Consider the following 53,673-nt stretch of genomic DNA (forward strand, 5'->3'; position numbering starts at 1 on the left):
TTTTTTTTCTGGAAAAAGTGCCAGAGTTTGTTCACGCTTGAAATTATTTTTTCGAGGATGAAATTTTTTTTAAGGTTACTTGAATTTCAGTTGCCACGTAAAAAATCCAACCTTGAAAGTAATTGATAAAACAAAATAGTTGGAAATTTGTTGCAGCTTTACAGCTTATTGATAACATTTGCTTTGACATCGAATAGTTATAAGTTAACACATTTTATTTCATCAAGTGAACCGAAAAAAGCTACTTGTTTCAAACAACATAAGAATCATAATATTTTGATTTCAGAGTTTTTCTAACTCAATATATCACGTAATTTTTTGAAATGCATAATTTGTACAAATTGTGTCTTAATGATATGCGTTTTTTGTACATGCAAAATTGTATCTTTTTGTATTTGGTGCTACTTATGCTGCATCAAATTGGTAATTCCTTAGCATATGTAGCTGCGTTATTGGTGGCTAGTTTTTGAGGATTTTAAGCATCCGTGGCGGAATGGTTAGTGCGTGAGACTCAAATTTGCTAGCTCGCAGATTTTTGCTACGCCTCGAGTTTTAGCAAATTTGAGGCTTATTTCTTCTTATGTCATTTGATAGCGCTGCTTTTTGGTCGTGTTCTCGCAAGTGTTTGCAAAGCTCAGCTTCGCGTTTGTGTATATTTTTGTTTGTTTCGGTTTCTTTTCAAAAAAAAATTGTTTCTTTCCGTTTGTTTGAACTCATATGTTCAACCGTGATTGTTTTGCGAATGGAGAATCGTTGATAAAAATTCATGATATCCGAGATTAAATTTCGTCAGATACTGTGCCTTAGAATCAGATAAATGATTGGAATGTTTTTAAGAGCAAGGAACGTAGTGAAAACCCTTATATAAGTCGTGCTGATTTTTTTGTTTTTTTTTCGGGAAAAAATCTTAAAATGTGCATAAAAGTATCTAATAACTACAGATGTGCATTCATACATTTATGAATGCACTTAGGTATATATGCAATTTTTGAGTTCATTTGAAATTGATCTGCTGAAAGCGACACAAATAGCACTCTCCAAATACGAACGTGGAAATGGGGCAAAAAAAAAAACGAACATTTTCTAGTTTTGAAAGTGGAATTCAGTTTTTAGTTTTCTAGCGGAATAAAAACTTTGCCTGTTGATGCAGTTTTCTCAAGTTGGGATACTTATCAAGAAAGCGCCAATCATAAATCGTTCTACAAACTCAAACAGCTTAAAGGGCATCTATTTTTTTCTTTGAAATTCGAAAGTTGATATTTTTCAAGAAAGTCAGTGTTTTTTATGTTAACCTGCTTTCTTTTTTCTTTTTCAACCTTGGATTGGCTATGATGGTCAATATGTGAATTATGAAGCGTCGTGGGCAGCCCCCGTCATTTTTAATAGCATGTGTTTTATTTTTATAGGATGTATTTTATCGGCTTATTAGAGAGAGATAGAGCCTGGTATTAGATGAAGTGTAAAGGGAGTTAGTTGGCTCCGTCAGAAAGACAAAGGGTTCATAATCACAAGGTTTCGAATCATGTAGTCTAACTTTATTTTTGCTGCTTCAAACCTCCCTTTTGCCATTTTGTAGCTTATTTTTTGAAGTGCTGCATTCTCGCTGTATTTTTGGTTTTCTTCTATTTGCGGAAAAGTTGAGCATATTTGTTCACCCCATTGAGCGCGGATTAAGTTTTTGTATTTGTGTTATGTAACTTAAATAATTTCTGTTGAATTTCCAATCTGGTGAATTTTAAACTCTCATAACCTTCGTAAATTGTTATCGCATTATATTTTTGATCTGAGCTCTGGGCAAGGCAATCTTCGTTTTGAAGATTTGTCGTGATGAATTTCCTCGTTGAGAGCAATCTGGCCCTTGGCGAGTCTATTTTTATTCTTTTTAGTCGCTTTGGAGGAAATACTTTGGGGATAATTAAATCTTCTGATCAGTCCGTTTCCTTGAAAACAAAAATTTTTTGAAAGAACATTTTTTCGCATTGAGGGTCATTATGTGTTTAATTGAAGATCCTTAGGATGTTATTTAATCACTTTATTCACTCTGAATGTGCGATTGTTTTCCTGCATTAAAGGTTGTTTTAACGACGAGATTAAAAAGAGAAAGTTGTTTGTTTTTAGGCAGAGTCGATGTACAAGAAAGCATACATTTGCGACCCACATAACTCTCACGCAGTCTCTCTAATCAAGAGAACTGACCCACAAGTGCAGGAAATATACTCTGCAATCTACCAGAGAATAGATAGAAAACGAGACATCATAGCCCAAGTTCCACATAGGTACCCCATCACTAAATCGAACTGTCACTTAATTATCTGATCAGAAAACCGAATTGTATAACAATCAAGTATCAAGTATTTGGAGGTTTAAAAAAATTTGAATAATAATTACTATTTTACTCTGTAAGATTCTGCGAAAGAACCATATATTCTTATTTTTGTTCCAAAATCAAGTTATAAGTCTGAGTCTTGAACACATGTAATGATATCATCGGGTTATGCAACAATTTCGCGTTTTCGGTTTACTGAACTAACAAGCCCGTTTTTGGATTGTGAAATATGGATTTACCGACCGAACACTGCTTTTTAGTGACCCAAAACTGCGACGCGCAATGCGAGAGACCTACTATCTTCACATTTACCACACGAATGCAATCGAAGGAAACAGCATGTCTTTACTGCAGACAAGGTCGATCATAGAAACCGGTTATGTAGTTCCTGGAAAAACTGTAAAAGAACACACAGAAGTGCTCGGTTTACATGATGCTCTGGGCTTTATTAACTCTACACTAGTTAATAAACATGGTCCAATAACTATGGAAGATTTACTTAGTATTCATAAACGTGTAATGGGTTACACCGACCCACATATTGCAGGAGCGTTTCGAAATCATCAAGTATATATAGCTAATCACATACCACCTGCGCCTGGACTTATAGAACAAGAAATGGACAATTTTTTCCTCTGGCTCAAATCGGAAAGTATTTTGAAATTGCATCCAATAGAGCTAGCTGGTTTGGCTCATTACTGGCTTGTACATATCCATCCTTTTGTAGACGGAAATGGAAGAACGGCGAGGTTGCTGATGAATTTGATTTTAATGCAATCGGGATTCCCGCCTGTAACGATCAGCTTTTCGGATAGATTAGCATACTATGAATTTCTTCAGCTCGGAAATGAGGGTGATATTCGACCTTTCCTGAGGTTCGTGGCAAGTTGCACGGAGAGATCCCTAGATGCGTATTTAGAAGTAACAGGAAAGCATATTTTACCTGTTGACGAAAATGATCGAGATGATCATGAAAGTCGAAAAATGAGAATTGAATCGCTGTTTGAAAACGCTATTCCATTGTCGTATGAAATTGACAGAGTCGATGGCTCAAACGAAGAGAATTTGACGGTAAATATTGATTCAGCTGGCGAGATTAAACACGATAATAGCGTCGATAATGTCAAATTTGGACCATCAGAAATGAGGTCAAATAACCCGCTAGAGAGCGAACCCAAATGTCCTTTTGAGGATGAGTTCTGCAAATAAATCAAACCGCTAGGCTGTGCTTTGAAATATATGTGAAGTTGTACCAAGTTAACAAATTATATCTCGTTTGGACGGTCATTTGTCCTCGGTGGATAGTTAGAAATAGTTTTGATAGATTAGAAATTCATGAATTGATCAATGGAAGGGTGTTTTAAAAAAGCCAAATTTAAAATTTATGTGATGTCTGTCTATCTTATCTTGATCTTTTGAGATAGTTTTAAAACGAAGAGGTCAGTCATAAAAGGTAGAGGTTAGTTTTAGTGTAGAGATGAGTTACAATTTTGTTTAACGTTTTTATGTTGCAACTGAAGGCATGATGAAATTGCATCTCTGAGCTATTGTTTCATATTGCAGCAAAAAGATCTTAAACGAAGTTTTTTAGCGCGGCTCAAATGTTCGGTAAATAGCGTTGTATCCATCTATAAAAAATGTAAAATTTAAAAAATAATTTGATTTGTCGGTCTTACGTTTGCTTGATTTCATAATTCCGTTTTGTGATAGAGTTAAGTACTAACTTACGAACTATTTTGACACGAGAGCAGCTTGTGGTGTATTACGAGACGGTCTTTTTTCCAACGCAAGTCCGCTATTTTTCCGTTAAGCTTTTGTACAAATTATACGTTCTTTAACTCAATATCTGCTCCATTGAAGCTCAATCATTTCTGTCTGTCTTTATTATCCAAGCATGTGAGCATCGAATTTAAACAGTTGTAGTAACGAGTGCATGTGCTGCAGCAGACTTGGGTTGAAAAATCCTAGTATCAGCTGTTATTTTGTTTTCTTGAGTGAAGTTAATTTGCTTAAATTTTGATCCTGGTGTTTTGTGCTATTTTGAAATATTTCAATTTTTTGAGAGTTAGCTTTTGAATTCTGCTCGTTAATTTCGAGTTTTTTCGCTAAATGAACTAGTAATAACCAACAGCAAAAACACAATTGATTGAAACCATAATTTTGGTTCAATTTTCTTAAAGTGGGTTAGCTTTATCAAAAAGTGTCAAGCGTAGTGCTGATTTAAGTTGAAACGAACAACATTGAAATTTCAAACGCGTTTTTCTCAAATTGGGTTTAAATAGACAAAAAAACGAAAAGAACAAAAGTTGCTTGGAATTTCATCAGCATTATTATGGTGCAATTTTTTCTCCGAAATTCCGAACCAAAATTATATCCCAAAAATGGGTCATTTTGGCAGTTTTTTAATTAATCAAGAATTACTCTGAGATTTTTTGTTAATAGATGAGAGAATAATATCACAACAAGCCTCTTAAACAGCCCAACAAAGTCCTAGAAGCGTTAAATATCAAAAAACCTGTAAAAGAGAATATTTTGCTTGATAGTCAAATATGATTTTATAAAACTCAAAATCTTTGCTTAAAAAACAAACTTTAAACAATTTGCGCAAAACTTTTGAGATGTAATCCTTCTAGAACTTTGTGATGTGTAAGTGGCTTGTTGTGATTTAATTTTCTCATCTAGTAATAAATTAGTTTCAGCGTAATTCTTGATGATTTAGAAAAAAGCCGAAATGACCAATTTTTGGGTACAGTTTTGGTTGAGAATTTCGTAGAAAAAATTGCACCATATTAATTCAGATGAAATTTTAAGCAACTCTTATTCCATTCTATTTTTGTCTAATCTTAAAAACAAGTCTGAGAAAAACGCGTTTGAAAATTCAATTTTTTTTCGTTTTGTAAGGATAATTTTAATCAGCACTGTAAAAGGTTTTTGAAATGTAATAATCACTTAGGCGATAAATTGCTTCTCTGAGAAATCAAATTGAAAGGTGTTAAACAAAGTCATTCAAATTTAAAATGTCTTAAAATTTGTTCATGCTCAATTTTGATTGTTGGCTGTTTGATTTGTGATTTATTTATAAGTTCAGTGCATTTCTATTGTTAAAAGGAAGGCAAACTCCACTATCGGACAGCAAAGTAGTAAAGGTCGCGAAAAACGTGATCGACTTCTAATTTTAAAAACGGAATTTAATTATCAGATTTCCCAGCGAAATAAAAGTTTCACCTATTGATCCAGTTTTCTCAAATTTGGTAAATTTTCACAAAAAAGTGTCCATCATAAATTGTTTTACAAATTCAAAGAGCTTAAAGGCTATGTAAGTTTTTAATTCGAAATTCAAAATTTGAAGGTTTTTGAAAAAACAAGTGCATTCATTGCTCTCTTCCAACTCAGTTGGCTATGTTTTTTTGGGTTACCCAGTGTAATTACACTTGCGAAGCGAAATGTATTAGTACGAACTTTCTTTTTTTTGCAACCTAAGTCGCAAATAAAAGGGCTACTTTTGGTTGCACTTTTGAATCGGTCGCCTCGGTAGCAGGATGTTATCATATGTTATTGGACATTTGATTTGTGAAAAGTTATAGCAGCTGAGTTATAAAGTTATTTGTTTCAAACAGCAGAACAATGATAAAAAGCTCAATTTCACAAAACGCAATGTATCTCGCATTTTTTTTTAAATGCATAATTTATACAAAATTTAGCTATATGCTTTCCAATTTATTACATGATGGCAATTTATTAGCATATGTAGCTGCGTTATTGGTGGCTGAGTGGTTACTACGTGAGACTCAAATTAGCTAGATCGCAGATTGGTATCCGACACGTAGCCGAATTTTCGCTACTTTGAGTCCTATTTTTACTTTTTCTTATTTCACTTGATAGAGCTGCATTTTGGTCATGTTCTCGCAAATGTTTGCGAAGCGCAGCTTCTCTTCTGTGTAAAAACGTCTCTGCTAACCCATGTTTTTATAATTGGGTTAGTTTTATCTATAAAATATTAGTCGTACAAGATTTTTTGTTTAATTATTTTTTTATACTCTTTCGACCATCTGTTGGCTATGTTTTAAACTCTCTGGGCTAAGTTTTAGCTTTTTTTAATCACCACAATTCGGCGAGGGTTGGACAATGTCATCCGCCTCCTCAAGGTGGGCCCGGCTGCGGCAAAATTGATGACACCAACCTCCCCCTCGTTTGGTCCTGCATTGAGCAGGACCAGGGGTTAGATCAAAATGATTCTCTGGGCTAAGTTTTAGCTTTTTTTAAATCAAACCCATCTTTTGTTGTAATCTGATGGGATTTTTCCACCGCTCACATCCCCTTATTTTTTCCAACTCTCACTCGGTTTTTTAAGAAAATTGTGTACTGAGTTTTTTAACGCAGTGCCATTGGCCAGTGTTAGCAAATTGTTAATAATGATTTTTTTCGGGATAACAACTAGTTGAACAAAATCACTAGTTGAATCATTTTTGCGGTTATTATTTGTGAAGAATTAAACTCTGCAGCTGACATGCTCAATTTCATTAAAATTCAAATGTAGCTACTGGATACAAAATTAAAAGACAGCTAAGGGCCTATATTCAAATCCGGCCAGGATCTGTTTTCTAAACTGAAAAAATTGAGTATCTAAAAACTTATTGGCCTATAGATTGACTGCTTATGTTTTGTTTGCCTACTTTCTACATTTCCTTTTCGTGTGCTGTAAGCTATTTTTGTTGTAATTAGAAGCGTTATTTATACCTTTGTTTTATTTGTAAGTTAAATGACTTTGTATAATTTTTTGTTTAAAGGTTTTATTCGACCTAAATGGTTTTCGGCTTGGTTGTTAAATTTTCCGTCTTCTGAAGATAAAAACTTTTCATCAAATTGTTTGTTTCCGGAAGGAGAAGGCCGTAAAATTTTAATGCACTAAATTTTTCATGTTTAACCTGTGTTTTAGACGCAACGGGCTTTTACCCAAGTGTTGTCGGCTTAGTTCCTGCTCGATATTTGTTTGAATACTTACCTCATGCCGGCAGTCTTCATTCTATTTACGCCCTGGGTCCTTGTAAGTTGGAGTTTCTGTTGCAACATTTTTTGTGTCGTGCCTTGTTATTGCTCGTGATCTCTTTTTATTTGAAATCGAAATTCTTTTCTCGCGCTCTTTTCAATGTATCTATTCGCTTCGGTCGCTATTTTCTCATTTTTGGATTACTTGTTGCATGCTCTGGAATGATTCGTCATATTGAGACTCTTTCAAACTGATCTCGCAGCTGAGGCATTTGAAATGGTCGCTTGTTTTTGATGCTTTCTTCGGTGTTCTTACCTACAACGGAATGGACGACCTTTTTCTCTTTTTGCTTATGTCCTTTGGAGAGGGATTTCTGTCCTTTCGCCATTGACCATTGAACACACCCACTCTTCCATTAGATACTTCCTTTTGTGTAGCCAGCTTTTTCTTCCTTCCAGTGAAGCCCCGCTTCATTGATTAGTTTTTGCAAGTAGGCAATTATGCTGTTCAATGACTTTGCCTCGTCTTCTTTTTCTTGAGGCCATCATGGAAGAAGTTTCAACATCGCTATCGAACAAAAAACTAACTGTTCAGAATACGTTTTTAGACCTCACAAAGGCTTTTGACACAGTTGATCACTCTAATCTGTTAATAAAATTGAAACGAATGGGATTCTGAGGGCCTGTCTTAAATCTATTGGAATCTTACCTTGACAATCGCTATCAGTACATTGAAACTAACTCTTTTAAGACCGAACTTAAACTGGTATCTTTTGGTGTACCTCAAGGATCTATCCTTGGCCCACTTTTGTTCATATTATACATAAACGATCTACAAATAGCCACAAAAAACACAGGGGTACTTTTGTATGCTGATGCCACTGTTCTGAAACACAAACAACAAAGACTATATCGCTTTTGCACATAGATCAGCTTTGCTTGAAGTAAATGATTGGTTAGACAAGAACAAATTGACACTGTCAAGACCATGAGATACTGTCGGAGCACGAAAACTGAAGAACGACCAGTAAATTGTTTTTTAATGACACCCAAATAGAAGATGTTGAATGTTTTAAATATCGTGGAATTCTCCTTGACTGTAAACTGAATTTTCATCAGCAAATTGATAAGGTAAAGAACAAAATTTTGCAATTCTGTGGAGTTTTTTTTCAATTGAGAAAATTTCTAACTGGACAGCAATTAATATTTGCGTATAAAAGTTACGTGCCACCAATCATCCAATATGGAGTTTTAGTTTATGCAACTACCGACAAAACCAAACTGTTAGAACTGGAAATGAAAATCAGAAGGCTAATCAGAATAATTTTTTTATAAACACAGGATGGATTCAATCACTGAAATAATGCATGATAATAAAATATATACCCTAAGAGAATTTTTTGCTTACAAATTTCTGAAATTAACCGGAAAAATTATTCGAAAAGAGTGCCAAGTTGAAACCTTGAGATATTCTATTACTGAACAAGAATTGAACGTGATATTTTCAAAGCGAAAAACAAATCAACAAAAGTTAGCTATAAACATAAATAAACTCAACAGAGGGTCGATTACACCTAAAATTAGGAAAATGTTCAACTTCGTAATAAATTTTTTTCCCACCTGGGTCAATTTCTTCAAAGGGGCTTCTCGGTTTCAATTAAATAGTTTTAATCATAAACTTTTGGATAATTACGTTCTAGGAAATACGATTTTACTGGGCATGCTTTGAGATTTTTTATTGATCAATAAGTAGAACTTGTTTCTGTTGGTTTCTAAGTTATGGGTAGAAAAGACTACCTGAGAAAACTAAATTAATTTTTTTTATAGAGAATGGTTTAAAGGTGCGAATAAAGAGGTTTTACGTTTAAAAAATGGTTACCGGTAGAAAATCCATTGCATTGGATCAAAGAATTTAAGTACTTTTTTTGTTCTCCGCTTAATGAGACACCTGAAAACGGGCCTTGTTGGTTTAATGGTGTTCTCCCAAACGATTCTAATTTGTATTTATAAATTTTTATAAATAACTTTGTAACTAGATATTGTTTGGAAACAATTTATTATTATCTACGAACCTTGATTTCATTTTTTTCCCTTTTTTTCGGTTGAAAAGTTTTTTCGACCTAATACTTTGCATCTCAAATTTTGTTCGTATGCTGCTAATGCCTAACTGTCTCGTTAATTCAAATCCTTTAACGCCTTGTTCTTGCATTCTGAAAAGAAGGAGTCCTTTTATGTTGTTCCAAATAAGGCGCAAGCTGCGATCGACTATGCTCTATATTGCGTGCAAAGTAGTTGTTGTCCATGCTCCCGCACTATCGAACAGCCTCGTGGACTAGGACTAGGTCACCATTTTCACTTTTTTGCCTGCAATTAGCAAGCGTTATCAAATCGGATAAAGATCGGGTTAACAACAAACAGAATCACGTTAAATCGTGGCTCTTAATGAAATCAATTTTCTAAGCCTCTCCGGGACACTAAGCCTGGAGGTAATTAATACGACTAGGGCGGCAAAGTTCATATGTTTTTTCAAAAGGTAAATATTCACTTTCAAAGAAATTGTCGGCTTATGATTTGTGTGCTTATGTTTTGCCGGCTTAGTTACCATATCTTGGAGTTTTTGTCGTATGCAGTTTCATTAAAGTTGCTTTCTATGTTTTCCTTGCTCGTGCAATTTGTAATTCTACCAACCTTGACTTCGTTTCTTTTCCTTTTTTTTCGCTTGAAAAATTGTTTCGACCTAAATAATTTCGGCTTATTATTTATCGGCTTACCAACCTGATATTGTGTCGTTCGAGGAAACCATAATTTGTACGTTGAAACGTTGAAAAGTACACAAAACGTTGAAAAGTTTCAGAATAGAACTTAAAGTTGAAAGTTTTTCTTGACAACAAATTTGTTTTCGCTTGATAATTATTTTTTAATATTCAAAAGCCGTCAAACGTGTTTCTGGACGTGTTTTCCGCGAATAAAACATCATTTCACACGACATTTTGAAGTGTTAAAATGTGGCTTCTTCGAAAATTTTGTCATTTTCTTTGGGATTAGTGGCTCGTGCTGAGTGAGGATTTCAATAACTATCTTTTTACTTTGGCCGACAACATTTTTCTTTTTTTAAGTCTGGCAATTAGGTCTTCTTTTCTTCGATCATGAGGTATAGCATTTTTGTTCGGCCTGCTTCAGCGCTACTGAAACCTGATACTTCGAAAATTTTGTCGGCCTTTTTTAGGTGACCAAATTGAACCTTGAAAAAACAGACCAAAAAAGGCATTCATGGTATGGGATCGTTTAGCTCTGAGAAGAGAACAACCTCTGCATCCGATTCTGCCATGGTCTTAAGGATTTCTAAAAATCAGTTTCTTCTGGGGAAAGAACACACTTATTCTCTAGATGTTCCGTGTCGAAATGGTTGTGGTTCTCTTTTCTCTTATGGTCCCAGCTCTGTTCATTCGTTGTTCGTTTTTTTTAAATCGTATTTTTTGACTTGCGTTCTTTTTTCCTTCAAGGGGACCACACACCAATCGCATCTTCCATATACGAAATCAGAATTGTGCTCTTTTGCGCTTTTACGGATGTTTAACTTCAAATGCACTCACTGCCTCTCTGACAGCATACGCTGGTTTGGATTTTGTCATTTATCAATTTTTTGCATACTTGGCATTATACTTTCGGCGGTGGTCCGGGGTTACTTCCTATGATACCCGCCTGTAAGAGCAGGTGGTTAGGTTTACCCGGACCAGTATTCAAAAATCCGGCACCATAACCATAACACCTTGTGTTTCCATCGGAGTCGACTTTTCCCATGTCGAGTTCCTCGGGTTGCTGCCGTGGCAGTCCTCCTTCGCCTTCCATCCTCCTTTGTGTGGCTTTTCTTCCGGCAATGAAAACGCTCATGCCGGTGGTTGTGTTGTTGGACGTGCTCTCCTCAATTTGAACATCATTAGAGACTAAAACTTGGAAATTTGTGCAGATGTGATAAATCGTGACTTTAAAAATATTTTATTTCTTTCCCCGATTTAATGGCAGTGACTTTTTCGGCTAGCTTGCAATGCTTTGCTTTGTATCCTAAATGATACGAAGCTCCACTTCGCCTGTGTTATAATATATTCAGCCCTTTTAATTAGCGATTCTTGAAGAAGCCCCCTGTGAACGTCTGGCGTTTCTGTTATATTAAGCCTTGATTTTCAAAATTGAGCAGGCCAATTTAACAAAGATTACAAGTATTTTTTTGTTTACTCTGAAGTATGATTAAACAAAATGAATGCGTCGGAAGTTCGTTTGCTTAGCGCTTAATCCATCGAAGCGAATCAAAAGGCAACGTTTGCACTCAATAGTACGGAGTTCGGGGATCAGGGGTGAATATAGTACGGAGTTCGGGGATCAGGGGTGAATATATCATTGTAAATTTGACAAATATTTGTTCGGTTTTTAGATTCTTGTCCACGAAGCAATGGATGAGTGAAATCTTGTTTCTTAATATAGCCAAGTTTTTTAGTTGTGTCAAGTTCATTTTCTCGGTAGAAAAAGTTATCAAGGTTGCTGTGAATCATTGTTTTAGCGCTGGGCGTGTGTGTTGAAAAATGAAGGTCATTCAATTTATCCGTGGTTCAATTTAACCGATGATGATGTTTTCTCATAAAAGCTATGTATGAAGTGAAATCGGGTAATACGGATCTGAAATGTGATCTCTAGATATGTGTCCTCTCGAAAAATGGTATAAGTAGGAGCATTGAATGAGGAAATGCTTTGCGTGCGTTCAATCATATACAATCCTATTTCAGGAATCGATAAAACTCTCTAATAATGACCCTTATTTTTTCAAGTGAATCATTGGTAACTTCCCAAATGGCATAATTCCCAAATGGCATAAAAATGAAACTTGTCCCAAATGGCATAAATTTCAAGTTTTCTTTGCAATTCAAACTGGCTATCAATTTCAAATTCTAACATTTTGTCAGGAACGAAAACATGTGAACAAGATTTGGAATTAATTGCTTCTAAATTAATGTTGAGCGACAATTGACCACAAGAAGCTTATCAATAACCGCAAGCTTATGCTTTTCACTTTTGTTAAAAATTTCTACAATTTTTTCAAGATAAAAAGTCAATCAGCATTTAAATTGACAACTTGGCCACATTGTTCACGAAAGAGTTATTTCGATTTTCTAAATGCAACTGTTGCATGAAATTTATTCCATATGGGAAACTTTTCATTTTAATGCCATTTGGGAATTATGCCATTTGAGACGTAATCGAATCATTTCGGGCTCTTATCTCCTACCATCTGCGAAATTTTATAGGTAGCCTTTTTTTTCTTTTTTTTCGATTGTTGCAAAATTTCGGAAGCTGATTAATTAGGCCATGGCAAACATATTTGGTCCTCATACTTAACCTTGTATAACTAACCGTTAGACGAGAAAATTGATGCTTATGTGAGGTACGGGAAAAGGAAAAAGAGCCTATTTGAGTATCACCTAATTAATCAATCAGAAATTTAAATTTAGTAAAGTGGCTTCAAGACAAGGTTGGAAGGTATGAACAATCTATTTAACTATCACACCACCCCCCCCCCCCGCCATTTCATTATAGTGTATCGTTACTAGGTACCAAAGGGGGATAGTTCAAGAGATCCATTATGTAATATTACCATTATGGGCAGTCATGCTCAAAAAATTTAAGCTCGAATTTCAATTGACGATTTTATTTAGTGTTTACAATCCAAAACATTGATTGGGATACAGAAAAATTTGAGCTTGGAAGTACCATTTTACTTGGAAATTTTTGGCTGATAACGAGTGTTAAATTAAAATGGAAATTTGCCCAAAATATGAATTGAAAGACAATTTAAGACTCATTTGGGCTTTTATTTCTGAAAATTTTGTAGAGAAAACAGCAAAAAATTAGAGAAACGAGACGGTTTGAAGCTTAATTAATCAAACTGCTTCGTTTTGGCTTTAGTCTAGTACTGTTTTCCCTTTCGTAGTAACATTTATTCAATTTTTTCGTGAAAAAAAATAATCCTTTTCTTTTTTCACCATATATGGGGGTATAAACGAAAAGACCCAAATTCAGTCTGCACTGTTTGAAGTTCCCGGCAGCCATTTAAAATTCAATGATTTTTTTGCCTCTAGAGCTTTTTTTGGGTTTTTGGACAAAAGTGTTCCGGTCATTGCGTTATAAATTCCAATTTCAAAATCGGGAAAATGCGTTGAATTCAAAGTCAAGAGAAATGTAAGTCTGAAGTTGGATACTTTGTAAAATGCTATCAAACGGGGTCTGGTCTGGACGGTGAAGAAAAATCCACTTTTTTCTTGCTTTTTTGAAATGCACTAGTGATAGTTTTTTAAAATCTTGTAGGTCCAGAATCTTTTTAGCTCGAAAAATCTAGGTAACATGATAGTGAAAGACGAAATCCATACTGTTTGAGTTTTCTATAGGAGATTCAAGTCTTATGGCAAATAAGCTTCCTTCAGCTCGAAAAATCTAGGTAACATGATAGTGAAAGACGAAATCCATACTGTTTGAGTTTTCTATAGGAGATTCAAGTCTTTAATCTTTCACAACTCCTCTCGGTTTTTTAGATTTGACATTTTTGGACCAAGTTATTATCCTCACAGCCCAATCCCCCCAAGCCGTTAGAGAGAGGATGTAACTTGGTTCTGAGATCGAATTTTCAGCCTATCAGAATCCAGCATTTTACACGCTGCGCTCAGCAAAATTAAATTAAATTGAACGGCGCTGGGTGGAGGATCTTAACTTGGTCGATAATGGGGTGAGGGAGGGAGGATGTTAACTTGATCCAATTTTTTCATATAAAGGTTAACTTATATCACAACAGCTTGTTTACGGCTAATTTGAATCCTTTTTGTCACATCCGACAAAAGGTACCCCGAGAAGTTTCGTGATTTTTTAGAGTAATAAACGTAGTGAAAACTTATAAAGGTATTGCTGATTTTTTTTGTTTTTTTTTTCAGGAAAAGTCTCTAATAACTACAGATGTGCATTCATACACATTGATGCATTTATGAATGCACTTAGGTATATATGCACTTTTTGAGTTCAATTGAAAATCATCTGCTGAAAGTTGTAACTAGCACTCTCCAAATACGAACGTGAAAATGGTGCAAAAAACGTGAACGATATCTAGTTTCGAAAGTGGAATTTAATTTTTAGATTTCCAGCGGAATAAAAACTTTACCTATTGATCCAGTTTTCTCTAGCTGGTCTCATGTTATCAAAAAAGCGCCATAGAGAAATTGTACTGAAAATTCAAAGTTTGAAGGGCTTTCATTTTATTCTTTGAAATTCAAAAGTTGAAATTGTTTTTTTTGTTTAATTGCGTGCATTACTCTTTTCCAATCTTCGATTGGCTATGTTTACTCAAGCAATGCTTGTGTTATAGTCTGAACTATCTTTTTTTCCAACCTAAGTCGCAAATATTGTCGTGACGCAAATATTGTTGCGATAAAATGTGTTCATTTTGAAAGTGTTCAGTTCGATCAATAACCAGCTATTAAGTACAGCCAATGCTAAGGATATTAACACAGACTATTATTGTTCCGAGTTTCGTAACGAAAACAGAGGATTATTTGTGCTAGAGGTGGTTTTTTTTTCAGACAAATTTTGGCTTTTTAACAAGCCATTTTTGACGCGATTTTTTATATCATTCAAGAAGTATTGTTGTCCTGAGCCTAAATTTGGAAAGATATTTCACCTGTGATCAATTTTTGTAAAGTTATGGAGGTCAAAAGATTGCCATTTCGGTGAATTTGGGACAATTAACGCGCGATATATTTAGCGCTATTAACGCGTAAGCGGATATTTAATCCGTCATTGAAATCGTTCCAAATTGGTTGAAGGAAGCTTATTTGCCATAATTGATTTGTTACTAGGAGCGAAATGTATCACTTTGTACTTAATATTGTGTGGGGTGATGATTTTCACAAAAATCTCAAATTAAAAAATTCTTTTCTTTTTATTTCATTTTTTTTTCGTGTTATTACTGCACCATAGGCTGCTCTATATTAGTTTTGACTATTTGTTTTAATTTGCCGTAGTTTTATGTGGAACTGGGATTTCAGAGAAGCATGATGTTTTCAAAATGTGCTCTTTTTCTTTTTAATTCAAATTGCCTCGTTTTCTGATTGCTGAATTCTTCTTTCAGAACTAGCGGCTAAGTAACATAATTATCATATTATTATAACGAGCTTTTTCTGCGGCTCGAAATTGCTATGAAGCACCGCTTCAATTCTGTAAAGATTTTTGCTGTCTCGTTTTTATTATTTGGCACGATATGATTCAATTATGTTTTTCAGTTTTCGGAGTGAATGAAGTTTGTTGTTTGTATGAATAAACTTACTTGCAGCGAGTAAGTGTGGATCTTGTTTGGAGGTCCAATATGGTGTGTTTGTGAAGAAATTAATTTACATATGAGGTTATATTTCATTCAAGCTCTCACTTGTTTCTTGTTTTCATTTCTGAAATGCTCAATTGGCCGAAAAAATGTGCCATTTAAAACATGAGTACGGAAACAAAGAGTTACGGCAATCTATTTTTGGAACTTCTAATAGTATAGTTTTTTCGTTCTTAATTAGTTTATGCTTACTTTTATTTTTTGTTTCACCGGTCGCTTTTGTTGGTAGACTCTGAGAGATATGATCGAGTTTCTGGTTTGATCGTCGATACAAAACGTGGTCTAATTTTGATCTAGCTCATGATGCCTGACCAAGTTTGCTGTGATGCAATTGGCTAAAATGTAGTCACACCGGCTAATTCGTCTCAATTCTTTGCTCTATTGGTATACTACAGCACAGCATAAGAGTATTAAAGTAAATCAACCTCTTAATCTTACTTGAGTGGTACCTAAACCGTACCATGATGAAAAGCGACGCTGAAGGATGCGGAATAGTTTTGTATTCTTACTTGAGTTAGAAAAGAAGACTCGGCGGTGAACGAAGTACAAATACTTTTCTCTCTCTCTTTTTTTACTATTTCCCAAGCGACCAATTGTATGCTCTAGCTTACACTGATACAAACTCCCTTCCTGTTGTCACGTTTACACCAGGGGAATAGACTGAACCTTTCTATACCCGTGGAAAAATTTTGAAACCTCAAGGTTGTTATTGTGCTCCACAATACTGCTTCAATTTCTATTTCAACGCTTTGATTATTTTAAACAAAAGTGCTTTTCTCTTCCTGACGCTTTGTTGCGTCTTTTAATTATTCATTAACAACTGTTTTATGCCATCTTTTCTGGGGGTGGGTTTTTGAATTACTTAATTTGGCGAACGGCTATTGGGGGAGTTTATTATTTTTATTCCCTTTGGTCTGCGAATGTACAGAAGGTATAATTTTCCGCTCGTTTGGTTAAAATCCAATTAGACGACGGTTGGTGACACGGCTCTGTTGTTTTTGATTGTACTTTTCTTCATAAAGACTTCTCGGAAGTTCCTCTTGATGAAAATGTGTATTGATCTAACTGACCCAAGGATCGCCCTCATTAATGATGGAATTGAAGCAACTTGACTCTCTAATTGGTAACTTAAACTAAACTTGCGCGTCTACTGAGGAATTACATCTCAAATTTACCCTCAATGACAGTTACATGTCTCTCGTTATTTTATTTTTCAAGTATTATCACGCTTTCTATTTTTTGAAGCGGACCTTGTTTACCTTAACTAGAGATTTAATGAGATTCATAAATTTCCTGGACCCTAACAGCACATTATGCTAATGTCTGATCAATTTTATTTCGCCTGAATTGTAAATGGAAATCGTATTTTACCTGTGCGATGATTTTAGAAAAATATGACATGTTTAAACGAACTTGTGAACAGAAGTTGTTGGAAAACCAATCTATCGTACCCCCGAGTAATTCACGGCCCGAAACCGTGAGCAACATAAACAACAATAACAACAACAACAACAACAATGTTGCTTCGGAGGCGTTAGGGAACAGTTTGGCGAAATTTTTCGGGGAACAAAATTTCGCAGGCAACCACGGGACCCTGGTGAATAAATTCAACAGCACGGAGTTTGTACCGAATGGGAACCCGTTGAGAAACTCATTGACCCAAGAACAGTCTGGGCAAATCATGAGTCCCTTAGCATCTAATTATCCCCCGATTCAGATGGAATCCATGAGCAACATGGGAAAACCAATGACGTCATCTTACAACGTACCAGTTAATAGTTCTCAGATTGCAACACAACTGCCAGATGACGATTACCACAATCACTTGCCATTGACGAAACGGATCTCAAGGCAAGTAAACCAAATGAACAATGGTTTGAACTCAATTCAGAATCCCATGATGTCAAATCAACCCAATCTTTCTGGGGGTGTGTCGATGTCAAATATTAGAACGCACAACGCAAGCACACGAAATCCCGCTAATGAAATTCATCATCAAATTTCTTTGGATTCGAATCGAAATTCAGGTTCTATAAATGGATTACAAGAGAAAAGTGTTTCGAATGAATCTACGAATGAATTGTCAATGGAAAAATTACAACAGTCTAGGAGAGACCTGGAACTTTTGACATCGGCAGCAAATCATTTGCTGAAGTCGAGTGGCAATGACGATACCAATGGACCTGATGCCGATAGCATAACAAGAGCTGCACAGGAGCTGCAAAAGTCAATTGTGCAGTTTCTACATTCAAGGCAATCGCAAGGTCAACCAAGTCAAAGCCCGCAACCACAACCTCCTCCGCCTAGGTTGTTCGCGCCGACATCAGACTCAAATTCGGTGATAGTCGGGAACGAAACGCAATCGGTGCTAAACCAGAATGTACAACCTATCGGAGTTTCTCAAATGGGAAGCGTGGGCGGTGTTTTGCGGGGCCCGCCTCCCAGGGTGTTTGACCCCCGCAAGGTGCTTTCAAGGAAAGATCCGAACCTCACCTTTGTCACAAATCCGAACCTGCCAGAACTTCCAGCTTTGGAAAAAGTACAGGTAGCTTCCAAGTTTCTTGTTGTCGAAATAGAAATAAATCAGTATTTGTCGAGCTAAATAAAAAAAGAAATGGAAATATGAAATTTTTTACTAGAAAGAGAACCTAATGTTTGTTGGAATCCAGTACTTTTGATGGACTATTGAAACATTTTTGGTATGGCGTCAACTCGAGGTTTTTTCTTAGAACACTGGATACTTACAAGGGGTTGCTTCACCAGTCTCTATGCGAGCGGCGTCAGTGAAACCAAACCAACCATTGCCCCACGCCCACCAACCGTCATCATCAACAACAACAACTAGCAGGACCAGGACGATATCTCTTCCGGCCTCGGACTGCATCGAGATCAAAGACCTCTTAGCTTCTGCGACCCTGTCATCTCACTTGAGTTCAAACCCGGCTTCTTCAGTCGACAGAAGTGACCTTTTAATACCATCACTCAGTGCGAACAAGCGAATGGTCACTCCAACAGCTTTATCAAACGCTCCTCTAGGTAACGTGATCCCGATAGTTTTTGAATAGAAAACAATTAGCTCATGACTGTTTTCGGGCATGTTTGACGCAGTTGAGTTTTTCTAAAAATGAAATTATTTCTGAAAGAAAAATAATGATTTTTCGGTTGTTATCAAGTTTTTTCAAACCAAGGTAACTTTTGATAAGTGGACGTTTTTGAGGCAAATTAAAATTTGCTATTAAAATTATGTAAACCTATAGAGCTTTCGAACAAAAATGACATTTATCAAGTAACGTGTGTGTGTAGTCTTGACTTGTCAAATAATGCTCTAACTGCTGAATCTTCTAACTCGAGTTTGATTGAGTTGCTGTTAGGAAGTTTGGGCATGTTTAGGAGTACCGTGCCCCTCAGTGACACAACCAAGTGTCAATATACTGGACAAAAAGTACAGCCAGAAGCGCCCAGTTCCAGCTTTAACCTCAAAGGTCAACTCAGAAACAACCGGCATGAAAAACTCATCGCCCAAAAAATCAGCTTTAAAGGCCGATAAAACCAGTTCGGCTAAAAGACGCAAACAAGCTTCCAACTCGTCAAATGCATCGGGTTCTGGATCCGTGTTTCAGACATCGTCAATAGCTATCACTGCAACTGCTACTAGTACGATTGTGTCAAGTGATGTTTGCACGACAGCAAGTACTATCGCTCTTAGAACCAAATCATCGACCACAAGTTGTAGTAGCGACACGTTCTCGGCAATAAGCTCGGACGAACTGGCTTGGGATGACAGTGTAATTCGGAGTCAGTGTAGTAATTCAAATCTACAGGGAAAGATCAAACGGAACCATTCTGCATCTTGTGTAAAAGAAGCAGGGAAGGAAAAAGGTTCGTTATTCTATAGATAACATCAGTGAGACCACATATTCAGGGTGGCCACGGTATCAGTGCGAAGCGTGATCTATCAGTGCCAACACATTCATATCAGTGCCAAAAAAAAATTTCCCTTTTTGTTTCATTAAAAATGGAAATTATTAAAAATGGAAGCAGGTTTACACAGTGGGATTTTTGCAGATAATATAAGTAGATCCTCTGAAAAAAAGCAACGCGGAAAATTTTTTAAAACATTTAAGATCATTCATCCACGAGGGATGGGACCAACATACGAGCTGTACAGCTCATCACGGCGAACCGCTGTTGTGCCCCTGCTTAAGAACTACATGCAATTTTTTTTGGTTATTTTTCTGGGCTGGGTAATGTTGCCTCACCCTCAAGCAACGAGCACGGATCATGGTGGGCCTCGAACATCCGACCTTTCGATTGAGAGGCGGAGACGTAACCACTTCACCATTGTGCTGGGAATATAATTTTCGAATGTTAACTGTTTTTGTTTTGGCTAGGCGAAAAATTGTCAAAAAGAGAGAAAAAAAGCTGATATAAGATCTAGCCTTCGTGTTTTTACTGGATCACGCGAAACAATTTCACTATTATCAGAATGAATTTTTTTTAGTTTGTTCAAAGTGCAACTTTTTTATTTAGTTTTTAAATGTTTCAAAGTGATCCCCCTTCACTTTGAGCAGTTTCACGCCAATTTTTTTTCTCAGAAACTCAATTTACTGAAACATAACAACGTTTTTGAACATCTGCGGGAAAATTAGTAGCAATGATGCGTACTTTTTTTGAGGAAAATGTCATGAAGAGTAACTCAATTTGAGATGAAAAAATATATATTTACATCCTGTGGGAACCCCCTGCCTACATAAAGGCAGTTCAATTTGTTTTGTTCCCCGTCAAAATGACAGTGAAAGAACTTCTTTTGTTTGCTTATTTCAATGGAGGTTGTGTGGGTTTGGGTTTGATTGCTTCAGGATCGGCTAGACGGGAGGAGAGGATGAAGCGACTGAGCATGTTGTTCCCGGACACTGATGTGGACAAGCGGAGAAATGAGGAGCGACTGCAGATGTTGAAGGTCAGATTTGTGGAGGAAGTGACTGAACAGACCTCTGTGGACACGCAAAAGACAAATATCATTCACAGGTCATTCACATTTCATTCACTAGTAATGTTATAGTTTGCTGGAGTTCGTGAACACTTTTCCGACTGTGTTGACTGTTTTTTTTTCGAGTTGGTTTCGTTCGGCTGAATAATTTGGTACTCATTAGCATCGGTTTATCTCATTGTTGCAAGAATTTGATTGCCCCAGGTTCATCCGGACGTGCGTGTGGGCGATAAGAAAATGTCAAGTTTGTTATAATAAATAATGATTTTTGCTCAGCCTTATCTACCGTAATTTCCTGTGTATATTTCCGACTAAATAATATTTTTGTTCAGCCTTGTCTTCCGTAACTTTTGCTCAGCCTTATCTACCGTGTATTTTTCCGACAAGTTAGCATAAGTTCAAATTCTAAACCAGATTGAACTTTCTGTTCGATTCAATTTTTTTTTTTTGGAAAAGTAGAAAGTATGTGTGAGCTAATTTTGAGATAAATGAGAAAACTGCTTATAAGACTGCGGCTTAGTGGAGAAAAAAAATGGTTTTCTAATTTAATTGAAAGTATGTACCGACTTAAATTCATTGTATTCAAATATGGGCTGTCATTTTTTTCAAATTTCTTCTCTCAAAAAGATGATGTGTCTTTTCAGTGGGCAGTTCATGTCCAGTCGAGTGTGGAGCAACAGAGGGAAGACGGGGGAGCAACAGAACCAGCTGAAGATACTGAAGGAACTCAAGAGCAACTTCTTTCCCTCCCTCAAGAACTTATTCACACACATCATCAACAAAGCCTACCAGTCAGTTCTACAAAATATAACAGATTAATCGATTGTTTTGCAAGTAGCTCGAATTAATCCGACCCTAGAGATGCGACTTCTGCGGATAGTTTTTGGATTTTGTTTCATTAATGTTTTCAATTTTTGGGGCTTGCTGTCAAATTTAGCTTCTCTAGGTCATTTCACATATGTAGCTTTAGTATTACAAAATTAAATATATTTTTCAGTCGCGTCACTGATTGATTTTGCTCATTGTATCTTTTTTAGCCTAAAAAGAAAATTCAAGTAGTTTTTTTTACTCTGGGAGATTTTTTGGGGGACATTTTTAATTGCGACTCGAATCACGACTGAGGGAGCTTAATTATGATATATAACTAGATATCATTTGATGTTTTTTGGTAGCTGGATTTGCGGAAAGAATGCACACGATTTATAATAAATACACAGCTCTGGTATCGTTTGCATTCTTGTTGTGATGAAAAATTTTAAGACCCCTAAAGAAAACTTCCGTTTTACACAAGCAGAGTTTTGTTATATGTGAGTTGAATTAGTATGTTAAAAACTAACCAGGCTAAAGTTTTCACAGTTTGTGGATGTTAAGTTTTGTTTTGTAGTGTGCGCCAACTGATCTCGCCAAAATGGAAGCAGTTCCGCGGCATAGACCTGGACGTGCCTTGCAAAGTCAGACTGAACAATCTTATCTGGAGGTGTTGGCATCTCCAGTGTAAGTATAACTTAGCAAAATGTTAAGGTATTCCCTTTGATGTAGTCAGATTGTATATTCGATCCTATGAAATGTATGTGTGCCAGGATGAGCTATCACTTGGCCTCCTTCTTCAAGTGTATCTCATATTGACTGGATTTGGCTTTAATAGTGGTTCAACGTGAAAGTTCTAGGAGCAAAAAAAAACGGAAAACGGCCTGACACACAAAAAGCTTCGCTCGTCAAAATATCCGCCTGCAATGCAGAAAATATTACAAACGGACTATCCGTGTAGGTCAGCGAAATTGTTGCCTTTAAATATATCCTCTTCGAATAGCAGAAGCGAAATAATTATTGATATTACTCAATTTTTCTCCCTTTTCCGAATTTTATTCAATAGTCGCTTCAAATTTTCTGCTGATTTTCCGTGTAAATGGATTAAGTTCTTCCTATTTAATTAAGGATAAAATAGCTTTGCGGTTGTTGTATGATGTTTAAAGTGCTTAAGTCTGCTTGTTCATTTTGAGTCTGCTTAAGTCTGCTTTGAATCATTTTTGAGGAGAAACCGTGCAAATACCTCCCCCCCCCCCCCCCCCATCGATTTATTTAGGGGGAAGAAAACACGAATTTTGGTCAAGATAACATTTGAAGAGAATGTTATATCAAATACAAAACAGATTTTACTCAGAGGCGAAGCTGCGCTTCGCAAACACTAGCGAAAACATGACAAAAAGCAGCTTGATAAAGTGAAATAAGAAAAAATAGAAATAAGCTTCGAATTAGTTAAACTTTGCTATGTATCGGATTGGACATGCGGCCTCGAGATTTGGATTCTCACGCCCTGCCCACGTGCGCTTAGCAATCGTGGAACACTAGTCACAAATAAAGCAGCTACAAAATGCTAATAATTTTCCAATGCGATGCAGCAAAATTTGCACCAAATATGAATAGACACAATTTTGCTTGAAATAATTTTAAATTTAACAAATTTAAGGCATCCACGCTACCTTAACATGTAATAAATTGGAAGGCATAAAACCGCATTTTGTATAAATTATGCATTTCAAAATTGCTAGATATATTGAGTTAGAAAATTTCTGAAATTGAGTTTTATGATTACTATTTTGTTTGAAACAAATAAAGCTTTTTTTGGTTCATTTGATGATTTAAAAATGCATCAACTGTGTTAACTCATTACTAATCGAATGTCAAAGTACATGCTATCAAAAAGCTGTTTAGGTGCCAATGTTTGCGACTGAAGTTGGAAAAAAAAGAATCGTCATATTATTACATTACGCTCAATGAAGCTCGATAGTGTAAAAGAAAAGTTGTATTATTATACTACGCTCACTGAAGCTCGCTAGTGTAAATATCGAAACATTATTAATATTATGATTTAACTAATTTTGTAGCCCATGACATAACAAATTGTGCGAAAAGTTTTAAAAAATATTTTGTATTTTGCGTTTGTATGAATTGCATTTTATACACAATCAGTAGCGGATTTAGAGGGGGGGGGGCCTCAGTGATTTGACCCCCTGTCGACCCAAAGGGTCCCTCTTTGTACTATTTTGAGACATCCATTTTTGGTGACGGACCCTAAAAATGTTCTAAAGGCTCCTTCGGCGCCAATATATACTAATTTAGAGGGGGGAGCGCGCACCAAAAAAACGCGATTTTTTGGTCAAAATTTTCCAAAAAGTGCCGGAATTTTTTGAAAATCTGCCCCCTCCCCCTCGAGAAATTCCTAGATCCGCCCCTGTACACAATTAATTATAGAATTAATGCATAATTGGGGAGGAAATTATTGGTAGGTCACAAGAGGGAAGGGAGATTGTACATTTGATCCATTTTTGATAAAGATAAAATAGAACATATGAACCACCCCACAATGGGTTCAAATTACCGGTCCGGTTATTATAAGAAATTTGTCGCTGTTTCAGTTTCTAAAAGGAGCAAACATCCAATGTGCAGGTTCATAGTGCCCAACGAGAAAGATCACAACCATTTAGATGCGCAGGTAAACACCTTATTCAATTAATCCCTCAATATCTCAGATGTATTCATGAGTAGATAGATATATAGACAGTAATGTATGTTAGCATCTCGTTCAGGCGCATGTTCTGGAAGGCAAGTACTGGCGCAGACAAGACTCCGCTGTCATCTCGGAGTACATGAGCTGGAGGTGGTACTACAAAATCAGAGTTAGTCTCACTCACTCGGACAGACAGAGGATAATGTCAATTGGTTCATTTCATGGTCAATTTGACTGATTTGTCTCATTCTGAAAATCATCCTGATTCTGAGTTCTCAAAATAAGCTGCCTGTAAACCGCCAGTGTCCAATTTCATCGGCAATTCTCTCGTTTTATATCATTGCTTTGCTTCTATGCAATTCAATCATCATGAAATCATGTATTCTTGATATTACTTTTGGGACCAATTTCTTTCTGCAATCAAAATCAGACAAAAGTTATCAAAAGGTTGTATTTAAAAAGCCTGCAATCGATCAACCGACTGATATTTTTTATCGAGAAAAAGTTTGAAAAAAGAAAACATCAATTTTCATTGTTTTAATTTTTTGAGCGATCTATTTTCCCACGCGGGAACAAGGAGATTGCTCAATTGATCTTTTTTCTGTACTTCTGGCATCATTTTTTTCATGGTCGCCCTTAAATGCGTTTCAATCAGAGGCTTTCATCAGCATTTAGCTGGAAATGTATTCGTTTTTGTTTTTATTTCCAACGTTACTCAGCTTTCGTTTAGAATGAGAAATGTCCTCGCAGACACGACTTCGACACGAAGCGCTTCGCTGGTCTGCAATTTCCGAAGCAGCATCACAACCTGCCCGAGACATTTGTGGGAGGGAGGAACGCCGACTTCATCCAAAACAGCCTCTCTCAGTTTCATCTGGTGTTACCGGTCGACCTTATGGATATAGAACCTTTTCAACCGAGTAAGTTGAAAGGAAGAATTACCTTTTGGTTTTGCTCATTCCGTGAATCAGATTTTTTCTTCAAACTTGTAAGTTTTTATTGAAGTAAGTAATAGACTGGCTCTTAGCAGAGTTTTGAGATTCCTTGTCTTCGCTTTGTTTTGCCCCTGAGTGAAAGCTGTTCCAGTGTATTAATTCTTTCAATTACAATTTTAACTATTTTCATTTTAATTGGAGCCGTGATTATGAACCTTATCCGAAATTTGTTTACTGCATCTTCAGACTTGGAACTAATTTAGGAAATTTCCAGCAAAATTGTAGACAAACGCTTGCATAATTTTAGCAGAAACGTGGGAAAGTTTCTTGTTGAACAAATTCTCCAATAGTCTTTGAATTTCTTTATTTGGTATGAAATTTCTGTTTGTTCATTCTAGGTTGCCACTTGTGTTCGGAAGTTAATTCTGAATTATTGAAAAAACCTCTTAGGTAAAATTGAGCTGTGAAAATATTTTTATTTCAGTGACTCCCCTCAACTTCGACTTATTGGTGAGTCATTTCAGATCTTTTTTGATCATCTTTTCAAACTTTCTTCAAACTCTAATCACATCGAATGTGCAGTTTAAGTACGATATGAAATGATAAATGCTATCACGTTAATCCCTCCTATTTGTGAAATGACCCTTAACTTCAGCTAATCAAATAAATTTGAGAGTAAAACTAAGAAATGCTCTTGAACTTTTCTATGATACAACAGTGCTTGCAAAACCGCTTGTACTGTAGCTTCAAAGGTTTAAGATAAGTTAAATGCAGACGCCCTTTCAAATTTGAAGTAATTGAAGCGAAAATAATGCAGCTTCAAATCTGCGAGTTGAAATTGGGCAAATGAAATTTTCTGTGATAAATGCACTTCGAAATATTGTTCTTTTCACGTTTTTGATGCCTTTTCTTTGTAGTATTCAAATTTTCTGTAATTTTCCAATGAATTGCTATAACCTTATAACATTTTTGTTGTTTTTTGTTATAATTTTTTTTATTATAAAACTCATCGACTGCGTTTAGAGCGCTGTTATAATTGTAAGAATAATCCAGTTAAATATCGTTAAAATGAGGAGAAATTAAGTCCAAAATAGAAATCGGAAAAAATGAATTGAGGCGACTAATTGTTAAGCTTGGTAGCAATGGCAATACAAACCGTATAAACATAATTAAAAAATCAAATCTTCTGATATTGAACCTCTGTGAAGTTGGAAATAGACATTTAATCGATTCTGGTTGGCCAATTAGGCTGAAAATTGTGCGTAATAAAAGTTTGGGAATCAGTAAGGCTAGAAAAGAATAACCCAAATTTTATTGCCTTCAGTGCGTTAGAATCATATTTTTGCCAAAGTCACACGCCCTTTATATTGATCCAATTTATTCCACTCTTAAAGAATGACCTCGTCCTTTGAATTTCCAAATTGCAGGATTGGTGTCTGAAAAGTCTTGTATTTGTCAAAAATTAAAGCGTTCTCAGGACTATTTAAAGCATCAATTTTTTAAGTTTTGCATTTCTCATATATGTAGACGTAGAGATGTGTAACAGTTATTCAAACTCGATATGAACAATTTTAATAACTCGAAATGCTTACTTAAAGTTAGTTATGAGATATAACCATGGGTATATTTTGTCTCGCAACCTAAAATTTATTTTCGATCCTATTTGAGATATCTGATGCAAACAGCATTGTTAATAAGTTTTTTTTTAACTTTTAGGACGACTTTGGAAAAATTGGATTCGACGTTTCAGAAGCTGATAAAAATTCAACTACCTCGAATTTCTTCTCACGTAAGTCCATTTTTCTTAATTTTCGGCTTTTAACAGTTAAGGATTTAAACAGCAGCAATTTCTGTACTCGAATATGAACGTGGACCTTTTTCCTAAAATTTCAAATATCTTGCAGTTTTTTAATACAGTCAACAGATCTCATTTTTACTGGCGTTACTGTAGTGCAGGTACTGCTGTGGCGATCCATTCTTGTTTGAGCAAGATGAATTTGGAAGATAATTTAAAAAGCGTTTTTCTCAAATTGGGTTGACTTTAGACAAAAAGTGCTGAGTACAAAACTTGCTTAGAATTTGTTTTGCTAAATTTGGGCCCAATATTTAACCCTAAAAATATCATTTTAAACTTTTAGGTCATTTAATAATTAAACCAAAACTTCGAAATCAGATACTGTCAAAATTATATCAAAGTGAGCCAAATTGCACCACAATAATTCTGCTTAAGTTCTAAGCAAGTTTTGTCCTCTGCACTTTTTGTCTAAAGTCAGCCCAGTTTGAGAAAAATGCTTTTTAAATTTCAACTTTGCGTTGTGTCCAGACAAAGCGAAGCTCAAATGCGCTTTTCTCTAAGAGGGTTAAGATAAGACCTCACAAATTTTACCTCGAAAATGGGTTGTTTTGGCTTTTTCAGTTAATCAAGTATTACCAAGTAAATTGATGTGAAAATTATATTCAAAGGAAACTCTTAAACAGCTCAACAAATATCTTAGAAAAATAAAATCTCCTAAAAATTTGTATAAGAGAACATATTTTGCTTGATAGCCAATAACTGTAATTTTTACTATGTAAAACTCCAACTCTTTGTTTAAAAACCAATTTTTAAAAATTTACGCATGTGTTTGAAAGTTGTACGCTTTTGAAGCTCTGTAGGGATGTGAAAGTGGCTTCTTTTGATATAACTTTTTCATCAATTAACAATGTACTCTCGGTGTAGTTTATGATTAATTAAAAAAGCCACAATCACCCATTTTGTGCTTTTCACTTTTGTCTAGTTTCAACTCAATTGAAAAAAAAAACGCGCTTGCTTTTTCAGATGTTGTTTATTGCGTCCGGTAAATTTAAATCAGCATTGTATAGGTCGTGATTTTTTTCTTTTTACTTTTCAGGAGAAGTCTTAAAATTAGTTCACGCTTATTTTTTTTCGCAGTTTGATTTTTTTAAGAATCAGTTCCTTTAAAAAGACGGCAAACTCTACGACCGAACAGCTTCTAGTTTTGAAAGTGGAATTCAATGATTACATTTGTGAGCTTAGTATTAAAGTACGACTATTCTTTTTTCCGACCTAAGGCGCAATTATTGGTACCATTTTTGGGGAACCTTGCGGTTTTTTTTGATAGCATATGCTTTGATAGTCGACAAGTAATAAGTTATCACAGTTGATGCCTTTTTGATTCATCAGACGAACTGAAAAAAAGCTATTTGTTTTAAACAAGTCAATAAAAAAGTTCCATTTCAGAAATTTGCCTGCTCAATATATCTGACTTTTTTAATATAATGAACAATTTATTTACAATTTGGCTGTGTGCTTTCCAATTTTATTACATGCAAAATTAGTGCGGATACCTTTAGCTTAGTATATTCCAAATTATTTCATGCAAATATTGTTTTTATATATATCTGGTGCATAGCATTGGCATTTTTTTTACACTTGTAACTGCTTTATATGTGACTAGTGCTTTTAAATTGTCAAGGGCATGTGGCTCACATACAAGGACAGGGGACTCTGAATCTCCTGGTCGTAGAATAGAACACATCACAGCAGAATATTTAATTTCCAAGGCTTCTTTTTTCTGTTTCTATATTTCACTTAATAATAATTGATTTTTGTCGTTTTCTCGCTAGTGTTTGCAAATCGCAGCTTCGCCCGTTTGTCATAATTCCCAGCGATACCTATTGGTTAAGAGTAATGAAGGTAGTGAGTACTCTTATAAAGGTCTTGCTGATTTTTTTTTCAGGAAAAATTATTAAATTTTTTCTTCCCGCTCAATTTTGATTTAGTGGTTTCACTTGTGATTTTTTGAAGTTCAGTGCATTTCTATTGTTTAAAGGACTGCAAACTCCACTATCGGACAGCAAAGTAGTAAAGGTCCCGAAAAACGTGATCGACTTCTAATTCTTTAGTTTTTTTTTTCAGTTTCCTTGCGTGCATTACTCTTTTCCAACAATCAGTTGGCTATGTTCCAGTTTTTTTTTCAAATTGGCTTAAGTTTATGGAAAAAGTGTCTATCATAAACTGTTCTGGTTTTTCAAAGAACTTAAAGACAATCACTTTTTTTTGTAAATTCTAAAGTTAAGACAAAAAATCAAGTCAACATTTTTCTGTTTACTTGCGTTGATTGATTTTTTTCCAACTGTCTGTTGGCTATGTTTTCTGAAGAGCAAGTGAAGTGCAACGTCGCCTCGATAAAGTTGTTTCATTGGTCTAAATCGGAAAAATGTGCCCATTCAATTGAAGGGCTGAAAGATGCGAAAATTACTGTATCGGTATTAAAGGTGCTCCTTATTTGGTGGCATCTTTGTATTTTCTATTCGATTGCTCCATAGCATTTGCTCCATAGCATTATCACACTTGCAAGAGCAATTGACTTGTAAATTAGAGTTGAGCCCTTTTTTTTCCTGTCTACAATTTTTCTTACAGGCGACAGATCTCTGGTTGGAATCCCTACCGGACCTTGTTTTGTTTTCCATCATGTATGTATGTATCAATGTATGCCTAAATGTACGTATGCATGTATTTATGTATGAATAGGTAATTATGTATAAATGTATATATGTTTGTATGTATGTATTTATGTATGTATGTATTTGATGCATGTATGTATTTTATGTATGCATGCATGTATATATGTATGTTTGTGTGTATGTATGCTTGCTTTTTTTATACCTTGCTTTTTTGAAATCTCAACTTCTTTCAGACCCGATATCTTTTGGTCTAAAGTAAAGCACGGGCCTTGGTAACATACGGTCTGGGGTTTGAGTCCGGGACGGACCTTGCTAATTTTTTAATGCATGGAAATGATTTTTGTGGAAAACTATCTTTTGTCTGCTTTTTTTTGTCGACTTACTGCCTAATGCATGGAGTTTTTTCAATGCATCTTTTTTTTCAAATTTTTTATTTTGTCAATTCCAACTGTTATTGAAAGGTGGTCTGTAGTTCGTAAATTTACCAAATTTGATAGTGTGTATATTTATTTACCAAATTTGATAGTGTGTATATTTTTAATTGAATGGGTTCTGTTTTTGCTATATTGACTTGTTGATCTCAATTTGTGGGTCGTTTAAAATGCAAAAATAGTTTTCATGCTTTTGTGCGTTTCAAAAATTGAGGCGTAAAATTAATTAGCTCAAAATTTTTCTGTTCATTTTTTTGGCCTAATTGGTCTCACCCTAAGATTGTCTGCTTAGTTTCTACTCGGCAAATGATTTTGAATACTGATTTAACGGTGAAGATGGTGTTTTGTGGCGTATTTTCCTCAGAATACAGAGCATTCGCGAAAAAAAATTTTTTGAGTTGAAAAAATGTCTTCGACTTAATTGTTAATCTTAGTTGCGACTTGGATTTTTCAAAAAAAAAGAACGATTTTCTGTCTGCGAATTTACAGCGCTATCTTTGTGTTGTATCGCATGTGATTCGAAAATCTCTTCGCCTCTGTGTATGTTTGTATCTGGCTTATTGGTAGCTAGTTCTTGTTTGATAAAAATAACAGGTATTTTGAAAATGTCTGGGAGTTGGGTTTTTTATTATTAATTTTTGAGACGCTTTTGATAGTTTTTGCTTTTCGCAAAAACTTCGACTTTTCTCGAGAACTACCCTGCCGATTTTCAAAAAGGAGGTATCAATGGAGAAACCGGCTACTCCCCTGTGTGCCTGGATTTTCTGCTAGTCTCTTTTTACTTCACCGGACGTTCTACGATTTACGAAAATTTTACTGGGGGGTTTCGACCCATTTTTGTTCCGACTAATTGATAAATGTGGAGGAACTTTGTATTCGGGTGTGTTTTAGTTTTTTCTTTTTTTGTTTTCACCGCAATTGCAGGAATCACAAATAGTTATCGGAATGGTTCGAGTGATCTATAATATAAAAGACCTTTTAGTCGAGATTCGAACGACACTTGAGAATTTTCCAAACATTTTTCCCATTAAGAAAAACCGACTGAAATTTTTTAGTCCATTTTTGAGCGATCAAAGTGATTGAGTAACATTCGTTATATATAAGTATTGGCCATTTAGGCTGAAAAAAACTTCATTTTACTAAGATGAAAACCAATTTTGGAAGCTTCATTAAGAATTTTCTTGGCAATAAAAATTTTCATATTAAGTTTTTTGTTTATTTATTTTTTGAACCCAATTTATGCTCAATTCACTAACTTTTCACGCGTTTGTATGGTTCTATAATCTCACCACGCAGAAGAAGCGACGCTAATTTGAAGATAAAAAAGTTGCAGTTTTTTATGAATGTGGTCGGAACATTCTGTGCTATTTGCATGGCAATCCTGTTTCGATTGTTTTTTTTTCGAAAATTACCCTGCCGAATCGGATGCTGACGGTTTAATCAAAAGAACAAACTTTTTTGAATGTTTGCTGCCCGAATGGTGTCGTCCTAATTTTTTAATGTTCAATTTCCCAAAAACGACCGTGCCAACTCTAAAAAAAATAGAAATTAATCAAAGGGAAATGTCTTCTCCCCTGAAAAAATGTGTTACCTGTATTTTTGATAGGAAACAGCTATGGACTTGGTAAAAATCTAGTTTTGACAAAGCTGGGCTCCTAGTGTGAAAATTTTGTTAAGTCACCATGGATGGCGCAGATTCTAGGACGTGTGACTTTTAATCCACAGGTCGAGGGTTTGATTCGGAAACATAGCAGGATTGTTATTAGTTTTATCTTTTCTTGCCTTATATATTTTTGGTTCTTTAAGAGCTGTTTTTTGGCACTTTTTTCGCTTGTATTGTGAAGTGCAGCTTCGCCTCCGAGTGAAAAAGACCTCAAATCGAATGAGTTCCTCTAGAATATCAAATTTGTTATGTGAGTTATAAAGATCCCCAAAAAGTTCTTCAATGAATGATGGGGAAAACTAAACAATATTTTCTTCACAAAATGAATGTAAAGTATTCCGTTCTCTAAATTATTGCCGGTTAGACTGTCAAATAAAAGATAGTTCAATTAAAGTTTTGTGTTTCAGCCATGCACGGTGAGAGTGAGAATCTGGCATCAGTAGAGCGACTAGACAGTGTGACCGCGATGTCCTCCATAGACTCCAACGAAGATCCATCCGGACTTCTTAAGGACGCTCCCCTCTCTCTCTCGCCACCAGAGGGCGAAGAGCAGGAAGGGGCGCCTCAATCATCTCTTAGCAGCAACAACTCACATCTGTCTAACAACTCACTCTCAGGTTAGTTCGTTTCAAATTGTCAATAACAGTATCTAATTCCTGTTTAAGTGGCAAAGCTGATTGCGCTCTCATTGCAATCAAAATGGTTCATTTTTTGCTATGATAACGCTTTTGTTTATTAAAAAAATTTAATGACACTGACACACATAGAATCACAGAACATAGAAGTTTGTCTGTTTTAACTGTTTCGTTGAAAAGTTTGATTTGTTCATAATATGATTCTTGTAAACTGAATTGCATTGAAAATGTTGATTTGTTCATATGATTATGGTAAATCGAATTGTCCTCTACCCTCTAAAACTGTTATTTGAAAGCTTAAACCAACTGAAAACGGTGCATGTTTTTGCATGTAGTCTCTTTAACAATTTTTAACTGGCGTGTTATAGTTTCTGCTATGACCATTTTATCGACTTCTTATCTGAAGTACTTTTTTGGCTTTCTAGGAGCTAATCAGACGGGATCCCCAGGATTCCTGCAACATGGGCTACTGGAAAGCTCAGATGTTGGGCAAAACGACGCTTTGCTTTGCTCTAATCAGAGAATGATGTGCCACCTTGGTTCAGACAACAACTTACGTCAAAACAATTGGAATGTCAACAGTTTGAAAGTAGAGCCGGAAACATCTCAGGAGGTCGTGTACTTGGATGGAGATGTTCAGAAGAGGAGAAATGCCGTGCATAGAAATATATCGGCAGATGATTTTGGGACTTTCGGAACCGTGCAGACTATCGATCCGGAATTCGCGATTGAGAGAGATTGTGCATCTATGCCGCATACTTCGCTATATACATCTGGAATGTCTGGGGAGATGCTTAGAGGCAATGCTTCGATTACGTACGGGGAGCCAGCTGTGTCGCTTCAAAGCCGAGAGTTTCCAAATTACCACCTGCACCCGATGAATCAAAGCGAAACTTGCGAGGAATCGGATGATGGTTCAGGTAAGATATATTGAGCTGCGATTTTACTTCAACTTTAAAGAATATCTATAGGGAGAAAGAGGTAGCGGGAACATCACGCCATTGATGAAATAATAAACCATTTTTTGCGGGGATTGCTGCTTGCTGTGATCATTTTAACTTTTGCGATTAAAACAATATTTATTGACTATATTTAAATTTCGAAATGGAAAAGCAGAAAGAGGCGGTCAATATGCTGATTGAGTTGAAGCAAATCTACGCCTTCTATTTTTGGATTTTTTATCATCTTCGCAAATTCATTTCAGACTCCGGAGAATCAGGCTCAGATGGTCAACAAGACCACCTCTTATCCTCCTCTTCTCAAATGAACCCAATGTTAATGTCCAATCCATCATCAAACCCAAATCTTCTAACTATGCAGTCGCATGTACCGTCTTATTCTGGAAGTATCAATGGTCCCATGTCTGTGCCTCCACAGTTGTCTCAGATGCAGCAGTCGGGATCCTTGTTGCACGGGCAGCTAAATGCCATGCTTGCCGCTTATCCTTATGCTCTATCACACGGGGGACAAAATATCTCGAACGTCCAAGGACTCAGAGGAGCTGTAGTTGAGGATCCTTCGTTGGTGCCTGCAACTTCTGGGCACCAATTGATATTCAACGGCCAAGGAGGACAGCCTTCGATGTTGTCGCCTGGAGGACAAAACATGCTGCACTTCCAAGGAACTTCATCGATTGGACCTGCGCCTCATATTGTTACTCCAGGAACGCCAAGTGGAAACGAATCGTCGCCAATCGCGCTTCTATTGAGTCAACAGAGGTCTCAATACCAGCAGCAAGGTCAAATGTTAGGATCCCATTTGCCACCTGAATCGCCACTTCAGAGATTCATGCCAACCACAACCAACGGCGGCGGAAATTCGACAGAAGCAGCGGCCGCAGCAGCTTCGATATCGCAAAATGCGCCAATGTTGAAAGGAATTCTGGGCCAAGTTCATTCTCCTAGTGGGACGTCGACATCGTCCGGAAGACCAGGAAGTTCATTTGTTCCTCCTGGAGAAAACAAACAAGTTGATCATGATGAAATGAAGGTAAACCATTCAATTTTTCAAGTTATAGTTGACGACCAAAACATCGATTAAAGGAGTTCAATCCTTGCTTTACTATGCTGGAACTGGTTTACATTGTTAGTCTTATGTTTCAGTCTGTGTATGACAGCATAGATCCTTCAGTGGTGAAGTATCAGAGACTTCGAGACAAAACTGCCGAAGAACTGACTTTGCACAAGGTGAGAATTTTTCACATTCTTTTTTCCCAATTGCCAGGCTATGGGGTCGTCATTGCCACTGAGTTTCAGCAAACTAGATTTAATATTCAGCAGTTTTTTCCCCTGCGATTTGCCCTTGCATTTGGTTTTGCCCTTGCGATCCGAACGGGTGTTGCAACCGGTACTAGACTTTTTCCTGTAATTATATTTGCTCACATAATAATGGCCAAGGAGTGTTAGATTTCACGTGCAGGCTGCTGACATGCTCAAACTCTTGAAAATTTAAATAAAATTACCATCGTTTAGTTCAGGTAGTAATTATGTTGATCTTTTCAGGCAGTAATTTTTTAATTATTATTTTTTAATGTTGAATTTTTTTCGGATTTGTGGTTTTCGTTTGCGTCAATTTTGTTCTGATTTGAGTGATGGATTTGAATGTAAATGCCAACATCAATTCAAAGATTGATCGGGTGATGTGTTATGCTAGGAGAGGAGGGAAAAGGTGCACCAGATGTCGGAGAGGAAAAGACGCCACAACATCCAGGTAGCTCTTAACAGCTTGCAGGAGAAGCTGCCCCCGAACAGCGAGCACAGCAAACAGTGCAAAACACGTGCAGTCATACTCACCAGAGGTAAGAGCCCTTCTCCTTCGCCCAAACAGTTCCTGCTTCATTTGTAAATGTCAATGAACGAAAGGAAGACACTTATGCAGGCCGTTTTCTATTCGTTTTTAAAAGTCTAAAAAGATAGATGTTAAGGCTTAAATTTGATTTTCGTGTTTTGATTTTTTTGTTCACTCGAGATTCATTTGCAAAATGGAAGGTAGTTCAATCTGATAGAGGTTTAAGGTGATAGTATATTTCATTCTAATTTGGTATTCCTAGAAAATGAGTCGACACCTTGAAAGAAAATAATTTTGATTGAATCTGAAGTAGGTGTTCAAGTGCCCCAATGAGTGAATAACTGGTCCCTTGCAATATTTCAGCCCAAAACTACATTGAAAGTATGGAGGAGGAGCGGGACACTTTGAGACGAACTATCTTCCAACTGCGCTCTGAGCTGGGCAGAGTTAACCACGACATCAGGTGAGAGGCAGCTGGGACAGGGTGTTGGTGACATGGTCTTAGTAGTTTAAGGAAATATATTAAATAAATTCCAGATTGAACATTCGGTCTTCAAGAAGTATATAACAGTGCGATAACTAACAATGAAAAAGCGTTGTCTGGAAAGGAGTATGTTATCTTTATTTATTCTGCCCAGTTGTCAATAAACCGTGAGGCGACTAGTGGCAGCTATTCAAAAAACGACAACTCGTAGCAAAGCACTTTGGCATTGCAATGAAAACTAGAATTCTAAGTAATTTGATTTAGCTATGCGAAGCTAGGATATTGGGTACAGAATGTTTTACGGAAGTAATAATAAATCAATCCTCATTAAATTGCCTTGCGACGAGTTCTCGTTTTTGTTCATTGCGCAGAAGTGTCACTTGTGATGAATTGTCGTCATGCTCCCAAAAAATCTACTGAACTTTTAAAATAGACCAAAATTTTTGAAAAATGAACATTGTAACTGAATTTGTTTTTTTTTCAGACAAATCCATCAGCTGTTGCCAACCGACCAAGCAGGTCTTCCTGAAGACTGCACGCTACCGGAACAAACTGGATCAGTGATGAGACAGCAGTTCCAGAACTACCTCTCAGAGAATAGCCAACACGGATGGTCCTTCTTCATCTTCAGCCATCTGGCCAGACGCTTCTTCGAGTCATTCGTCAGTTGTGTGAGACTTCAGAGCTTCGATCGCTTCTCGGAGTCAGTTGCTAGCTGGGTGCAACATCACTGCACTATGGTTAACATAAGAGGAGGTATAGTAATAGCTTTGTTTCATAAACACTTAAAATGTGAAGGATATTATCTAGCAGAAGATCGTTTTTGAGCTGTAGTTTATTCATGTACAAGCTAATAACTTGAGCTACAAGTTCTTTTTTATTAAATGACGATAAGGTAGGCTGACTTTTTAAATCGTAAAGCGTTAACATTTTGGACCACAGTATAAGCTTTCCAAGTTTTGAATTTTCAAAACGATGCTTCGATATGTTTGAATTAGGATATCTTAGTTGTGTGTTTCAGTTGTGACGGAGTCTTTGACAGAGATGTGTGGGAAGGAGATGCCATACGCCTCCACGTCATCCATACCCACCATGCCAGTCCACCAACTCTACACCAGCAGTCAAGCACCCCCAGTGGCCACCGCCCTCGCAGCCACACCCACTTCCACCCTCCCACTGAGACGACACACTATGGTAGCTCCTATCGATCAACTGGTAGCTTCCACTTCATCAATGTCTTCTGCTGTTTCATCAAGAAACGACTTCGGATGATGGTCGTCCAAAAGAACCCATTCGAAATCAGTTGTTTGTTTTGAAGGATGAGGGATGTTGAAAAGAAAACTGATGATACTAGTCCATAATGATGGCCTATTCGAAACTGATAACTTGTTTTTGTTTTCGCATAACTGCCAAAAATGTTTACTGGTCGATTAGATTGGAAAGTTCACTATCATGCTGTTCGCGTTGACTTGGTTGTAGGTTGTAGTAACGTTAGTTTGTTAGTTAGTCAAGCTCATATCTATCTTCTATTACCCACGATATCTTCTTTTCTCTTCTCGTTGTAGTTTACTGATGTTTCTTCTCTCGACCACTTAGAAGGTGTTGTCTTCTTCGTTCTCAAGTGTCTTTTACAGTTTATTCTATATTGCAAAGTTTATTTTACTGTTCTCGGAAATGATTTGATATTTCTTCTAGCTTTATCTTTGTTGCCCTAATCTGCATATCTGAGATTAATAATGATGTAATTGCAATTCAGTTCAGCTGAACTTTTGGTTAATATAATTTTCAATTCAATTGTTTCAAGAGCAGTCTATAAACGCCAAGGGCTATGGCGCAGAGAACGAATTAATCCTAACGAGGAAATTAAATTTCCATCGATGTTGGCCGCATGGTACTTTAAAGTCAATGAACGAAGTGAAGAAGCTTATTTAGTTTTTTGCGTTTTGAAACTCAACTCATGTTCGTAGAGGCTTGTAGAAGCAAACAGCGCTCTACAATAAGAAAAAAGCAAAGGACTCAAAAATTTGAATGTAATAAATTCAAACATTGGTTTTTAAGATTGCACCGCAGTCAAAAGTTGCCTATTGATCGAGAGCTCTCAAATTGAGTAAATTTTATCAAAAAAGTCATTAAGTTCTAAAGATTTAAGTGAAAATTGTGTTATTGAAAAATTGTCAAAAAGATGAACATATCTATATTTCAGACTTAAATAGGTCGCTAAGATTTTTCCTTAGAAAAATACGAAAAGAAAAATTAGCGCGACCTATACAAGAGTCTGAACTACCTTCAGCGACGCGTAAAATTTGTCTTCAAGAAATTCTATGAGGCCTAAACATCAACTTAAAGCTCTTAAGAAATTTCCACAAAAACTAGCACCATAGTTTCGGTAAAAATCGAAGCAACTTTTGTTTTCTTCATTTTTTGTCTAACTTCAACCCAGTTACAGAAAAATGCGCTTGAATTTTCCGAAGTTGTTTGTCCCGTCCGATTAATTTAAACCATTACTGTATAGGTCGTGATGATCTTTATTTTTTGAAACTTAAAAAAAGCAAAAAGTTTGTTCAGGCGCAAAGTTACATTTTTGCAGTTTGACTTTTGATTTCTTCTTAAGTTCAGTTTGTTTCCTTTGTTAAAAGGAAGACAAACTTCACAGCCGAACAGAAAAGTGTAAAAGTCAAAAGTTTGATCGTTTCTTTAATTTTCAGATTTCCCAGCTAATTAAAATTTTCACTTTTTGATCAGTTTTCTCTAATTGGGTAAATTTTATTATAGTTGCGAAGCGGGTGTATTAGAAGGAACCTTCTTTTTTTTCCAAATATTGGTGCGGCTCTTTATTATGCGGCATCCCAATAATGGTAGGGCACTTTACAGCTTTTTGATAGCATGGGCGTTGACATTCGCATAGTAACAAGTTAACACAGTTGATGCATTTTTAATTCATCAAATGAACCAAAAAATGTGATTTGAATCCAAAAACAAAAAAATAATGAAGACTCCAGTTTAAGAATTTTTTCTAACTCAAGATATCTCGCAATTTTTTGAAATTCATAATTTGTACATAATGTTGTTTTATGCTTTGCGATTTGTTACTAGCAAAGTTAGTGTGGATGCCTTCAGTTTTTGTTATATTGATAGAGCTGCTATTTGGTCGTGTTCTCGCAAGCTTTTGTGAAACGCAGCTGCGCCTCTGTGTTAAAAAATGTCAAAATAAGTTGTTCTGGAAACTCGAGGACCTTCAAGGGCATCTATTTTTTTCTTCGAACTTTGAAAACTGCGAAAATATAAAGGTCACGAAAAACGTGAACGGCTCTATTTTCAAAATTTGATTTCTTTAATCAGATTTCCCAGCAAAAAAGTACAAACTAATCCACTATTTTCAAATTGAGTTATTATTTTTTAAAGTGTCAATCATAAATTCTTTCAGAAGGTAAAAGAGCGGTAATTCCTTCTTTCTTTCCCGAAATTCGAAAGTTGAGATTTTTCCAACAAATTAACTGGCATTTTCTTTTGTTTATTTGCGTTCATTGACTCTTTACTAACTGTCTGTTGGCTATATTTTTCTTTGAATTTCAAAAAGTGCAATTTTTTCAAAAATAAATTGTTTTTACATCCATGCTTGTTTTGACATTTTTCCAATGTATGTTTAAGTTTTCCAGCAAACTTTTGAAGTTTAAAACCTCTAAATCAACTAATTTTTTCCTGATTCAAGTATCTGTGAAAAATGCAAAAAGCTCAACAAAAAAGATCAGATTTTTTTTTGGTTTGGCGAGTATATGAACTTTGTTGAAACTGCTTTGTGCCAGGTCAAAATTCCAGGCTAGCAGAAAACGCCTAGTAAATTAAAAATGGTGGCCTAGTGTTGGCTGAAGCGTTGGCTGTGATTTAAGTGTCGTGCAATCGATTACGCACCTAGGATGATATGTGACGGCGAACTCCCACTTTGTTTTTATATTCAGTTCGACCTGTAGTCAAGTAATTTTGTCTCAAGAACAGCACAAACAATTATGCAAAAATGGTGTAATCTGGCTTAAAAAAACTTCACTTCATTGAATGATTCAGTGATAAGTGGACAAAAAAGATTAATAATTATTCTCAAACAGAATTAGCAATCTTTGATACTTCCTCTTTAAGTCGTAGCAACGAAAATTTAAATGCGCTGGATAATTTGCTTCTTTATGAAAAATTAAGAACGCAGTGAAGATAACCTTAAGTTAATAATATCTGGAGTCAATGGGCGTTTTATGTAATGATTGTCATCTAACATTGAAACTGTGTTTTGTAGTGTGTCATGTAACAGTGAAATAGTTATTATATAGCTATTTTATATTAACCTCAATTCTGATCAGGGTGGTCGACATAATGGTCAGGGTGGTCAAGTTTTTATGTCTGGATGAGTTGCTTTAGCCAATTAAGATTAATTAATTGCGTTGATATTGCCACATGAGGCTCTGTCTTCTTGTAATTCAAAAAATTATTTAAGTTTTCCTAGTTTTTTGAGTTGGGGGGGGGGGGGGTGGAGGGATGTGGGTTTTGGTTTGTTTTTTTTTAAAGTTTTTAAAGTATATCATACTCTAGTTGGTTGAAATAACGAAATGAACAGGGTCAAACCATTATCAGAATCGTGAAAACGTGCGTAGAAACAACAGCAGAAAAAATTGCTTAATTCGAATTGTTTAATTCTAAAACACTCCAGTGAAAATCAATTTTTTACTCCTAAATATAAATAGTCTCAAAATTTAAAAAACTCAGTTCAAAATTTCTCATAACCGATTTCGCAATTTCAATCAACGTTCTTTTAAAAAAGGGTTTGAGTTTTTGATGGAACTTAGATTTAAGTGAAATACAAATGAAATTTTTCTCAGCTTCTGTGGTTTTACCGAAAAACCCAACTTCTGCTTTTCCAAGGTGCGATAAAGAATAATCTTAATGACAGTAGCGGACTTAGGGAGATGCGTATGGCGGACACCCTCAATTGGTAGCAGGACAATTAATTCTTTTCCAATCTACCCTATGCCAATTTACCCTATACCATTTAACCTACGCCAATTCACCTTATGCCAAATTACCCCACAAACAATTTTTATCATTTATCTCCCTCACCTCGCACCCCAATACCACCTTGGCCTACCCTCACCGCGCACACCAGTAAAAATTAGCGCGAACTTTACAAGAGTCTGAACTACCTTCAGCGACGCGTAAAATTTGTCTTTGAGAAATTTTATGAGGCCTAAAGATCAACTTAAAGCTCTTGAGAATTTTCCACAAAACTAGCACCATACTTTTGGTAAAATTCGAAGCAACTTTTGTTTTCTTCATGTTTTGTCTAACTTCAACCCAGTTGCAGAAAAATGCGCTCGAATTTTTTCGAAGTTGTTTGTCCTGTCCCATTAATTTAAACCAGCACTGTATAGGTCGTGATGATCTTTATTTTTCGAAACTTTTTGCTTTTTTCTAGTGAAAGTCCTAAAGTTTGTTCAGACGCAAAGTTAAGTTTTTGCAGTTTGACTTTTGATTTCTTCTTAAGTTCAGTTTGTTTCCTTTGTTAAAAGGAAAACAAACTTCTCAACCGAACAGAAATATGTAAAAGTCAAAACTTTGGTCGTTTCTCTAATTTTTGGATTTCCCAGCTTGTTAGAACTTTCCTTTTTTGATCATTTTTCTCTAATTAGGTAAACTTTATTGAACTTGCGAAGCGAGTGTATTGGAAAGAACCTTCTTTTTCCCAATAATGGCATCCCAAAAATGGTTGGGCACTTTTACAGTTTTTTGATAGCATGAGCTTTGACATTCGCATAGTAACAAGTTAACACAGTTGATGCATTTGTAATTCATCAAATAAACCAAAAAAAGTGATTTTATTCAAAAAACATAAAAAAGAGGAAGACTCGATTTTGAGAATTTTTTAACTCAAAATATCTCGCATTTTTTTGAAATTCATAATTTATACATAATGTGATTTTATGCTTTGCGATTTATTACTAGCAAAGTTAGTGTAGATGCCTTCAGTTTTTGTTATTCCAAATTGTTACATGCATAATTTTTTCTGTTTGTATTTGGTGCCACTTTTGCTGAATAGCCTTAGCAAGTTATCAGCAAATGTAGCTGCTTTATTCGTGACCACTGTTTTTTGGTTGTTAAATTTGCGTGGCTGAGTGAGAATAGTGCGTTAGCCTCAAAATCTTTTGATTGCATAAGGTCGCGGATTCGAATCCTACACGTAGCCGACTATTTGCTAGTTTGAGGTTTTTTGCTACATTTTATTATTTCATTTGATAGAGCTGCTTTTTGGTCGTGTTCTCGCAAGCGTTTGTGAAACGCAGCTGCGCCTCTGTGTTAAAAAAAACCAACATACATTGTTCTGGAAACTCGAAGAGCTTCAAGGGCATCTATTTTTTTCTTCGAACTTTGAAAACTGCAAAAATGTAAAGGTCACGAAAAACGGAACGGCTTTATTTTAAAAGTTTGAATTCTTTTATCAGAGTTCCTAGCAGAAAAAAATCAATGTAATCCAAAATTTTTGAATTTGATCTGAGTTATGATTTCTTAAAAGGTAAAAGAGCGGTAAATCCTTCTTTCTTTCGCGAAATTCAAAAGTTGAGATTTTTTCAATAAATTAAAAGGCATTTTTATGCTTATTTGCGTTTGCGTTCATTGACTCTTTACTAACTGCCTGTTGACTATATTTTTCTTTGAATTTCGAAAACTGCAATTTTTTCAAAAATAAATTGTTTTTATTTCCGTGCTTGTTTTGACTTTTTTCAATATATGTTTAAGTTTTCCAGCAAAATTTTGAAATTTAAAACCTCTAAATCAACTAATTTTTTGCTGATTCAAGTATCTGTGAAAAATTCGAAAAGCTCAACAAAAACTACAAGGTTTTTTTTGGTTTGGCGGGTATATGAACGCTGTTGAAACTGTTTTGTGCCAAATCAAAATGCCAGGCTAGTAGAAAACGCCTAATAAATGAAAAATGGTGGCTTAGTGTTGGCTGAAGCGTTGGCTGTGATTTAAGTGTCGTGCAATCGATTACGTGCCTAGGGTGATACGTGACGGCGAACTGCCGCTTTGTTTTTATATTCAGTTCGACCTTTGTTCAAGTTATTTTGGCTCAAGAACAGCACAAACAAATATGCAAAAAATGGTGTAATTTGGCTCAAAAAAACTTCATTTCATTAAATGATTCAGTGATAAGTGGACAAAAATGATATATAACTATTCTCAAATAGAACTAGCAGTCTTTGATACTTCCTCTGCGAGTCGTAGCAACGAAATTTTAATTGCGCTGGATAATTTGCCTCTTTACAAAAAATTAAGATCACAGAGAAGATAACCTTAAGTTAGTAACATCTGGAGTCAATGGGCGTTTTATGTAATGATTGCCATGTAACATTGAAACAGTGTTTTGAAGTGTGTCATGTAACAGTGAAATAGTTATTAAATAGCTATTTTATATTAACCTCAGTTTTGATCTGGGTGGTCGACATAATGGTCAGGGTGGTCAAGTTTTTATGTCTGGATGATTTGTTTTGGCCATTTAAGATTAGTTAATTGCATTGATATTAACACATGAGGCTCTGTCTTCTTGTAATTTCGAAAAATTACGTTTTCGCCCAAAGGTTTTGCTAGTTTTTTGAGTGGGTGGGGGGGGGGGGCGGTGGGTAAAGGTTTGGTTTTTTTGGAAGTTTTTGAAGTATATTATACTATAGTTGGTTGAAATAACGAAATGAACAGTGTCAAACCATTATCAGAATCGTGAAAAAAAGCGTAGAAACAACAATAAGAAAAAAATTGTTTAAATCGAATTATTTAATTCTAAAACAGTGTTATATGTGACAGCGAATTCCCACTTTGTTTTTATATTCAGTTCGATCTTTGTTCAAATAATTTTGGCTCAAGAACAGCACAAACAAATATGAAAAAATGGTGTAATCTGGTTTCAAAAAAGCTCATTTCTTTAAATGATTCAGTGATAAGTGGACAAAAAAGATAAAAAACTATTCTCAATTAGAACTAGCAGTCTTTGATACTTCCTCTGCGAGTTGTAGCAACGAAATTTTAATTGCGCTGGATAATTTGCCTCTTTACAAAAAATTAAGATCACGATGAAGATAACCTTAAGTTAGTAACATCTGGAGTCAATGGGCGTTTTATGTAATGATTGCCATGTAACATTGAAACAGTGTTTTGAAGTGTGTCATAAAACAGTGAAATAGTTATTAAATAGCTATTTTATATTAACCTCAGTTCTGATCAGAATGGTCGACATAATGGTCAGGGTGGTCAAGTTTTTATGTCTGGATGAATTGCTTTGGCCATCTAAGATTAGTTAATTGCATTGATATTAACATATGAGGCTCTGTCTTCTTGTAATTTCAAAAAATAGTTTTTTCGCCGAAAAGTTTTGCTAGTTTTTTGAGTGGGTGTGAGGAGGGGGGGGGGGGGGGGCGGTGATTAAAAGTTTGATTTTTTCGGAAGTTTTTGAAGTATATTATACTCTAGTTGGTTGAAATAACGAAATGAACAGTGTCAAACCATTATTAGAATCGTAAAAAAGTGCGTAGAAACAACAACGGAAAAAAAATTGCTTAATTCGAATTATTTAATTCTAAAACACTGTTATATGTGACAGCGAACTCCCACTTTGTTTTTGTATTCAGTTCGACCTTTGTTCAAGTAATTTTGGCTCAAGAACAGAACAAACAAATATGCAAAAAATGGTGTAATCTGACTTTTAAAAAGTTCACTTCATTAATTGATTCAGTGATAAGTGGACAAAAATGATAAATAACTATTTTCAAACAGAATTAGCAGTCTTTGATACTTCCTCTGCAAGTCGTAGCAACGAAATTTTATTTGCGCTGGATATTTTGCATCTTTACAAAAAGTTAAGAATGCAGTGAAGATAACCTTAAGTTAATAACACCTGGGGTCAATGGGCTTTTATGTAATGATTGTCATGTAACATTGAAACACTGTATTGTAGTGTGTCATGTAACAGTGAAATAGTTATTATATAGCTATTTTATATTAACCTCAATTCTGATCAGGGTGGTCGACATAATGGTCAGGGTGGTCAAGTTTTTATGTCTGGATGAGTTGCTTTAGCCAATTAAGATTAATTAATTGCGTTGATATTAACACATGAGGCTCTGTCTTCTTGTAATTCGAAAAATTATTTTTTCGCCTAAACGTTTTCCTAGTTTTTTGAGTTGGTGGGGGGGGGGGGAAGAAGGGAGGTGGGTATTGGTTTGTTTTTTTATAAAGTTTTTAAAGTATATCATACTCTATTTGGTTGAAATAACGAAATGAACAGTGTCAAACCATTATCAGAATCGTGAAAACGTGCGTAGAAACAACAGCAGAAAAAATTGCCTAATTATTTAATTCTAAAACACTCCAGTGAAAATCAATTTTTTACTCCTAAATAGTCTCAATATTTAAAAAACTCAGTTCAATATTTCTCATAACCGATTTCGCAATTTCAATCAACGTTCTTTTAAAAAAGGGTTTGAGTTTTTGTTATGGAACTTAGATTTAAGTGAAATACAAATGAAACTTTTCTCAGCTTCTGTGGTTTTACCGAAAAACCCAATTTCTGCTTTTCCAAGGTGCTATAAAGAATAATCTTAATGACAGTAGCGGACTTAGGGAGATGCGTATGGCGGACACCCTCAATTGGTAGCAGGATAATTAATTCTTTTCCAATCTACCCTATGCCATTTTACCCTATACCATTTAACCTACGCCAATTCACCTTATGCCAAATTACCCCACAAACAATTTTTATCATTTATCTCCCTCACCTCGCACCCCAATACCACCTTGGCCTACCCTCACCGCGCACACCAGTAAAAATTAGCGCGAACTTTACAAGAGTCTGAACTACCTTCAGCGACGCGTAAAATTTGTCTTTGAGAAATTTTATGAGACCTAAACATCAACTTAAAGCTCTTGAGAGTTTTCCACAAAAACTAGCACCATACTTTTGGTAAAATTAGAAGCAACTTTTGTTTTCTTCATGTTTTGTCTAACTTCAACCCAGTTGCAGAAAAATGCGCTCGAATTTTTTCGAAGTTGTTTTATCCTGTCCCATTAATTTAAACCAGCACTGTATAGGTCGTGATGATCTTTATTTTTCGAAACTTTTTGCTTGTTTTCTAGTAAAAGTCCTAAAGTTTGTTCAGGCGCAGAGTTAAGTTTTTGCAGTTTGACTTTTGATTTCTTCTTAAGTTCAGTTTGTTTCCTTTGTTAAAAGGAAAACAAACTTCTCAACCGAACAAAAATATGTAAAAGTCAAAACTTTGGTCGTTTCTCTAATTTTTGGATTTCCCAGCTTATTAGAATTTTCCTTTTTTGATCAGTCTTCTCTAATTAGGTAAACTTTATTGAACTTGCGAAGCGAGTGTATTGGAAAGAACCTTCTTTTTCCCAATAATGGCATCCCAAAAATGGTTGGGCACTTTTACAGTTTTTTGATAGCATGAGCTTTGACATTCGCATAGTAACAAGTTAACACAGTTGATGCAATTATAATTCATCAAATAAACCAAAAAAAAAGTGATTTTATTCAAAAAACATAAAAAAGAGGAAGACTCGATTTTGAGAATTTTTTAATGATTTCTTAAAAGGTAAAAGAGCGGTAAATCCTTCTTTCTTTCGCGAAATTCAAAAGTTGAGATTGTTTCAATAAATTAAAAGGCATTTTTATGCTTATTTGCGTTTGCGTTCATTGACTCTTTACTAACTGCCTGTTGACTATATTTTTCTTTGAATTTCGAAAACTGCAAATTTTTCAAAAATAAATTGTTTTTATTTCCGTGCTTGTTTTGACTTTTTCCAATATATGTTTAAGTTTTCCAGCAAAATTTTGAAATTTAAAACCTCTAAATCAACTAATTTTTTGCTGATTCAAGTATCTGTGAAAAATTCGAAAAGCTCAACAAGAACTACAAGGTTTTTTTTTGGTTTGGCGGGTATATGAACGCTGTTGAAACTGTTTTGTGCCAAATCAAAATGCCAGGCTAGTAAAAAACGCCTAATAAATGAAAAATGGTGGCTTAGTGTTGGCTGAAGCGTTGGCTGTGATTCAAGTGTCGTGCAATCGATTACGCGCCTAGGGTGATATGTGACGGCGAACTGCCGCTTTGTTTTTATATTCAGTTCGACCTTTGTTCAAGTTATTTTTGCTCAAGAACAGCACAAAAAAATTTGCAAAAAATGGTGTAATCTGGCTTAAAAAAACTTCATTTCATTAAATGATTCAGTGATAAGTGGACAAAAATGATATATAACTATTCTCAAATAGAACTAGCAGTCTTTGATACTTCCTCTGCGAGTCGTAGCAACGAAATTTTAATTGCGCTGGATAGTTTGCATCTTTACAAAAAATTAGGAATGCAGTGAAGATAACCTTAAGTTAATAACATCTGGAGTCAATGGGCTTTTTATGTAATGATTGTCATGTAACCTTGAAACAGTGTATTGTAGTTTGTCATGTAACAATGAAATAGTTATTATATAGCTATTTTATATTAACCTCAGTTTTGATCTGGATGGTCGACATAATGGTCAGGGTGGTCAAGTTTTTATGTCTGGATGATTTGCTTTGGCCATTCAAGATTAGTTAATTGCATTGATATTAACACATGAGGCTCTGTCTTCTTGTAATTTCAAAAAATTACATTTTCGCTCAAAGGTTTTGCTAGTTTTTTGAGTGGGTGGGGTGGGCGGTGGGTAAAGGTTTGTTTTTTTGGAAGTTTTTGAAGTATATTATACTATAGTTGGTTGAAATAACGAAATGAACAGTGTCAAACCATTATCAGAATCGTGAAAAAGTGCGTAGAAACAACAATATGAAAAAAATTGTTTAAATCGAATTATTTAATTCTAAGTCAGTGTTATATGTGACAGCGAATTCCCACTTTGTTTTTATATTCAGTTCCACCTTTGTTCAAATAATTTTGGCTCAAGAACAGCACAAACAAATATGAAAAAAATGGTGTAATCTGGCTTCAAAAAAGCTCATTTCATTTTGTCTGGAGGAGTTTTTTTGGCCATCTAAGATTAGTTAATTGCATTGATATTAACATATGAGGCTCTGTCTTCTTGTAATTTCAAAAAAATATATTTTCGCCTAAAAGTTTTGCTAGTTTTTTGAGTGGGTGGGGTGGGCGGTGATTAAAGGTTTGGTTTTTTTTGGAAGTTTTTGAAGTATATTATACTATAGTTGGTTGAAATAACGAAATGAACAGTGTCAAACTATTATCAGAATTGTGAAAAAGTGCGTAGAAACAACAATAAGAAAAAAATTGTTTAAATCGAATTAATTAATTCTAAAACAGTGTTATATGTGACAGCGAACTCCCACTTTGTTTTTATATTCAGTTCGACCTTTGTTCAAATAATTTTGGCTCAAGAACAGCACAAACAAATATGAAACAAAATGGTGTAATCTGGCTTCAAAAAAGCTCATTTCATTAAATGATTCAGTGATAAGTGAACAAAAAAGATAAATAACTATTCTCAATTAGAACTAGCAGTCTTTGATACTTCCTCTGCGAGTCGTAGCAACGCAATTTTAATTGCGCTGGATAATTTGCCTCTTTACAAAAAATTAAGATTACAGTGAAGATAACCTTAAGTTGATAACATCTGGAGTCAATGGGCGTTTTATGTAATGATTGCCATGTAACGTTGAAATATAGCTATTTTATATTAACCTCAGTTCTGATCAGGTTGGTCGACATAATGGTCAGGGTGGTCAAGTTTTTATGTCTGGATGAGTTGCTTTGGCCATCTAAGATTAGTTAATTGCATTGATATTAACATATGAGGCTCTGTCTTCTTGTAATTTCAAAAAATTATATTTTCGCCTAAAAGTTTTGCTAGTTTTTTGAGTGGGTGGGAGGAGGGGGGGGGGGGGGCGGTGATTAAAGGTTTGATTTTTTTGGAAGTTTTTGAAGTATATTATACTCTAGTTGGTTGAAATAACTAAATGAACAGTGTCAAACCATTATCAGAATAGTAAAAAAGTGCGTAGAAACAACAACAGGAAAAAAATTGCTTAATTCGAAATATTTAATTCTAAAACACTGTTATATGTGACAGCGAACTCCCACTTTGTTTTTGTATTCAGTTCGACCTTTGTTCAAGTAATTTTGGCTCAAGAACAGAACAAACAAATATGCAAAAAATGGTGTAATCTGACTTTTAAAAAGTTCACTTCATTAATTGATTCAGTGATAAGTGGACAAAAATGATAAATATATATTTTCAAATAGAATTAGCAGTCTTTGATACTTCCTCTGCAAGTCGTAGCAACGAAATTTTAATTGCGCTGGATATTTTGCATCTTTACAACAAGTTAAGAATGCAGTGAAGATAACCTTAAGTTAATAACACCTGGGGTCAATGGGCTTTTATGTAATGATTGTCATGTAACATTGAAACACTGTATTGTAGTGTGTCATTTAACAGTGAAATAGTTATTATATAGCTATTTTATATTAACCTCAATTCTGATGAGGGTGGTCGACATAATGGTCAGGGTGGTCAAGGTTTTATGTCTGGATGAGTTGCTTTGGCCAAATAAGATTAGTTAATTGCATTGATACTAACTCATGAGGCTCTGTCTTATTTTTTCGCCTAAAAGTTTTGCTAGTTTTTTGAGTGGGTGGGGGGGGGCGGTGGGTAAAGGTTTGTTTTTTTAGAAATTTTTGAAGTATATTATACTCTAGTTGGTAGAAATAACGAAATGAACCGTGTCAAACCATTATCACAATCGTGAAAAAGTGCGTAGAAACAACAGCAGGAAAGAAATTGCTTAATTCGAATTATTTAGCTCTAAAACAGTCCAGTGAAAATCAATTTTTTACTCCTAAATAGTCTCAAAATTCAAAGAACTCAGTTCAATATTTCTCATAACCGATTTCGCAATTTAAATCAAAGTTCTTTCAAAAAAGGGTTTGTTATGGAATTTAGATTTAAGTGAAATACAATTGAAATTTTTCTCAGCCTCTGTGGTTTTACCGAAAAACCCAGTTTCTGCTTTTCCAAGGTGCGATAAAGAATAATCTTAATAACAGTAGCGGACTTAGGGGGATGCGTTTGGCGGACGCCCTCAAATGGTAGCAGGACTATTAATTCTATTCCAATCTACCCTATGCCATTTTAATCTATATCATTTAACCTACGCCAATTCACCTTAATTACCCCACAAATAATTTGTATCATTTATCTCCCTCACCTCGCACCCCAGTACCACCTTGACCTGGCGCTGGGGGTCTATACTCCCTTTTTGTTCAATTAATGAAAATCATAGTCATTTTGACTTCGCGGTAATTTCAACAACACTTCAAACTCAAGCACATGCATTATCCACTAAGCTAGAGCGACTTGCCTATTCTCGATTTTTGCTTGTTTAAGAAAAAGCCACAAGGCAAACTAATATAATCTTGTTAATTTTATTGTTCGATCTTGCTTTAAACTCATTTGGTTTTGAACAAGCAAAACTGAAAAACTGAAATACTTTTTTTGAAAAGACAGAATAAATTACTTACTACTATATTATTTTTTACACCTAGATACTGATATACCTTAATTTTATCTGTGAAAAATAGAAAAATTTTATAAAAAAAAACTAAAATAGTTCATTTTTCGAAGTTTTATTTAAAAATTCTAGCAGTTTTTGCGAAATTTTCTAAGCCGAGCGAAAAAACTTTGCATTTCTCAAAAAATGAAGGAAAAATTTTAAGTACTTACTGTAATTTTTTAGATGAAAAACCCACGAATTTTGTAACCTTGATGTACGGGGCTAATTGTCTGTCAGGTTTCATTTTTTTTTTGTTTCAACTCCTGAGTCAAACAAGATTTTGTTTTCAACGTTTATTTTTCCCACAACGAATGAAAACAATTTATGATCACAAGGAGATTTTTTTGAGTTGTGAAAATTGTTTGTTTGTGTTACTTTTTTTCTCCAGTATATTTTGTTTCGCATTCTTCGAAGAGCTTGAGGAAGTTGTGATTGCTTTAATTACAGGGTAAAAATGCGTATTGTAAATTGGTATAAAGTAAAATGGAACATAGGGTAAGATAGTATAGGACCTCAAACCAACCTCCATCAGGGACCTTTTCTCCTAACTACCCAAAACGCCCCATTTTTGGTACTATTTTTGTAGAATTCTAAATCCTCCACTGATTTCAGGCCTTTTTATATGTATAATTGTACAAAAAACTAGAGCAAAAAGGTTTCAATTACAAGAAAACAAAAATTGATGGAGAACTGAGTTTCAAGAACAAACTGATGCACTCTATCGATCAACAATTTAAGTTTGAAAAAAGTCCAATCCAGAAAACTAACAGCACTAGGGACATTACTGTTTACAAAAAGCAGTCTCGAAGGCCATATTTGGTCATCTAATGATAATAGGGTGAAGTTTCAAAAATGCTGAAAAAAAAAGGATCTAAGAAGACACAAAAACTGCAAAGAAGTAATGGCAAACTTTATCAGGAAGATAAGAACATTCGCTACTTTGTTCGGAAATGTTTGTAATTAAACGAGGATAGCCATTACAGTGAAAAGTAGCACAGAATGTTCCGACTCTAATCATACGAAAGTACACAAAATTTTTCAAATTATCGTCGTTTTTTGAAGTATATTATACTCTAGTTGGTAGAAATAACGAAATGAACCGTGTCAAACCATTATCAGAATCGTGAAAAAGTGCGTAGAAACAACAGCAGGAAAGAAATTGCTTAATTCGAATTATTTAGTTCTAAAACAGTCCAGTGAAAATCAATTTTTTACTCCTAAATAGTCTCAAAATTCAAAGAACTCAGTTCAATATTTCTCATAACCGATTTCGCAATTTAAATCAAAGTTCTTTCAAAAAAGGGTTTGTTATGGAATTTAGATTTAAGTGAAATACAATTGAAATTTTTCTCAGCCTCTGTGGTTTTACCGAAAAACCCAGTTTCTGCTTTTCCAAGGTGCGATAAAGAATAATCTTAATAACAGTAGCGGACTTAGGGGGATGCGTTTGGCGGACGCCCTCAAATGGTAGCAGGACTATTAATTCTATTCCAATCTACCCTATGCCATTTTACCCTATATCATTTAACCTACGCCAATTCACCTTAATTACCCCACAAATAATTTGTATCATTTATCTCCCTCACCTCGCACCCCAGTACCACCTTGACCTGGCGCTGGGGGTCTATACTCCCTTTTTGTTCAATTAATGAAAATCATAGTCATTTAGACTTCGCGGTAATTTCAACAACACTTCAAACTCAAGCACATGCATTATCCACTATGCTAGAGCGACTTGCCTATTCTCGATTTTTGCTTGTTTAAGAAAAAGCCACAAGGCAAACTAATATAATCTTGTTAATTTTATTGTTCGATCTTGCTTTAAACTCATTTGGTTTTGAACAAGCAAAACTGAAAAACTGAAATACTTTTTTTGAAAAGACAGAATAAATTACTTACTACTATGTTATTTTTTACACCTAGATACTGATATACCTTGATTTTATCTGTGAAAAATAGAAAAATTTGATAAAAAAAACTAAAATAGTTCATTTTTCGAAGTTTTATTTAAAAATTCTAGCAGTTTTTGCGAAATTTTCTAAGCCGAGCGAAAAAACTTTGCATTTCTCAAAAAATGAAGGAAAAATTTTAAGTACTTACTGTAATTTTTTAGATGAAAAACCCACGAATTTTGTAACCTTGATGTACGGGGCTAATTGTCTGTCAGGTTTCATTTTTTTTTGTTTCAACTCCTGAGTCAAACAAGATTTTGTTTTCAACGTTTATTTTTCCCACAACGAATGAAAACAATTTATGATCACAAGGAGATTTTTTTGAGTTGTGAAAATTGTTTGTTTGTGTTACTTTTTTTCTCCAGTATATTTTGTTTCGCATTCTTCGAAGAGCTTGAGGAAGTTGTAATTGCTTTAATTACAGGGTAAAAATGCGTATTGTAAATTGGTATAAAGTAAAATGGAACATAGGGTAAGATAGTATAGGACCTCAAACCAACCTCCATCAGGGACCTTTTCTCCTAACTACCCAAAACGCCCCATTTTTGGTACTATTTTCGTAGAATTCTAAATCCTCCACTGATTTCAGGCCTTTTTATATGTATAATTGTACAAAAAACTAGAGCAAAAAGGTTTCAATTACAAGAAAACAAAAATTGATGGAGAACTGAGTTTCAAGAACAAACTGATGCACTCTATCGATCAACAATTTAAGTTTGAAAAAGTCCAATCCAGAAAACTAACAGCACTAGGGACATTACTGTTTACAAAAAGCAGTCTCGAAGGCCATATTTGGTCATCTAATGATAATAGGGTGAAGTTTCAAAAATGCTGAAAAAAAAAGGATCTAAGAAGACACAAAAACTGCAAAGAAGTAATGGCAAACTTTATCAGGAAGATAAGAACATTCGCTACTTTGTTCGGAAATGTTTGTAATTAAACGAGGATAGCCATTACAGTGAAAAGTAGCACAGAATGTTCCGACTCTAATCATACGAAAGTACACAAAATTTTTCAAATTATCGTCGTTTTTTGTGAGGTGTATTATATAGAATCTGAACGAAAATTAAGCTCTACGCAAATGGGACTTTCAGAATCAAATAGATCATTTGGAAAACAGTTTTCCTTAAAAATGTCTAAAAAATAAAAAAAAAACGTCGGAAACAATGATTTTTTTTGAATTTTCAAAAATTTGGATTCTCAAAATGGCGCAAAATTTTTTTAAAGCCGGTAAAAGAGAAACAGAAACTTAATCAAGGTTTTTAATTGATGACCAATGAACTAAGAAGGGATGAAGCATAATGAGCACACGCCAAAATTCCTAAAACAAAAAACCAATTGAATATCAAAAAACTTTTACATAATTTTAAAGGGGACTGTAAATTGACTGAAATTGAGCAAATGATTAGCAAGTTAAATTTGAGCAAGGTAGACGCTTTCATTTTAACTTGAATTTTTAACATATCGAAAATGATACAAGTGAGTGATATAGAACGTTAAATTTAAAAC

General features: G+C 35.2%; 2 protein-coding genes across 3 annotated transcripts; both read left to right on the forward strand.

Annotated features, from left to right (window-relative positions):
- Nucleotides 1-2,122: 2,122 nt before the first annotated feature.
- LOC134851712 (protein adenylyltransferase FICD-like) lies at nt 2,123-3,797 on the forward strand. The gene is made up of 2 exons (XM_063867929.1): nt 2,123-2,276; nt 2,587-3,797. Exons 1-2 carry the CDS (start codon nt 2,128-2,130, stop codon nt 3,533-3,535), a joined length of 1,098 nt encoding a protein of 365 aa, XP_063723999.1. The 5' UTR covers nt 2,123-2,127; the 3' UTR covers nt 3,536-3,797.
- Nucleotides 3,798-15,952: 12,155 nt separating this feature from the next.
- Nucleotides 15,953-37,416, forward strand: LOC134852155 (uncharacterized). Of its 2 annotated transcripts, none has more exons than XM_063868461.1 (19): nt 15,953-18,267; nt 18,452-18,758; nt 19,113-19,601; nt 20,582-20,750; nt 21,357-21,503; nt 22,097-22,206; nt 24,129-24,205; nt 24,288-24,389; nt 24,951-25,140; nt 25,640-25,665; nt 26,872-26,944; nt 32,124-32,333; nt 32,777-33,271; nt 33,556-34,340; nt 34,454-34,537; nt 35,004-35,148; nt 35,502-35,601; nt 36,107-36,378; nt 36,644-37,416. In XM_063868461.1, exons 1-19 carry the CDS (start codon nt 17,101-17,103, stop codon nt 36,892-36,894), a joined length of 5,199 nt encoding a protein of 1,732 aa, XP_063724531.1. In that variant the 5' UTR covers nt 15,953-17,100; the 3' UTR covers nt 36,895-37,416. The 2 variants fall into 2 exon arrangements, with proteins under 2 accessions (XP_063724531.1, XP_063724532.1); XM_063868462.1 differs by having other exon boundaries at nt 24,300-24,389.
- The last annotated feature ends 16,257 nt before the right edge of the window (nt 37,417-53,673 follow it).

The sequence above is a fragment of the Symsagittifera roscoffensis genome, chromosome 7, assembly GCF_963678635.1.
Source record: "Symsagittifera roscoffensis chromosome 7, txSymRosc1.1, whole genome shotgun sequence".
Taxonomy (NCBI): domain Eukaryota; kingdom Metazoa; phylum Xenacoelomorpha; order Acoela; family Convolutidae; genus Symsagittifera; species Symsagittifera roscoffensis.

What these genes read in the sequence shown, in the direction of transcription:
- LOC134851712 (XM_063867929.1), top strand. Translation starts at nt 2,128, where the DNA reads ATGTACAAGAAAGCATACATTTGCGACCCACATAACTCTCACGCAGTC. An exon ending in ATAGCCCAAGTTCCACATAG is followed by an intron (nt 2,277 to 2,586) that starts GTACCCCATCAC and finishes ACTGCTTTTTAG; the next exon opens with TGACCCAAAACTGCGACGCG.
- LOC134852155 (XM_063868461.1), top strand. Translation starts at nt 17,101, where the DNA reads ATGATTTTAGAAAAATATGACATGTTTAAACGAACTTGTGAACAGAAG. An exon ending in GTCTAACAACTCACTCTCAG is followed by an intron (nt 32,334 to 32,776) that starts GTTAGTTCGTTT and finishes TTGGCTTTCTAG; the next exon opens with GAGCTAATCAGACGGGATCC. An exon ending in AAGAACTGACTTTGCACAAG is followed by an intron (nt 34,538 to 35,003) that starts GTGAGAATTTTT and finishes GTGTTATGCTAG; the next exon opens with GAGAGGAGGGAAAAGGTGCA.